Genomic DNA, 68,328 nt, shown 5'->3' with positions numbered 1-68,328 from the left:
CAGAGGACGGAGGAGGAGGAGTCCCCGCCCTCAAGGGGCCGCCGGTTTAGTAGGAGGCGAGAGCCTCTGTCGCTCTCTCGGTCGGCCTCGCACACTTTCTTTCGCTCTCTCTCACGCGCTCACGCTGTGCTGACTGCTGGTGGGGGACAGAGGATGGAGGGGAAGACAGGGCCTCTCCCCTCGAGGGGTCGCCGGTTTGGGGGACACGGGATACCCTCCCTCTCACTCACACACACACTTACGCGCTCATTCTGTTGAGGGCCCTGGGGTGGGGAGGGACAGAGGATGGAGGAAGAGGAGGAGGAGGCTCGACCCCTGTCCTCGAAGAGCTGCCGGCGGGGCGGGAGAGGCCCGTGCGGCCGGGTTATTCCCGAGGCTGGGTCGGCCGGGGCCGCGGGGCGGACGGGGGTCTCCCTCGGCCGGCGGGCGCCCCACTGCTCGGCGGTTGTGGGTGCGAGGACCGGGAGACGCCTCCTGGGGATGTGACCGCCCCCGCTCCCTCCTTCACGTTTCACCCGCTGAGGCTGGCGGGTGGGGGGGGGGGGGGGGGAGCCTTTCTCGGTCTTCCCTCGAAGGGGATGGGGCCCGGCGTTCAGGGGTGCGCGGGGGCACCGCCCCGGCGTCCAGTCGGCGCCCTTAGCGACCTCGTGGAAGCAGCGCGGCTCAGCGGAAAGAGCCCGGGCTTGGGAGGCGCGGGTCACGGGTTCCGATCCCGGCCCCGCCGCTCGTCAGCTGGGTGACTCTGGGCGAGTCGCTTCACTTCTCTGGGCCTCGGTGACCTCATCTGTCAAATGGGGATGAAGACCGTGAGCCCCCCCGTGGGACAACCCGATGACCTTGTAACCCCCCCCCCAGCGCTTAGGCCAGTGCTTCGCACATAGTAAGCGCTTACAGATACCATCGTTATTACGGATCTGCCCGGGTGCTGGAAACAATGGAGATCGTCGTGGGGAGGATTTGTTACAGAGAGGCTTGCGGTGAAGGGGTCGGTGTGAGGAGGTTCCCTGGTGCCCTTTGGCCCCGGTCCCGCCCGCCCCCCGCGACCGGGCCACCCTCCGTGGGCGTCCAGGTCGCCTCTGCCAGGCCTCAGTGACCCTCCCGGTTCATCCGGTCATGAGTGAACGGGACCAGCGCTGCCCTAAACCTCTGGCCGCTCCCGGTTGCCCCGAGGCGTGTGACTGGACATGCGGCTGGATCCAATCCCGACCCCGCCACTCGGCAGCTGGGTGACTTTGGGCGAGTCGCTCAACTCCTCTGGGCCTCAGTGACCTCATCTGTCAGATGGGGATGAAGACCGGGAGCCCCACCTGGGACAATCTGATCACCTTGTATCCCCCCCAGTGCTTAGACCAGGGAAGCAGCGTGGCTCAGCGGAAAGAGCCCGGGCTTGGGAGTCAGAGGTCACGAGTTCGACTCCCGGCTCTGCCACTCGTCAGCTGTGGGACCGTGGGCGAGTCGCTCAACTTCTCCGCGCCTCGGTGACCTCGTCTGTAAAATGGGGATGAAGACCGTGAGCCTCACGTGGGACGACCCGATGACCCTGTATCTAACCCGGCGCTTAGAACAGTGCTCTGCGCGTAGTAAGCGCTTACCAGATACCAGCATTATCAACAGTGCTTGGCACATAATAAGCGCTTAACAAATTCCGTCATTATTATCATTAACTGGAAGTCTTTGGGGGGGGGGGTCTGAGCCCGTGAGGAGCAGCGTAGACTAGTGGCCTGGGAGTCACAATAATAATAATAACGTTGGTATTTGTTAAGCGCTCGCTATGTGCAGAGCACCGTTTTAAGCGCTGGGGGAGACCCAGGGTCATCGGGTCGTCCCACGGGAGGCTCACGGTTAATCCCCATTTTACAGACGAGGGAACTGAGGCGCAGAGAAGTGAAGCGACTCGCCCACAGCTGACGAGTGGCAGAGCCGGGAGTCGAACCCGTGACCTCTGACTCCCGAGCCCGGGCTCTTTCCACTGAGCCGCGCCGCTTGGGCTCTAGTCCTGACTCTTCCACCTGTCTGCTGTGTGACCTTGGGCAAGGCACTTCACCTCTCTGTGGTTTAGTACCACATCTGTAAAAATGGGGATCAAGAGCGTGAGCCCCACGTGGGCCAGAGACTGTGTCCAACGTGATTAACTTTTATATATGCCAGTGCTTAGAACGTTGCTTGGCACGGAGTAAGTGCTTAACAAGTACCAAAGCAGTGATAATTACTATTATCCAATACTTACCTGGGTGTTTTTCTCACATACGGCACACTTAGGATCATTAGTATTTGTTGAACACTTACCGCGTGCGGAGCGCTGTGCTAAACACTTGGGAGAGTACGCAGTAACAGAGTTGGCGGACGTGTTCCCTGCCCACAGTGAGCTTACAGTCTAGAGGGGAAACACGCGTTATTATAAATAATCTCTCACACACACAACACACACACACACCGCCCCCCATGCCTACGGAGAAATGTCCGCTCACCTTGCCGCGGCCTGCGGCCCGAGAAATTCAAGCAGCACGGCGCCGTGGATGGAGCACGGGCCTGGCGGTCGTGGGTTCTAATCCCGGCTCCACCGCCTGTCCGCTGTGCGGCCTTGGGCGAGTCGCCTCGCTTCCCTGTGCCTCGGTCACCTCAACTGTAAAATGGGTGGTAGGATCGGGAGCCCAGCGCGGGACGGGAACTGGGTCCAACCTGATTTGCGTGTATCCGCTCCCGCGATTAGTAAACACAGAGAAGCGGCGTGGCTCCATGGAAAGAGCCGGGGCTGGGGAGTCAGAGGTCGTGAGTTCGAATCCCGGCTCTGCCACTCGTCAGCTGTGAGACTTCGGGCAAGTGGCCTCACTTCTCTGTGCCTCAGTTCCCTCATCTGTGAAATGGGGATTCACTGTGAGCCTCACGTGGGACGACCTGATGACCCCGTATCTCCCCCAGCGCTTAGTACAGTGCTCTGCACATAGAAAGCGCTTAACAAATGCCACCGTTATTAGTAAAGAATTAACAGATACCTCGTTTTTATTATTATTCTAATTCAACCGGTGGTGTTTATTGAGCACTTATTGTGGGCAGAGCACCCTACTAAGCGCTTGGGAAAGTACAAGGCAAAACAGAATTGGTCCAAGGTTACGATTTGCGTGGGGGGACGTAGATTAGGTTCAGGTGTCCGCTTGGAGTTCGGCCCTTCGTCCCGAACCTCTCGGAGAAAGCTCTCTAAAACTGGTTTAATCCGATCTGCCGGTAGCGTCAGAGACGTCCCGTCTCGGTTAGACGTCCCGTCTTTGCCATTCGGTTTAGTCGCGTGGGCGGCAAGTGGTTTGGGCTTTCGGGAGCGTCGTCGGAGTGCCCACCGCGTGCCGAGCGCTGTGCGCAACGCTGGCGAGAGGACAGTCCAGCGGATTGGGGTGCACGATCCTTAGCCACAGGGAGGTTGCAGGCTAGAGGGGAAGACCGACGTTAAAATGAATCATGGATACGGACGTGAGTGTTGGGAGGTGACCATCGAGTGCTACAGAGCCCAGATCCAGGGGCACAAGTGACGCAGAAGGAAGAGGGAGTGAGGATTAGTACGGTGCCAAGCGCTTAGTACGGTGCTGTGCACCCAGTAAGCGCTCAATAAATACGACTGAATAAATAAGAGGGCTGAGGGCTACTTAGTAAGGGAAGACCTCTTGCAGCAGTTGTGATGATGTTGATAGAATAATAATAATGATAACGTGGGTATCTGTTAAGGGCTCACTATGTGCAGAGCACCGTTCTAAGCGCTGGGGTAGACACGGGGGAATCAGGTTGTCCCACGTGGGGCTCACGGTCTTCATCCCCATTTTACAGATGAGGTCACTGAGGCACGGAGAAGCGAAGCAGCTTGGCTCAGTGGAAAAAGCCGGGCCTGAGAGCCAGAGGTCACGGGTTCTGGTCCCGGCCCCGCCACCCGTCAGCTGGGTGACTTCGGCCGAGTCGCTTAACTTCCCTGGGCCTCGGTGACCTCGTCTGTAAAATGGGGATGAAGACCGTGAGCCCCACCTGGGACAATCTGATCGCCTTGTATCCCCCAAATGCGCTCAGAACGGCGCTCGACACGTAGTGAGCGCTTAACAGATGCCATCGTTGCTATTACCGATAGGGTTTTGAAGGTGGGGAGCGTGGAAGTCGGTCGTATGCGAAGGGGGAGGGAGTTCCAAGGCGAAGGGAGGATCCGGGCGAGGGGTCGGTGGCGAGACGGGCGGGACGGAGGCACCGTGAGTAAGTTGGCATTAGAGCGAAGCGGGCGGGCTGGGTTTCCGTAGGAGATCAGTGAGCCGAGGTAGTTGCTGATTGAGGGCTTTAAAGCCGATGATAACTCTCTGCAGAGATCCTTCCAAAGGTGACTCGACTTGTCCGTGCCTCTGTTTCCTTCCCCGTGAGAGGGGCTTGAAGGCACCTGGCCTCCCTGCCTCTTAGATCGTGAGCCCCGTGGGGGGCAGGGAGGGTGTCCGAGACGATTACCGTGTCTCTACCCTAGAGTTTAGCACAGCGCTCGGCACGTGGTCGGCGCTCGGCGCACACCGCAGTTGTTATTCATTTCAGACCGTTCCCACGTCCGAGAAGCGGTGTGGCCTAGTGGCAAGACTGTGAGCCCGTCATTAGGCAGGGATCGTCTCTGTCTCTTGCCGAATTGGCCATTCCGAGCGCTTAGTACAGTGCTCTGCACATGGTAAGTGCTCAATAAATACTGTCGAATGAATGAATGAATGAATGAATGAATGAATGAAAGAGCACGGGCTTGGGAGTCAGAGGACGTGGGTTCTCATCCCGGCTCCGCCGCTCGTCTGCCGTGTGACCTTGGGCAGGCCACTTTGCTGCTCAGTACCTCAGTTACCTCACCTGTAAAATGGGATTAAGACTGTGAGCCCCCCATGGGACAACCTGATTACCTTTAAGCACCCCAGCACTAGGGATTGTCTCTCTCTGTTGCTTAATCGTACTTTCCAAGCGCTCAGCGCGGTGCTCTGCACACAGTAAGCGCTCAAGCGCTTAACAAATAAATACCACCGTTATTTATTTTCTGAGGGCAAGGACCAGGCCCGAGAGCACCGTGAGCCTGATGGGGGATCAAGGGGTTTGAGAACCGGGGGGCTTCCTGGCGGGTGGGTTGGGGGGGGGGGGAGGGGCCGGAGCCTGGGGGGCCGGGAGCTGGGAGGAGCGCCTTGGGGGGCAGACCCGGGGGGGACCGGAGGTGGGGCCGGGGAGGGTCTGGGACCCGGGGGCAGGTGGTGGGGCGGTATTAGGAGGGGAGCCGGGGAGCAAGATGGGAAATTCGGGGGCCGGGGGAGCTCAGCGTAGATTCGAGAGCTGCCAAGGACCCGGGTCGGACGCGCGGGTCGAGCGTGTCGAGGGCGACGGCGCTCGGGGCGGGACGCGGGGGAGAGGCCGCGGTTCAGCGGGAAGAACCGGTCGGGCGGCCCGGCGGCGGATTCCCGTTGCGTCCCGGAGCCGGAGCTGTCGCCGAGGGAGACGGGAAGCTGGGGGAGACGGGGGGCCGAGCCCCGTGAGGTGGGCGCAGCCCCCTCCGCCCCCCTCTCCTGCACCCCCGTGCCCCCGGGGGGGCCCCGAGGGAGGGAGGGGCCGCGGAAGGATCGGATGGTGGAGAGACGGGCCGGGGCCCGGAATTATCATTATTAATAATCGTAACGACTGTGGCGTTTGTCAGAGGCTTACCACGTGCCGGGCACTGTACCGAGTGCCCGGGTGGATACAGGTGAATCGGGTTGGACGGAGCCCTTCTCCCGTGTGGGGCTCACGGTCTCAAACCCCATTTTACAGATAAGGTCGCTGAGGCCCAGAGAAGTAAAGCGATCTGCCCGAGGTCACACGGCAGACGGGTGGTGGAGCCGGGACTAGAACCCGTGACCCTCCGACCCGATCCACCAAGTCACGCTGCTTCGGGACGGGGCGTCCGCGGAGGGGTCCGTGTGGGCCTTCACCCTGCGCGCCTGCATGCCTGCGTACCGACTGTGGCTTGGTACGTGGCGGGGGGGGGGGGGGGGCTGTGTAGGTGTGTGCGAGCAGGTGGATGGGTCTATTCGCTGTCAGTGGGGTCTTTAAAAATGGGGGCCAACTGTGCATACGGTCAGGTACGTCTGGCTCCCCGCACGTGTGTGGGAATGGGTCTTAGTAGTGCACGTGTGTGACGGGCTGGGCGTGTCCACGAGCGTCCCGCTGTAGGGATGTGCCGTGTGGCGGTCTATATCATAATAATAATGACGGCATCCGTCAGGCGCGAACTACGTGCAAAGCACTGCTCCGGGCGCCGGGGAGGATACAAAGGCGATCGGCTTGTCCCGCGTGGGGCTCACCGTCTTCCTCCCCATTTTACGGAGGAGGGAACCGAGGCCAGAGAAGTGAAGCGACTTGCCCACCCATTTTACGGAGGAGGGAACCGAGACCAGAGAAGTGACCGGCCGAGAAACGGCGGAGCCGGGATTAGAACCCGTGACCTCCGACTCCCAAGCCCGGGCTCTCTACGGCGCCTGCGTCGAAAGCCCCGAAAGGTAGAGCTCCCGGCCAGGCCGGCCGCCGGCCCGGGGCAGAGACGGCTCTGGTGAGGCCAGAGGGAAGGGCGAGCCGGGGATGCCCCGGAGGGAGCGTCCGTTAGACCACTCCTGGTTCCGGCCCCGCCTCCGCCCGCCATCCTCCCCGTCAAGCTCCCCCAAAGCCCCCTCCATCGGGAGGTCTTCCCCGACTGAGCCTCCCCTCCCTGGCCAGGCTCACGGTTATTATTCCGAAGGGTATCGACGCGTTCCGCGCCACGTGGCAGGTCCGGTACTCAGCGCCGGTGTGGGTACTGCACAGTCAGGTTGGACCCAGTCCCCGTCCTCCATAATGATAACGTTGGTATTTGTTAAGCGCTTACTATGTGCCGAGCTCCGTCCTGAGCGCTGGGGTGGATACAGGGTCATCGGGTCGTCCCACGTGAGCCTCACGGTCTTCATCCCCATTTTACAGATGAGGCCCAGAGAAGCGAAGTGACGCGCCCACGGTCACCCAGCTGACGAGTGGCGGGAGCCGGGATTCGAACCCGTGACCTCCCGCTCCCAAGCGCCCCCCCCCCCCCATTTTACAGATGAGGTAACTGAGACCCACTGAAGGGAAGCCGCCTGGCGTACTGGATAGGGCACGGGCCTAGACCTGGATTCCGATCCCGCCTCCGCCACTCGCCTGCTGTGTCGCCTTGGGCGAGTCGCTTCACTTCCCCGGGCCTCAGTTCCCTCATCTGTAAAATGGGGCTGGAGACTGTGAGCCCCGGGTGGGACGGGGACTGTGGTCCCACCCCATTTGCGTGTATCCACCCCAGCGTTTAGTAGAGCGCCTGGCACAGAGTAAGCGCTTAACAGATACCTTGATTATTATTCTATTACTATTTTCAGGGGAGGAAGCAAATGCAAAAGAAGAGGGGGCGTCCCATCGAACGGCTGCCCCGTTGAAAGTACCGCCCCCCCCAGGTGTGGCCAGCGGTGCTGAGGAGGTGGGCCGGAGCTCCGGCGAGGAGCCAGAGGGCGGTCGCTCGACTGCCCCGCCGCCCTCCCCCTCGGCCACGGCGAACCAGCCCCGCCGCCCGCTCGGAGATGGGCCCCGGCCGGGTTGCGGGGCGGGGTGGGGATCGGGGCGGGGCATCCAGCGGAGACCCGGACGCCTGAGCCAGGTCGGGTGGGGATCGGGTCGGGGCCGGGCCGGAGTCTGAGACCCGGAGACCGGGGCCGGGCAGGGCGGGGGTTGGGGCGGAGCGGCCCCGGGACCCCGGGCCGGTTCTCCCACCCGGCAGAACCCGCTCGCGGTTGAGCCCGGGCAGGACCGGACTCGCCTCGCCACTTCTCGACTCGGCGGCCCGGGGCCCGGCCCAAGGGAGCGGGGCGAGCGTTGGGCTCGGCCGTTGGGGGACGGACGCGGGCCGCTTCCTCCCTTTCGCCGCCCACCTCGCGACCCCTCCCGTCCCCCGCCACCCTGTGCCCTCCCTTCCTCCTCCTCGCCCCCCCCCGGCAACTGTCCCGCACCCCCTCGCCCACCTCCGCGGGCCCCCCACGCCCCCCTCCGCGCTGGCCCGCGCCCTGCGGTGTCCGGGCCCGGCCCGGCCCCTTCGGCGTGGGAGCCGAGGGCTTCCGTTCCCGGGGTTCCCGCCACCCGGATCTCGGACCCGGGGCCCCGGCCCACCCCCGCGTGGGAACGTTTCGTCGGGGCCGTCCGACGGGCCTGCCTCGGGCGGGGCGGGGGCGGGGGCGGGGCCGGGCCCGGAACCGCGGGGGAGGAAGCGGCCCGTTCTCACCGGTTACAGGCTCGACCCACTCTGCCCAACAGGAATCGCGATCGGGAAAGGGTCTCCCGCCGGCCTCGCTCGAGACCGGCCCGTGGGCCAGATATTCAGCTTGCAGACAAATTCCTGTCCAACGTGCCTCCGGGAGACGGGGGCCCAGAGAGGTCGAGCGATCGGCCCCGCGTCCTCCAGCAGCGGGCCTAGAGCGGAGCTGAGGGCGGATCCCGAAACCCGCCTGTCCCCCTCGGCCCCCCGCCCGAGGCGGCCTCCTCCCGGTATCTCGGGGTTTGAGGGTCCGACGGGGCAGGGGGCCGACCGGGCCCGTGGGCCTCTTCTCCGCCCTCTTTGCGGCCCCCCGGGGCGCGGCCTGTTTTCCCGCGCCAGCCGGGGCCGGGGCACGAGCTCGGAAAAATCACATCTCCTCTCCCCGTACTCGCCGACGGCTGCCTCGCGAGGAAGGTGAAACTAGCGTGTCCAGGTGTGAACGTGCGTGCGGGGGGGTCGGGTTAAATGTGGAGCTCCTTGATGGGCACCGGCCCTGTCTCCGGGCCACGGGTAACCCAGTCCTGGCCGTGGGCACGGGCTCCTCGCCTGGCGATGAGGACCGCTTCCAGTCAGGGGGCACTCGCCCAAGACCCCGGATGTCCTCCCCGCCCTTTTCGTAGTACGGGCCACCGACCGAACCAAGCACCGTGAGCCCGACTGCGAGCCGTCCTCTAGACTGGGACCTCGATACGGGCGGGGAACGCGTCTGCCGGCTCTGTTGTGCTGAACTCTCCCGAGTGCCTAGTACGGTGCTCCGCGCACAGTGAGCATTCGGTGAATCGGATCGATGACTGGGGTTAGATTTAAGGTCATGGGGCCGGTTACGGTCCACGTGTCACGAGGGGATCGCGGTCTCCATCCCCGTTTTACGGCCGAGGTGACTGAGGCCCGGAGAAGCGAAATCACCCAAGATCACACAGCGGACAGGTGACGGAGCTGGGATTAGAACCCAGGTCCTTCCGACTCCCAGGCTGCGGGCTCCAGCCACTGGGCCGCCTGGCGCCGGCTCGGGTGCGGGGCCGGGATCCCGTCCGGCCCGGGCGTCCCGATGTCTTCGTCCCCGGAGGAAGAGGCGGGGCCGCGGACCCGGGCGGGCGGCGAGGTCTGGGCTGGGGGCGCTGACCGGGGCCCCGGCCCAAGCCCCGGGGGACCGGGGAGCCGCCCACCCCGAGCGCGACGGAGGGTGATGTTTCCTGCGCTGCGCTGGGCGCCTGTGTCGGGGACCGGCCGGGCGGCGTGGCCACTCGGGGCCCGCCGCAGGCCCCCGGTTGCCCCGCGGGGGGAAACGGGGACCGGGTGGGCGCGGGAACCGGAGATCTCGTGCCCCTCGAGGCTGCGTCTTCTCCCCCGGGGGGCCCCCCAGCCCCCCCCCCCCCCCCGCGAGGAGCGTGTCCCCCCGCCCCGCCCCCGGTCGCCCTCCCGATTACTGAAGGCGTGAAAAGGAGACTCCCTAGGATGGGCGGGGGAAGGGGTGGAGAGGGAAAGGCAGTTTCTGGGATGTCGCTCGATCTGTCTCTCTGTCTGCTAGCCTCATTCATTCATTCGCTCATTCATTCCATCGTCTCTAGCGAGCGCTTACTGTGTGCAGAGCACTGGACTGAGCACTTGGGAAAGTACAATACAGCAATAAAGAGAGACAGTCCCTGCCCCGCAACGAGCTCACAGTCTGGAGGCATCAGTACACATGAACAGGCATCAATATAAATAAAATGACAGCTCTATCCACCTAAGTGGGGTGGGCCGGGGGGGAGAGCAAAGGGAGCGAGTCAGGGGAGTGGGAGATGAGGCAAAGCCCGCTCTGAAATTGGAGTAGGCCTAGCCCTGATTGGTCTCGCTCCCGACTCCCCCTTCCTACCCTGCCTCCCCTCCCGTCCTCGGCCGAGGGGACCGAGGGCTCCGTCGTCGTCGGTGGTACTCACTGAGCACTTCCTAATTCTGGCATCTGTTAAGCGCTCACTATCCGCTTACTACGTTCTAAGCGCTGGGGTAGATACCAGGTCATCTGGTTGTCCCACGTGGGCCTCTCAGTCTTCATCCCCATTCTGCGGATGAGGTAACTGAGGCGCAGAGAAGTTAAGCGGCCCGCCCGGGGTCACCCAGCAGACGAGTGGCGGGGCGGGAATCGGAACCCGCGTCTTCTGACTCCCAGGCCCGTGCCCTCACCACTAAACCACGCGGCTTACCGATTCTGGTATTTGGTAAGCCATCGCTCTGCGTCAGGCACCGTTCTAAGCGCTTGCCGGGTCATCGGGTTGTCCCACGTGGGGCTCACGGTCTTCACCCCCATTTTCCGGATGAGGTCCCTGAGGCGCGGGGAAGCGAAGCGTCCCGCCCGGGGTCACCCAGCGGACGAGTGGCGGGGCCGGGCCGGGTGCGGAGCACCGTACTGAGCGCTTGCGGGAGTGCGGTACGGCGGGGTTGGCGGGCTCCGTCAGGACGGGGCCTGCGTGGGGCGGGCCAGGCCAAGGGCCAGGTCGGCCCCTCCCGCCCGGCAGGGTGTGCGTCTTCTCCCCGCACGAGCTGGCGCGGGCCGATCCCGGCCGGGAAATTCCTGTTCCCGGGAGCCGGCCTGTTCCGACGGGCCCCGGCCCGGCCCGGCCCGCCCCGCGAGGGCCCGGGCCGAGCACCGGCCCCCGCCCGCCCCGCGCCGCTCCCACAGACCCGCCCCTCTCTTTCCCGCCCCACCCCGCCCCGCACCAAATCCTTGGGTCCATCCCGGCCCCGCCCCGCACCGTCCCGTCCGGTCCCGGCCCGCCTGCCCCGCGTTGCTCCGTCGGACCGCCTCCCCTTCGCTCCTCCCCACGGTGAGCCCGAGCTGTTTCAGTCCAGGCGAGGGTAGAAGCCGGTCCCGGTCACCCGCAGGGCCGCAGACAGGCGCAAACGACGCGGCCCCGAGTTTCCGGCCACAATCCGGGATGACCGGAGCCCAAATTTCGAATCGCTGCGGCGTGTAGGGGGGCGGGGGCCGCCCCTCACGGAAAGGGTCCTCGGCCCGTCCGTCGGCAGGCGCCGGGCCCCACGGCTGATGGACGCCCGCCAGCGGGGTCAGAGGGGTTCGGACGGATCCACGGATGAGGGTCCGGCGGGCGGGAGTCGCTGGGGAGGGATTCGGATGGAGAGGAGAGAATCAAGGTGTGGGGTGGCTCATGCTCGGTCACCGGGGGAGAGGGGTAGAGATGTGGGACGGCCCGTGCCGGGTCAATGGGGAGAGCGAGAGACGGAGAAGGGACGGTCGGGCGTCGGGTGGCCCGTGCCGGGTCACCGGGGGAGGGTCGGGGGACGTAGAGAAGCAGCGTGGCTTAGCGGCAAGAGCGCGGGCTCGGGGGTCAGAGGTTGTGTGTTCTAAGCCCGGCTCCGCCACTTAGCAGCTGTGGCTTTGGGCGAGCGACTTGACTTCTCTGGGCCTCAGTCACCTTATCTGTAAATTGGGGACGAAGACCGCGAGCGCCACACGGGGCGACCTGACCCCCTCGCGTCTACCCCAGTGCTCGGAACGGTGCTCGGCACACAGCAGGCGGCTCGCCAAATACCGTCGTCGTCGTCGTCACGTCGGAGGGAGAATCGGGGACGTTGGATGGTCGGTGCCGGGTCACTTGGGAGAATAAGGTACGGAGAGAGGAGAGTCGGGGGTGTGGGATGAGCCGTGCTGGGTCATCGGGAGAGGCAGGCGTAGAGAGGGGACAGTCGGGGGTGTCGGTCCTCTCCCCGAACATCGGAGCGGGTGTGTGGGAGGACATTTTACGCACGGCTCCTCCGAGCCGCTGGCCCCCCCCCCCCCCCCCACTGGAGACGGTGCCTTGGGGTCCCCAGGCCGGGCGGTGTCCGGCATCGCGGTGACCGCGACTCCCGGGGTGGCCGCGACGGTCAGTTCGGCTACGGGGGGGTCCTGACCCAGGGTGGCGGCGACGGACCGGCCCGGACCGACGGGGGCCGGCGGCCCGGCGGCGAGCGGCCGGACCGGTGCCGCGGACCAGGCCTAGCCGCGTGACGCCGACCGAGGGCGTCGGGGACCGACGGGGCCCGGGGGCGTGATGGGACCGGCGGCCGAGGGTGGCGGCCAGAGACCGGGCCCGGCGGCGTGGCGGCGACCGCCCGGGCCTAGGGGCGCGGCCCCGGGACGGGCCCCGTTCCGCCGCGGCCGTCGTCGGAGACCTCGCGTGTCCGTGCCGCGGGGCGGGTGACCCGTTTTCCGGGGCTCCTTTCCCCGCCGGAGGCCCCGTAGCCCCGCAGCGACGATCTGGACGCTGTCGCCCGATTCGGGTTCCCAGCGACAGGGAGCCCCACGTGGGACAACCCGATCGCCTCGCATCGACCTCAGCGCTCAGGACGGTGCTTGGCACACAGTAAGCGCTCAACACCACCACGTCAGTATTATTATCCAGGAGGACGGCGAGACGCCCGTGTCTCAGCCGTCCCCCCCCCGAAACGGGCGGTGCGCTCGGCCCGGCCGTCCCCGACCCCGCGGCCCGCCCCGCCACCCAGTTCCCCGGGCCTCGTTCGGCCACGGCCGTCGTCGGGGACCTCGGGCGTCCGTGCCGCGTCCCGGCCGCCGTCGCCCGGGCGGGGTCCGCCCGGGTCCCCGTCAATTCGGGAGGCCGACTCCTTCCGCCGGAGGCCCGCCCCGACCCTCCGCGCCCCGGGCGCGGCTCAGCGGGGAGGGCGCGGGCTTCGGGGTCGGAGGTCGTGAGTTCGAATGCCGGCTCTGCCACTTGTCAGTTGCGTGCCTGTGGGCGAGTCACTTGGCTTCTCCGTGCCTCGGTTACCTCGTCCGTAAAATGGGGATGAAGGGCGCGAGCCCCACGCGGGACGACCCGATTCCCCCGTGTCCGCCCCGGCGCTCAGAACGGCGCCCCGCGCATAGTAAGCGCCTTAACGGGTGCCGACATGGTTATCGTCATCATTATTAAAACGGGGATGAAGGCCTCGAGCCTCACGCGGGACGACCCGATGACCCCGTATCCACCCCGGCGGGTAGAACGGCGCTCCGCACGGAGTAAGCGCTTCAGCAGCGCGGCCCAGTGGAGAGAGCCCGGGCTCGGGAGTCGGGGGTGACGGGTTCGCCCCCCGCCCCCGCCACCCGGCAGCCGTGTGACCGTGGGCCGGTCACTCCACCTTCCCCGGGCCTCTGGGTTCCCTCATCCGGAGAAGCGGCGTGGCTGGGCGGAAAGAGCCTGGGCTTCGGAGTCGGAGGCCACGGGTCCGACTCCCGGCCCCGGCGCTCGTCGGCCGGGTGACCGTGGGCGAGTCGCTTCGCTTCTCCGCGCCTCCGTTCCCTCATCCGGAAAACGGGGATTAAGAGTGCGTGAGCCCCAAGTGGGCCGACCTCGTTACCCCGTATCCCCCCCCACCCCCGGCGCTTAGAACGGCGCTCGGCACCTAGTAGGCGCTTAACGAATACCGACGTTATTATTATTATTAAAATGGGAATGGAAACTGCGAGCCCCACGTGGGACAGTCCGATCGGCTTGGATCCCCTTAGATCGCTTAGAACGGTGCCCGGCACGTAGTAAGCGCTTAACCGATACCACCATTATTACAAATACCGACTTCATCGCGATGATGATGATTATCGTTATTCCCCCGTCCCCTCGGCTCTGGGCCCGGGGCCTCCCCCGGAAAAGCGCGGGAGGCCGCTACCCCGAGGGTCGGGAGGGAGTGTGTGGGAGCGGCCCCCTCCCCCGGCCCTTCCCCGCCCCCTCCCCCTTCCCCGCCCCCTCCCCTCCCCTTCCCCGCCCCCTCCCCTCCCCTTCCCCGCCCCCTCCTCCCGGCGGAGCCCGGCGGCGGCCTGTCGTCGGGCCGGTCCTGCGCGACGCGGTCCTGTGCGGTGCGCCGCGCTGCCGGTAAGGGAAAGGGGGGGGAGGTCGGGTGGGGGGCGGTCGGGATCCGGGGGGGACCGTTTCTCTTTTCTAGAAATGATCTTGGCCGGGCCCCGGCCTCGGTCCGGCCCGGGCGTCGCCGGACACCTTCCGGATCGCAACGGAATCCCGGGCCCGGGGGGCGGGGGTTGGGGGGGGGGGCCGGGGGCGGCGGCCGGTTTCCCGGCCCCGCGCGGGTGGGCAAGAAGGCCGGCCCGTGGGGGCGCGGCGGGCTCAGGTGAGACGGATCGACAGGGAGCCGGCTCCGCCCCCTCCCCCGCTACCGTCCCGGCCAGGGGGCTGCCCGCTTGCAGCCTCTCGCTCCCCCTCCCCTCCTCTTTCCCCCTCTTCTTTCTCCCTCCTCGTCCTCCCTGTCCGCTTCTCTTTCCTCTGCTCCTCTCCTCCTGCTCTCTCTTCTTTTACTCTTCCCCTTCTACCTCTCCACCCTTCTTCCCCTCTGCTTCTTTCTCTTCTTTCTCCCTCCTCCTCCTCCCTGTCCCCTTCTCTTTCCTCTTCTCCTCTCCTCCTGCTCTCTCTTCTTTTAGTCTTCCCCTTCTACCTCTCCACCCTTCTTCCCCTCTGCTTCTTTCTCTTCTTTCTCCCTCCTCCTCCTCCCTGTCCCCTTCTCTTTCCTCTGCTCCTCTCCTCCTGCTCTCTCTTCTTTTAGTCTTCCCCTTCTACCTCTCCACCCTTCTTCCCCTCTGCTTCTTTCTCTTCTTTCTCCCTCCTCCTCCTCCCTGTCCCCTTCTCTTTCCTCTTCTCCTCTCCTCCTGCTCTCTCTTCTTTTAGTCTTCCCCTTCTACCTCTCCACCCTTCTTCCCCTCTGCTTCTTTCTCTTCTTTCTCCCTCCTCCTCCTCCCTGTCCCCTTCTCTTTCCTCTGCTCCTTTCCTTTCCTCCTCTTCTCTCTTCTGTCCTCTCCTCATCCTCTCTCTCCTTTTACTCTTCCCCTTTTTCCTTTTCCCCGCTGCTTCTTTCTCTTCTTTCTCCCTTCTCCTCCCTGTCCCCCTTTCTTTCCTTTCCTCCCTCTCACCTTTCTCCTCCTCCTCCTCTTCCTCCTCCTCCTCCTCCTCCTCCTCCTCCTCCTCCTCCTCTCTCTTCTTTTACTCTTCCCCTTCTTCCTCCCCACCCTTCTTCCTCTTCCCCGCTGCTTCTTTCTCTTTTTTCTCCCTCCTCCCTGTCCCCTTTTCTTTCCTTTCCTCCTCTTCTCCTTTCTCCTCCTCCCCTCTTCTTTCCTCTCCTCCTTTCTCTTCTTTTGCTCTTCCCCTTCTTCCTCCCCACCCTTCTTCCCCTTCCCCTCTGCTTCTTTCTCCCTCCTCCTCCCTGTCCCCTTTTCTTTCCTTTCCTCCCCTTCTCCTCCTCCCCTCTTCTTTCCTCTCCTCCTCCTCTCCCTCGTTTTAATCTTCCCCCTTTCCTCCCCACCCTTCTTTCCCTTCCCCTCTGCTTCCCTCTTCCTCCCTGTCCCCTTTTCTTTCCTCTCCTCCTCCTCTCCTCTCTCCTTCTGCTCTTTTCTTTCCTCTCCTCCTCTCCTTTTTCTCTTCCCCTTCTTCCTCCCCACCCCTCTTTGCTTTCCCCGCTACTTCTTTCTCCCTCCTCCTCCCTGACCCTTTTTCCTTCTTTTCCTCCTTCTCTCCTCTCTCCTCCTCCACTCTTCTTTCCTCTCCTCCTCCTCCTCTCTCTCTCCTCTTCCCCTTCTTCCTCCCCACCCTCCTTTCCTTTCCCCGCTGCTTCTTTCTCTTCTTCCTCCTTCCGCCCGGAGATTGCTCCCTCCCCCTGCCCCTGCCCTCCCTCTCAGGTTGCGGCAATCCCTGGTGGAAAGAGGGGTAGGTGCCCCAGGGACGGGGAGGGCATGCGGAGAACATTGGTGCCGGGCCAGTGTGTGTGGATGTGTGTGTGTGTGTGTGTGTGTGTGTGTGTGTTTACGTACTTCTATAGACGTGTTCAGGTGCATGGGAGGGGCGTGGGCAAGGGGTGGGGCAGGGCCCTCCCTGTATTTTTGCCGCTGGCAGGGCTGGGGTTGAGGAGGCAGGGGTGGTCAGTGAACATCTGTTTATCGTGGACGTCAGTCCTCCTACGACGGAGGGCGGAGCACGGGCACGGCATCGGGTGCGGCCCGGGACACGGCGTCGGGCACGGGGCACGGGAACGGGCACCGCGCGGGGCACGGTAGTGGACGCCACGGCAGGCCCAGAACGGGGCGCGTCCCTGGAGGGGGTGGGTGACTCTCCCCGTTGTTTAGGTGGGGAGACTAACGACCGGAGCGGTTAGGCGACTCGCCTCAGGTCCCACGGCGGAGCTGGGTCCGAGCCGGTCTCCCGTTGGCTCCGCCTTCCTGGCGAAGAGGGGCTTGGAGGCCTTCGTTCCGGTTTGGGGGTGTGGAACGGCGGTGAGGGCGAGATTAATAGCCGCGGCCTTTCCCCACCTCCGGCCGGCGTTCCGCGTGGTGGCGTGGAACAGCCACGAGGATGAGGTTACTGCCACCGGCCTTTCCCTTTCCCAGTCGGCACGCTGCGAGGCGGTGTCGGATAGCCGTCGGGACGGGATTATTAACTACCACCGGCTTTTTCCCGCTTCCGGTCGGTGCCCCGGTCGGTTCCGGTGCCGGTCGCGATGCCGATGGGAAGGGAGGAGCTGGTCTAGTCGGGGACTGGGTCAAGGGCCGGGCGGGGATCCGTCCCCCGACCCCCGGCCTCCCGACCCCGACGCTGGAAGTTGGGAAGCGGGGAAAGAAGTAGGGGCTCCCCGGCACCGGGACCTCGCTGGGGAAACGGTGGGGCGATTCACCGGGCTCTGACGGCCGGGACGGGCCCGATTCACGATCCGCGAGGTGACCTCGTCCGCCACGAGACTGGAAACGTCTGGGGGAGGGGAGGGGCTTCGGGGCCGACCGTGAGCCCCTCGGGGGGGCGGGGGGGGGGGAGGAGGAGACGAGGCCCGCTCCTTTCATTTGCTGAACAAAAACTCACTTTGGCTTTGTAGACCACGTGACCTTTAACCATTTCCTTCGGGAGGACGGTGGTGTCGAGGTGCCCTCGATTCCCGGTCCGCTCCGGAGGCAGTTGAAGATTGAACGACAGCCAAAGAGGGTGGGGCGTCGCCTGGGATTATCCGCGAGCGGATTATCCGCTCTGTGGGTCGGCGGCGGCCGACTTCCTCTTTCCCGGTCCTACCTGGGCACGGGCCTGTCCGCCCTCCGATCCGCTGCCGCGCCGTGGCCTCCTCAGATCACGGTCGTGACCGTTCCGAGGCTTGGGTGATCTAGGGCTGCCTTTCCCCCACCTCCCCACCAGTGCTGTGGGATACTCGCCCCACCCCAACCCCACAGTACTTAGGTACCTTGCTTTAAATTGGGTATCGTGAATTACTTTTTTATTTATTTTAATGTCCCATCTCCCGCTCTTAACTGTACGCTCGTTATGGGAAGGGAAAATGTCCACTAATTCCGTTGTACCGTACCCTCCCAAAGGCTTAGTACAGTGATCTACACGGAGTGAGTGCTCAATAAGTGCCGTTGATTGGTTGATTTCTGTCCTGGGGTTATCGATCTCCAATGCCGCGTGACCTAGTGGATAGATCGTGGGCCTGGGTGTCAGAAGGGCCTGCGTTCTAATCCCAGCTCCGCCACTTGTCTGCTGGGTCACCTTGGAGGAGTCATTTCACTTCTCCGTGCCTCGGTTTCCTCCTCCGCAGAATGAGGATTAAGACTGTGAGCCCCTTATAATAATGTTGGTATTTGTTAAGCGCTTCCTACGTGCAGAGCACTGTTCTAAGCGCTGGGGGAGATAGAGGGTCAGTGAGGCTCACAGTTAATCCCCGTTTTACAGACGAGGTAGCTGAGGCCCAGAGAAGTGAAGTGAACTCGCCCACAGTCACACAGCTGACAAGTGGCAGAGCCGGGAGTCGAACCCATGACCTCTGACTCCCAAGCTCTTTCCACTGAGTCACGCTGCTTCCCCTTATGGGACAGGGACTGCGTCCAACCTGATTAGTTTGTGTCCGCCCCAGCGCTTAGTACGGTGCCTGGCACATAATGAGCACTCGACAGTTACCGTTAAAAAAAAGTCTTAATGGGGGCCGTGCCTTTCCCGGGCCGGGGAAATGAACCGCGTACGGGGCCTGGTGGGGATAACCGAGCCCCGGCCTCGGAGGGGTAACTGAGCGCTGACCTTGAGGGAATGAGTTCTGGCTTCGCGGGGATAACTGAGCACTGATCCTTGGGAGTTAACCGAGTGCCAGGCTCGGACAGATAACTGAGCACCGGGATTGGGGCGGGACGAGTGAGTGCCAGCCTCGGGGGGATAGGCGAGCACCGCGCCGGGGGGGATAGCCGAGCGCCGGGCCTGGGGCTGACCTGGAGCTGAGCCTGGGGGGACAACTGAGTGCCAGATAGCCGAGTGCTGGGCTGGGCAGGATAGCCAAACTCCCAGACCCGGGGGAAGACTGGGTACCGGGCCTGGGGCATTAACCGGGTGTCATCCCGAGCACCGGGTCCGGAGGGATACCCGAGCGTCGGTCTGGGGGGGATGAACGGGCGACGGTCCCGAGGGGACCACCGAGCTCCGGGCCCGGGGACGTAGCCAAGTGTCGGTCCTGGCCGCGGGTAACTGAGCGCCGGGCCCGGAAGCTGATAAACGGGTTTGATCCTAGGGGGGTGACTGAGTACTGGGCTCGAGGGAACAGCCGAGTGCCGGCCTTGGGGGGTTGGATCAGGGCCGGCCCCGGGGGGGGGGGGTGACCGGTACCGGGCCTGGAGGTGGATAATCGGGTGCCAGCCCCGGGCGCGGCTAACCCAGGTGTGGAGGGATAACTGGGAGCCGGGCCCCGGGGGAATAACTGAGCGCCGGTCCTGGAGGGGGCAACCGAGATTCAGGCTTTGGGGGGGATAACCGACTGCTGACACCGGGGCAGTAGCCGAGCATCGGTCTCGGGGGGATAATGGGGTGCCGGGTCTGGGCGCGGATAACCGGGTGCCGGTCCCGGAGGGATAACTGAGTGCCGGGCCAGGGCGAACCGAGCCCCGATGTCGGGGGGACAGCCGAGCGGGGGTCCTGGGGGGGAGTAACCTAGTGTGGTGCCGGGGGATAACGGGGCTCCGAGCCTGTGGGGATCACGGGGAGCTGAGCCCCGGGGGGAATAACTGCGCACCTGCCCTGGGCGCGGATAACCGAGCACCGGACGTGGGTGCTCGTGTGTGATGCGGATCGGCCCTTGATTGTTTCTTTGTGGAAAAGCTTTTCATTTAACACGAAGGTGGCGATGGCGGGGGCGACCCGTTTCTTGGAATTGTTTGGTTTCGCGGTGCGGCATTCTGATGCGAGCGCATCGAGCCTCCAAAACACAGGCTGTTCCGCCGTCTCCGCCGTCTCCGCCCACCGCCCGCTCCCCGCCGCCGCCCACGGCCTCGCAGCGGCCGCCGGCAGCAGCCCCGCGAGGCGGGAGCAGATGGTGACTCGGGGTTTGGCAGCCCCGGTGGTTTCTGGGGAGGGGGCGGGCGGTTCGAGGCCGTCGGCGGGGGGCACCGCCCGCCGTGGCCTGGTCGGGGCCGAGGACCGATCCGAGCTTGCCCTCCCGGGCCGGCCTGGGGGGGTCCCAGGGGGGAGGGCCTCCGGGAGGCAGGTGTCCAGAGGCGAGGAGTCCACGGGGCCGGGGCCGTGGGAGCGCGGTACTGGACGGACGGGCCTCCGAAGGGGTGGGCAGGGCGGGTGAGGTCAGGAGTGGGGATGGGCGGGACACTGGGGGATGCACCCTCCGGGCCGTTTCCTCTCCCCCGGGAGGTCCGGTTGGGTCGCGGCCCAGCGCTCCTCGCGGAAAGGACTGCGGGCCGGCGCGGCCTCTGTTGGAATCTAGACCCGAAACCCCGCGCGGCTCGCGGAGGGAATAACGACGGCATCTGAGTGCTCGCTGTGCGCCAGGCACCGTGCTGACCGCTGGGGTCGAGAGAAGCAAATCAGCTTGGACCGCGTCCCGTGTGGGGCTCGGAGTGTCGATCCCCGTTTTACGGATAAGGTCACCGAGGCACAGAGAAGTGAAGCCACTTGCCCAAGGTCACTCGGCAGACAAGTGGCGGGGCCGGGATCTGAACCCGTGACCTCTGACCCCCGGGCCTGTGCTCTATCCACTGTGCCGTGGATAGGGAAACAGCGTGGCCTAGCGGATGGAGAACGGGCCACCGCTCGTCTGCCGTGTGACCTTGGGAGAGTCATTAGCTTCTCTGTGCCTCCGCGACCGTGATTAAGACCGTGAGCTTCACGTGGGACAAGGGACTCTGTCCAACCCGATGAGCTTCCATCTATCCCAGGGCTTAGAACGGTGTCAGCACTCAACAGATACCATCATCGTCGTCGTCGTCGTCGTCATTATTACTAGGACACGGAGCGACGGGTAACGCGGGATATCGGATGATGCGATCCGGAGGAGAGTGCAAAAGCGAGGGAGGCGGCGGGAACCCCAGCCGGTCTGGGGAGCATCTCTGGGGAAACAGATTCGCTGCCACGGGCCCGGAATGCTCGGAAATCTGCTTGGGAAAATCGAGAGCTCCTTCTCCCCCGGGGAGGGCGCGGGGACGGTCGGCAGCCGGTCCGGATAGTGATTTGGGTGGGGGTCGAGGGCGCGGGCCGACCCCACCGCGCACGTTTTTTGTTCGGGGTCGGGGGGAGGATGGCGAAGGGGTGCCGACAGAGCGGCAGACAAAGCCCGGGATCACTCTCCCCGTGGCCCCGGGTCCGAAGACTCGTGCAGGCTCCGCGCGGCTACCGGGGCGGGCCAGAGGGGACCGTCTCGGGCGGAGTGGGAGGTGGCGGGGGGGGGGGGGTGTCTCTGGAGCGGAAGGGGGTCTCTGGGGCAGAGGAGAGGGGAGGTCTCTAGGGCAGGGTGGAGGGGCCGTCTCTACGCCGAGCTGGAGAGATCCCTGGGTCAGAGCGGAGGCGGGGGGTTCCGGGGGAAGAGCAACGGCATCTGGCACGGAGGTTCCCCGGCCTGGGCGCTTCCAGCATCGCAGCTCCGGGAGGGGCGTCGACGAGGGACTGAGTGGGCGTGGAAGAGAGACGCGGAGAGGGGGAGTACGCGTGCGTACGTGTGCGTACCCGTGAATGTGGGTGTCTCTGAGAGAGTACGCGTGTGTATGTATACGTACATTTCTAGGTGTGCCCGGGTGCCAGTGTGGGGGCGTGGGTGAGTGTGCGTGTCCGCTTGAAGGGCGTCACGACGACTCTCCCTAGCGGTTGCCACACGGGCTTCCCGGGCCGGAGCCCAAGCGCCCAGCGCCGCCCGGAGCCACCCGGACGTGCCGAGCGGCCGCCTTCCTTCCCTCCCTTCTCTCCCCCTTCCCTCTTTTCCTTCCTCCCTCTTTCCGCTCCTCCTCTCCTCCCTTCCTTTCTCCCTCTCTCCCCCCCTCCCAAGCCCCCAACTCCGGCCGCCGGCGGCCGCCTCTCCCCCTCACGGGGCCCCGCCGCCTTCCGGGGCCGGCGGCCGGGCCGGGGCCGCCGCCCGGTGTCTCGGCGAACGGGATCTCCGGGCACCCGGGGACCGGACCCCGGGCCGGAGGTGTCCTTTCCCCCCCCGGGAGGTGGACTTGCCGCCGCTCCTCGGCGGTTCCGAGGGGACCCGGTGGATTTCCCAAGGCCGCCGGTGTTTCCGGTGGTGTTGCCGAGGCTCGGGGGTGTTTTCGAGAAAGGCCGGCGTGGTTTCCGAAAGGGACCCCGTGGTGTTCCCCAAGTCTGCAGTGTTTCCAAGATGGACCCGGTGATATTTCCGGGAGGGACCTGGTGGTCTTTCCAGAACTGAACCCTGTCGTGTTCCCGAGGTCGTTTTTGTTCCTGGGAGGGACCCGGTGGTGTTCCCGAGGCCAGTGGTGTTATCGGGGCGCACCCGGTGGTATATCCGGGGGACCTGCTGGTGTTTCCGGGTGCTCTCGTGGTGTTCCTGAGAAGCAGCGCGGCTCGGTGGAAAGAGCCCGGGCTCGGGAGTCGGAAGTCATGGGTTCGAATGCCGGCTCTGCCCCTTGGCAGCTGTGTGACCGTGGGCGAGTCGCTTCACATCTCTGGGCCTCAGTTACCTCATCTGTAAAATGGGGATTGAGACCGTGAGCCCCACGTGGGACAACCTGATTCCCTTGGGTCTCCCCCAGCGCTTAGAACGGCGCTCTGCACCTAGTAAGCGCTTAACGAACGCCAACGTCGTCATTATCATTATCGGGGTGCACCCGGTTGTATGTCCGGGGGACCTGCTGGTGTTTCCGGGTGCTCTCGTGGTGTTCCTGAGGCCCGGTGGTTTTTTGGGGGGGGGGGGCAGCGTGGCTTCCTGCGGGGACGGGGTGGTGTTGCCAAGGCTAGCGGTGTTTCCGGGAGGGACCGGGTGGCGTTTCCGGGGGACCCGGTGGTGATCTTAAGGGCCGGTAGGGGCCCTTGCGGCGTTCCTGGTCTGTCCAAGGCCGGGGCGTCCCGAGGTCTGCTTCGTGTGACCCGGATAGAGTCGAGCGGCAGCAGGAGCAGCGATGACTTCGGTGGCCCTCCTGTCGGGGCTCGGGCCGGAGGCGGCGCGGCGTCAGGCCGGGGGCTTCTCAGTTACAACCTGACCGGGAAAGCACAGTTCCGGGAGCCGACCTGCTCCTCCGCCACATACCCTCGCTTGCGATAACGTGCGCGCACTTGTGTAATGATGATAATGATTGTATCAGTTAAGGACTGTGCCAGCGATAACCGTCGTAATTGTGAAATTTATCAAGTACTCACGAGGTACCCAGGCACTGTATCAAGCGGCGGAGTAGATTGGAGATAACCGGGTCGGGCTCAGTCCCCGTCCCACGGGGGCCGCAGCCTGAGGGGGAGGGAGGGTAGATATCTCGTGGCTCAGTGGAAAGAGCCCGGGCTTGGGAGTCGGCGGCCGTGGGTTCTGATCCCGGCTCCGCCGCTTGCCGGCCCCGTGGCCCGGGGCAGGTCGCTTAACTTCTCTGCGCCTCGGTTACCTCCTCTGTAAAATGGGGGTCAGAACCGTGACGACCGGATCACCCTGTATCCCCCAACGCTTAGAACAGCGCTCTGCACGTAGTAAGCGCTTAACAAATAGCACCGTGATGATGATGATGGTTATATTTCACCCCCATTTTACGGATGAGGAAACTGAGGGGCAGAGAAGTTAAGCGACGTGCCCGAGGTCACCCGGCAGGCAAGCGGCACGGCCGGGTCGAGGACGCGGTTCAGGCAGTCGATCACCTTTACTGAACATTTACCGTGTGAAGAGCAGTGTGTTAAGCGCTCGGGAGAGGTCGACATAACGGTGTGACAGACGTTGGGGTCCTCTGCCTCTTTCCACCGGCCTCTCCGCCGGTTCTTCTCCAACACTGCCTAGCACTGTGCGAAAGGCCGGGTTGGCGTGGCTCGGTGGAACGAGCCCGGCCTTGGGAGTCAGAGGTCGTGGGCTCGAATCCCGGCTCCGCCGCCCGTCAGCTCTGTGACTGTGGGCAAGTCACGTCACTTCTCTGGGCCTCAGTGACCTCATCTGTAAAATGGGGATGAAGACCGCGAGCCCCACGTGAGACAACCTGATTACCCCGTATCTACCCTAGTGCTCAGAACAGTGCCCTGCACATAGTAAGCGCTTACCAAATGCCGACGTTATCATTATTATTGTTCAGGATGATCAGGTCGGGCCGGGCGCACCAGCGCAGGTAATAATAATAGCGGTACTTGTTAAATGCTTACTATGTGCCAAGCACCGTTTTAGACGCTGAGGCAAATGGAAGTTAATCGGGTTGGACAGAGTCCTGGTCCCACCTGGGGTTTAGGCTCTTATCCCCATTTTACAGATGAGGTAACCGAGGCACAGAGAAGTTAAGTGACTTGCCCATATGTGGAGGAGCTGGGAATAGCACCCAGGTCCTTCTGACTCCCGGGCCCTCCCAGGCTCCCTCTACTAAGCGACGCCACCTCTCCGTGCGGGAGGGGCTCGCACCCACGCCCCCCTCGCGTAGCCGTGCACGCGGTGGAGGCTCCGATCGAGCCCGACGGGCGGCGTCTCGGTGGGCGAGGCCGGGGCCGAGATCCCGCGTTGGAAGAGTCGATGCTCGTACTGGCGGTCTGCCCTTCACCCCGCACCCCGTGCTGTCTCTCGCCCTTGATCCCTTACCCACATCCTCCCTTTAATCTGAACCCCGTCCCCTTCCTATAATAATAATAATAATAATAATAATGTTGGTATCTGTTAAGCACTTACTATGTGCGGGGCACCGTTCTAAGCGCCGGGGTAGATACAGGGTCATCAGGTTGGCCCACGGGAGGCTCACAGCTAATCCCCATTTTCCAGATGAGGGAACTGAGGCACAGAGAACTGATGTGACTGGCCCGAAGTCTCACAGTTGAGAAGCGGCGGAGCCGGGATTCGAACCCATGACCTCGGACTCCCAAGCCCGGGCCCTTTCCGCTGAGCCACGCTGCTTCTCTATATAATGACAGACCACCACTCCCCGTCCCGCCCCCCCCCCCCCCCCATCTTACTAACATCACATCTCCATGGCCTAATGGAAAGAGCACGGGTTTAGGAGTCAGAGGACGCGGGTTCTGATCCCGGCTCCGCCGCTTGTCTGCTGCGTGACCTTGGGCAAGCCGCTTCACTTCTCTGCGCCTCAGTTACCTCGCGTGTAAAACGGGGATTAAGACTGCGAGCTCCACGTGGGACAACCTGATTACCTTGTATTTTCCCGGGGCTTAGAACGGTGCTTGGGCGCACAGTAAGCGCTTAGTAAATCCCATCATCGTCAGAGAAGCAGCGTGGCTCGGTGGAAAGAGCGCGGCCTTTGGCGTCAGAGGTCGTGGGTTCGAACCCCGGCTCCGCCGCTTGTCGGCTGTGTGACTGTGGGCGAGTCACTTCACTTCTCTGAAGTCTCGATCAGACCGTAAGCCCGTCAGACGGCGGGGACCGTCCCTATCTGTTGCCCACTCGTTCAGTCCAAGCGCTTAGTACGGTGCTCTGCACATGGTAAGCGCTCAATAAATACTATTGAATGAATTCTCTGTGCCTCAGTTCCCTCATCTGTAAAATGGGGATGAAGACCGTGAGCCCCACGTGGGACAACCTGCTTCCCCCGTGTCTACCCCAGCGCTTAGAACGGTGCTCGGCACCTAGCGAGCGCTTAACAGATACCGACATTATTATTATTATTGTTATCGTCGTCTCTTTCAAGAGGCCTTCCCCGACCAAACCCCGATTTCCCCTTCTCCCTCCCCGTTCTCTGTCGCCTGTGCCCTTGGACCTGTGCTTTTTAAGCACTCCGCCCTCGGCCCCACAGCGCTTACGTACATATTCCTAACGTGTTTTATTTACGTTAACCTCTGCCTCCCCCGCTCTAGATCGCAGGCGTCTTGTGGGCGGGGAATGTGTCTTCCGACTCTCTTGCACTGTACTCCCTCAAGTGCTTAGAATAATAATGTTGGTATCTGTTAAGCGCTTACTAGGTGCAGAGCACCGTTCTAAGCGCTGGGGGAGATTTACAGGGTCATCAGGTCGTCCCACGTGAGGCCCCCCCCCCCGGTCTTAATCCCCATTTTCCAGATGGGGTCACCGAGGCACAGAGAGGTGAAGTGACTTAATAATGTTGGTATCTGTTAAGCGCTTACTAGGTGCAGAGCACCGTTCTCAGCGCTGGGGTAATAATAATAATGTTGGTATCTGTTAAGCGCTTACTAGGTGCAGAGCACCGTTCTCAGCGCTGGGGTAATAATAATAATAATAATGTTGGTATCTGTTAAGCGCTTACTAGGTGCAGAGCACCGTTGTAAGCGCTGGGGTAATAATAATAATAATAATGTTGGTATCTGTTAAGCGCTTACTAGGTGCAGAGCACCGTTGTAAGCGCTGGGGGAGACACGGGGGAATCGGGTCGTCCCACGTGGGGCTCACGGTCTTAATCGCCATTTTCCAGATGAGGTCACTGAGGCACAGAGCAGTGAAGTGACTCGCCCACAGTCCCACAGCTGACAAGTGGCAGAGGCGGGAGAAGCAGCGCGGCTCAGTGGAAAGAGCACGGGCTTTGGAGTCAGAGGTCATGGGTTCGAATCCCGGCTCGGCCACTTGTCAGCCGTGGGACTGTGGGCGAGTCACTTCACTTCTCGGCGCCTCAGTGACCTCATCCGTTAAATGGGGATTAAAGACCGTGAGCCCCACGTGGGACGACCCGATTCCCCCGCGTCTACCCCAGCGCTTAGAACGGTGCTCGGCACCTAGTGAGCGCTTAACAGATACCAACATTATTATTATTATTATGACCCCTGACTCCCAAGCCCGGGCTCTTTCCACTGAGCCACGCTGCTTCTCTAGAATAATAATAATAATAATAATAATAACGTTGGTATCTGTTAAGCGCTCACCATGTGCCGCGAGCACTGTTCTAAGCGCTGGGGTAGACACGGGGGAATCGGGTCGTCCCACGTGGGGCTCACGGTCTTCATCCCCATTTTTACAGATGAGGGAACTGAGGCACAGAGAAGTGAAGTGACTTCCCCACAGTCACACGGCCGACAGGCGGCGGAGCCGGGATTCGAACTCATGAGCCCCGACTCCAAAGCCCGTGCTCTTTCCACCGAGCCGCGCCGCTTCTCCAGTAAGACAGTAAGCGTTGGCTAAATGGGACTGACCGACCGAGGTCATCTGTATCGTACCCTCCCAAGGGCACGGTACAGTGCTCTGCGCAGGGTGAGCGCTCCCAGAGTGCCGCCGATTGATCGGTCGATGGCTGAGTGCCCGGGAAGGCCTTTTCAGGGTAGGGACCGTCGGTGGCTGGAGTGACTCGGGCAGAGCGCGGACCCTGCCGTGGCACCGCGACCCGGTCGGCGCTGCCCCCCGCCCACTCCCCACCCCCACCTCTATCCCTTCCTCCCTCTCCACACACCCGGCACAGACCAGCCAACGCTCCTCCCAATCGATCGATCGATTGAGAAGCGGCGTGGCACAGTGGGAAGAGCACGGATCGGGAGTCGGAGGCCGTGGGTTCTAATCCCGGCTCCGCCGCTTGTCTGCTGGCTGACCCCGGGTAAGCCACTCCTCTGGGCCTCAGTTACCTCATCGGTAAAATGAGGATTAAGACGGTGAGTCCCATATGGGACGACCCGATCGCCTCGGGTCTCAGAGCAGCCGCGTGGCTCAGTGGAAAGGGCCCGGGCTTGGAAGCCGGAGGTCATGGATTCGAATCCCGGCACCGCCGCTTGCCAGCTGGGTGACTTTGGGCGGGTCGCTAAACTTCTCCGTGCCTCAGCGGCCTCATCTGTAAAATGGCGATTAAAAAACCGTGAGCCCCACGTGGGACGACCCGATCGCCTTGTCTACCCCCGGCGCTTAGAACAGTGCTTCGTACATAGTAAGCGCTTAACGGATACCACCGCTGTTATTATTACCCCGGTGCTTAGAACAAGGCTCGGCACACGGTGCGCGTGGTTATCATCATCATCGGCCAATCCATTATGGGTATTTCTTGAATACTTACTGTGAGCAGAGCACTTTACTGAGTGGGGGGGATTTTAAAAAAGGCTTTGAAGGTGGGGAAGGTGGCGATCGGTTCTACACGGACGGGGAGGGAGTTCCAGGCCAGCGGGAGGGATCGGGGAAAGGAACGGTGGTGAGATGGAGGTACGGTGAGTAGGTCGGCGTTCAGAGGAGTGAGGCGTGCGGGCCGGGTTATTGTAAGAGATCAGCAAGGTAAGGGAAGGGGAGGGGGGCCGAGTGCTTCGAAGCTGATACGGAAATAATACAGCGGAAATAAAGGAACGGTGCAGTAAGCGTTGGAAGGCACGATCCTTGCCCCTGAGGAGTTTACGGTTTCAATCTCCTTCCCATTTAAATCCCACACTAATTAAGTAGAGAAGCAGCACGGCGGAGAGGATAGAGCGTGGGCCCGCGAGTCAGAAGGTCACCTTCTGACAGCCGACAGGCGGCGGGGCCGGGATTCGAACCCACGACCTCTGACTCCCAAGCCCGTGCTCCTTCCACCGAGCCACGCTCCTTCTACCGACCCTGTCGTAGTCTCCCGAGCGCTTAATAGGGTGCTCCGTACACAGTCGCTCAGTACGTACCGCCGATGGGCTGTCGATCCGCGTGCGTGGAGGATGCCTAATGGAGAGCTGGCAGGAGACATAAGGGCTTAGTCGGGGAAGGTCTCTCGGAGGGGATGTAAGTTTAGGAGGGCTTCGAAGGTGGGGAGAGCGGCGGTCCGTCGGATATTTAGGGGGAGGGGGTTCCAGGCCCGAGAGAGGTGAGAGGGAGGTACGGCGAGCAGGTTGGCTTTAGAGGGACGACGTGTTAGGGGGTTCAGAGCGTTTCCCCCTTTAGACCGTGAGCTCGTCGCGGTCGGGGAATGTGTCCGTTTATCGTTCTGTCGGACTCTCCCCGGTGCTTAGTACGGTGCTCTGCGCACCGTAAGGGCTTGATGTATACGACTCTCTGACCGGGCCGGCCCTGACTGGGGCCGGGGTGCTGCGTCGGGCGTGCCGAGGGGCCCACGGAGGGAGTCGACGAGGGCTCCGGATGTGCCGGGCGGCGGGGGCGGGAGGGCGGGAAGCAGCCTTCCCAGGTGGGAACGTTAGTCACGCAAGTGGGAGGATTGAGCCATCGATGACGCCCACCCGTCGCCGGGCTCCGAGGAGCCAGCCGTGCCGAGCCGGGGGTGCCGCCCGCCGCCGGTGCCGTGGCGGGCGGAGTCCCCGCCGAGTGAACGTGCCCCCGGGCGTGGCTAGAGGGGTCGGGTCGGGGGCCGCCGGGGGTCGGACGGCTATCCCGTCCCCGCACCTCGGCACAGACGGCGCGGGATGTTTCCGCCCGGACTCCACGCCCGCCCCGGCGGTTCTTCCCCTGGCCACTCCGTGGCCTCTCCCCCGTCCCTCTCCGGTCGCACGCGGGCCCCGAGCGGCCACGGGGCCGGCCGGCCCGTTCTCGGCCCCGCCGCCGGCCGGGAGCCCGTCCCGGTGGGAGCCGGGGCGGCGATCGGCCGGCGTGTGAACCCCAGGCGCTCCGACGGGTCGGACCGGAATGGCGACGGGCGAGGCGGGTGGGGCCGCGGGGCCCCGGGGAGGAGGAGGGAGCGGTCCCGAGTGCTCGGGGCAGACCGGAAACCTGGGGTGGGGAGGACCCCGAGATCCAGCCTCAGCGCCGCCGCTGCCGGTGAACCGCGTGACCCCCCCCCCCGCCCGGCTGCCCGTGCCGGGCCCGACGCCGCCGGTGGCGGGGCCGGGCGTGGGCGCGGCGGAACTCGGGGCCGTGGGGGTCGTCCCACGGAGCGGCTGGCGGGGGAAGGGCCTTCCGTCCCCCACGGGGTCCCCTTTTCCCGGCACCGATGGTCCGGGGCCTCTCTCCGAGCCGGGCGTGTGGGCATAGCCGCTGTGGGCGTGAAGTCGGCGAAGGATCCGAACCTCCTGAAACGGGTAGGGGGGCTTTTGTGGCGGGCACAGGCCGCCCCGTCCTCACCCCGGTGGCGGGTGCGACCCCGCCCTCGCCCCGGTGGCGGGCACAGCCTCGTTCCTGCCCCGGTGGCGGGCGCGCAGCCTCGTCCTCGCCATAACGGCAGGCACTCAGAACCCCGTCCTCGGCGGGGAGCCGGGCACACAGAGTCCTTTCCTCTCCCCGGTGCCGGGAGTACACGGTCCCCTCCATTCCCATAGAAACGGCAAGCGAGGGAGGGGGTCCCGCTCGACACATTTTGGAGAGTGGCGTCGAGAGGGGGCCGTGGGGGTGACGCGGGGAGGCGGGGACGCGACGGGGTCGGGGGGAGACGGAGTCGCCGGGTCCCCCCCCCCCCCCCCCCAACCTCGTTCCCCGGGAACGTGAGTCACCGCGCCGCCGGCCCGCCGCGGCCCGCCGGGGGGAGGGGGGACACGCTTCCCCGGTGCCGTTCGGTGGATTGTTAAAAATAACGAGCGGCTAATCCCGAATGTTCCCGACGGCGGCCTCCCTCGGGCTCCCGACCGGCTCCGCGTGCTCCGGGGCGGTTTCGGGGACGGCGTCCCCGAGACCAGAGGCGTTCCGGGAGGGGACGAGGAGGCTCCGGCCCCAGATCCCGGCCCCGGCCCTTTCCGGTCATCCCCACTCCACGTCGACGTTGGCGATTCGGTTCGCTCGTCCCGGCCGCTCCCGCCCCGCCAGTCTCGCCCGGGCCCGGCGTGGGGCGGGAGCTGAGCGCCGGAGGGGGTGGTCCGAGGGCGAGGGGAAGACCCGTCCCCGCCCCCGGCCCGTCCCTCTCTAGGGCGCCCTCGGGTTAGGGGGCCGGGAAGGGGGCAGGACCCGTAGCGGGGGTCTCGCGAGCCTGGGGAGCCCTGACCCCAGCTGCCTCGCCGTGCTCCTCGGGCGCTCCCTCGCTCTTCGGGGGCAGCGGGTGGCGGTGGGGGCTTGGCTGGGCACGGGCAGCAGGGGACCTCTTTCCCGCCCCACCCTGATCCCCGCTCTCCTGTTCTCACAGGGATTCGTGCCACGGAGCCGGGCCGGCGGGACCTCACGGAGACGTTGGGAGAGACCGGAGCTGACCCGGCCCGCGATCCCTGGGCACGTCACGGGGACTCTGGTGGTGCCGACGGCGGTGGCGGCGACGGCCTCCCGCCTCTAAATGCCACGGTCCTCCGGGGGCCGGGGGCTGCGGGGTCCTCGGCCGCTCCCTGAGGTACTCGTCCCGGCGGGTGGTCCCGGGGGGGACCGCGGGGCGCTCGGTCGCTCCCCGACGTCCCCGTCCCGGCCGGTGGTGCCCGGTGGGCCGGGGCGGGGCGGGGAGGAGCCGCGGGAAGGTGAGGGGTGGGGCGGCGGCCGGCACCGGTCTTCTCCCGGCTGCGGGGAAACCGAGTCGCCCCGGGGTAGGAGTCCCCGGCCGGAACACCTCCCGGAGCAGAGAAGACGGGGGCTTTCGGGCTCACCCCCGGGTTGCCTAGGGCGGTGGGTGGGGGGGCGGGGCCCGGAGTGCCGGCCCCAAGCCCGGTTAATCTTAGTCCCGGGAAGAACGGGTGTGCAGCCTCGCCTCCCACCGCGTCTAATTCTCCCCCTGGCTGCCCGCCCGGTGGCCGGTGCCGCTCCGCCCCCTGGCCCGGTTAGCGGGGGAAGCCAGCTTCGCTCCCTTCCTCCCGGCTGGAGGGGCCCGTCGGGCTCTTCTCCCGAGTGTGGTCACCGCGTGAGGACGGTGGGTCTCCGCGGCGGGTGGAGGGCGGATCCCCCGTTTTACGGGCGAGGAGGAGGAAGCTCCGGGGAGACTGAATTCAGACGGCTTGCTGGGGGGGCAGATTGGGGGGGTGAGAGCGGGGGCGGGGCAGGAAGGGGGAGCTCCGAAAACCCGATTCTGGGCCTCCTCCGGCTTCTCCCCGACCTGGGAGGGTCGGTCGGTGCACGTGCCACTCGGGCCCCCGTTAGAGAGGGGACCCGGCGCTACCCACGGGACCCTCCCTGTCCAGACGAGACGCGGGCGGCCCCGTCCTCCGGGAGCCCGCTGTCCCAGATGGCCCAGTCAAGGTCCCACCCTCGGGGACCTCCCCCTGTGGTCGGTCGGTCGGCCGTATTTACCGAGCGCTGACTGCCTGCGGAGCGCTGTGCTGAGCACTTGGGGGGGGAGGGGGGGTACGACGGACACTTTCCCCGCCCACAGTGAGCTCACCGTCTAGATGGGGAAGCGGACGTCAACGCAAAGAAATAGATGACGGCCGTGGACCTAAGTGCCTCGGGGCCGGGAGGGGGCGCGAATAAAGGGAGCAGGTCAGAGCAACCGGGCCTAACCCGGGATGGAGGCCGCCCCGCCCCCGGGAGCTCCGGCCCAGACGGCCGGAAGGGACGGGCCCCCGCTCCGTCCCCAGCCGACCGACGGGTGGTATTTTTTGAGCGCTTGCCGCGTGCGGAGCGCTGTACCGAGCGCTTGGGAGAGGACGGTACGGCAGGGTCGGTAGCCACGTTCCCCGCCCGCAACGGCCCGGGCTCTAAACCGTGAGCTCGTCGTGGGCGGGGGACGGGGTCCGTTCGTCGTTATATCGCAGCCCTCCCGAGCGCTCAGTACGGCGCTCTGCACGCAGTGAGCGTTGGGCAGACGGGATCGACCGGCTGAGCGTCCGACGGTCACGCCCGTAGGCCCTCTGACCCTCTTTCCGTTGCCCGTTGCAGACCGGGAAGCCATGGGCAACGCGGAGAGCCAGAGCCTAGAGCCGGCGGGGTCGGTCGGCGACGGGTCGGGCGGCAGCCTGGGCCGGAAGCACACGTCCCGCTCCCTGAGGCTCTCCGGCAAGGTCCGGCGCTCCCGGCACGCCTCCTCGGGCAAGCTGCCGGCCCGGGGCCCCGACAGCGGCCCCCGCTGCAGCAGCACCCCCAGCATCCCCCAGGCCCTGGCGGAGAACGGCCTCCAGCCCTTCGCCCCGGACGGCCCCGCCTGGGCGGACATGGGCCTGAGGCCCGTCTCCTACCACACCGACTCCTCCGTCACGCCCAGCGTGGACAGCAGCACGGCGCTCACGGCCGCCTCCACGCAGAGCATGCCGGGTTCCGAGGAGGGCCGGCTGTCCGGCGACGAGGCCGCCTTCCCGGTCGGGCTGACCGGCTCCCGGCGCCCCTTCGCGGCTCGCGGGGGCGCCGCCGGCTTCAAGAAGAAGCGCTCCAAGTCGGCCGACGTCTGGCGGGAGGACAGCTTGGAGTTCTCGCTGTCCGACCTGAGCCAGGAGCACTTCGCCAGCAACGAGGAGATCCCGGGCCCCCCGGGACCGGCGGGGAGGGCGCCGGAGGCCGGGGGGGCGGGTGGCCGGGAGCCGAGGGGGCCGGCGGCGGCGGAGGCCCCGACCCCCCCGCCCGGCTCCTGCCCGCGGGCCAGCTCCCTCGACGACCTGTACGCGCCCGGCGCCCCCGGCCGGGCCGCCCCCGCCGGCCTCCGGACTCCGGGCCGCCGCCGCCCCCCGGACCGCACGGGCCGCGGGCTGGCCGCGGGGGACTGCCCGCAGTACAGCGCCTCCAACACCCTGCCCTGCCGCAAGTCCCACTGCCTGTCCGAGGGCACGGTCCGGCTCCCCTTCGGCCACGGCTGGACCATGCAGGGCCGCAGGTCCAAGACGGCACAGGTGACGGCCGGGCGCCCTGGGGGGGCCGAGGGGCGGGCGGGGGCGGGGGCGGGGGCGGGGGGGGGGCGTCGCGCCTCAACAGAATTTCCGGCCGTTGGGTTTGGCCTGGTGGAGGCCGGGAGGGAGAGGGAAAGGGAGAGAGAGAGGAGAAAGAGAAGGGAGAGGGACGTTTCTGGATCTGAGGTGAAAACTCTCTCCGTCTCCCCGTCTCTCTGTCTCGTTTCCTGTTCGCGGACCCGGGGGCTCAGGATGATGGGACCGGATCCGTGGGGCCGGACGGCCCGTTCTGGGCCCCGTTCTGCCCCGGGGAGGCCCGGCGTCCGGACCCTCAGACCCAGTCCCGTGTTTCTGGGGGACGAGCCACCTCGCCCTCCAGCCCGCGCCGGTCTCTCTGACGTCGGCCCATCCCGTCCCCCCGCGGCGCGGCCGCCCTGGGGGACTGCGGAACCGGGACCGGGGTGGGCGGGGACGGAGGGGGGCGGCCTCGGTCGGGGCCGAGGGTCGGCAAACGGCCGCCAGCGGGGGCCACGGGAACCAGAACCCCTGGGTCCACCGGGCATCGGAGCCAACGGGCGCTGGCCGGCGCCTCCGGGGGACTCCTGACCACAGAGCTCCTCATCCCTCCCACGGCCCTCCACGGCTTCCGTGGGCCCCGCCTGTGGTTCACCACAATGTGGGGCTGGGAGCTGAAGGGGGGGTGAGGGGGAGGGAGGCCGTGTGCATGCGTGTGCACCCGTCCGTCCGCGTGTGTGCCGGCGTGTGAGGCTTCCCCGGCGTGAGAAACGCCGGGTGCTCCGGCGACACCTGTGCCCGTCGCCCTGGGGAGGCCGGTGCGGCCTGGGTGACTGCCAGCCCTCAGCTGGCCCTTGGCCCGCTTCGTCCGCCGCCGCCGCCGGCCGGCTCCCGGGGTCCCTCCCCCTTGCGGCGCCGCTTCGGGGTGCCCCCGGCAGCCGGCGCCCCGCCGTGCCGCGGCCCCCCGGAGCCCAGGACGGAACGGGCCGGGGCGGTGCCGGGGGACCCCGGGGATGACTTCGGACCCCCAGGACGACCTCCCCCGTGGCCAGCGCACGGGCCGTGCCGGGGCCCGGGGTGGGCGGGGGCGTCTCGGACCCGGGGGCTGGCCGGGGCGGGGCCGTCCGACGGGAACTGGGCGGAGGAGAGGCGTGCCGGTCCCAGGCGAGCCGCCCCTCTCCTCCTGCCTCCCCTCCCCCCCTCGGCCCCCTCCCTCCATCTCCCCCACCTCCTCCGCCCCGCCGTCCGTCCCTCCGGCGCGGGGTCGAGACGTTGGCTCCTTCGGCGCGCCGCTGGGGGGTCCCGGGCCCGGGCCTCCGCGGCCCCGAGGTCGAGCGGGGCCTGACCCCTCCCCCTCCCCCTCCCCCAGGACGTCAACGCGGGCGAAGGCGGCGAGCCGTCCACGGACAGCGGAATCGAGGCCACGGCCACCGACTCGGAGCTCCCGGCCCGCCTGTCCCCGGCCCCCCGCGCCGGCTACTCTCCCCCGGCCGGCCGGGCCCTGGCCGGCAGCGACAGCGGCAGCAGCTCCGCGGGGGACGCCGCCCGCCAGGGCGTCTACGAGAACTTCCGGCGGGAGCTGCAGCTGAGCGTGGCCGCGGACGGGGACGGCGGCGGCGGGGGCCCGGAGGAGGCCGGTTCGGCCCACAGCGACGAGCAGAGCAGCGACACGCTGAGCTCCCCGGCCCGCTCCGACATCCTGTCGGGCGGCGGCGGGGCCGCGGCGGGGCAGGGCACCGTGCGCAAGGCCGGCGCGCTCGCCGTCAAGAACTTCCTGGTCCACAAGAAGAGCAAGAAGGTGGAGTCGGCCACCCGCAGGAAGTGGAAGCAGTACTGGGTGTCCCTGAAAGGTAGCGGCCGGGCCGCGTCCCCCGCCTCCGGCCCGGGGCGGGAGGGCGAGGCGGGGAGGACGCCCGGAGGAGTGGGCGCTGGGTGGTGGTGGGGGGGGGCGAGGGGACGGGGAAGAGGAGGGAGAAAGGCTTTGGGCAGCCCATCCCCGGCAGGGGCCCCTCGCCATTCCCAGAGAAGCCGTTGGATCCGGCCCCCTGCCTCCGGGTTAGGTTTGCACGTCTGCACCCTCGCACCTAGACAGCCAGCGCATACCCCGTCACCTCCAGGCAGATGCACCCAGACCCGTACTCGCCCGGATACTCACGCGCAGTCAGACACACACGTAAACGGTCGTACCCGGTCACGCAGACGTAGCGCGAGGACGCTCTGCCCTCCCGACACGTACCCGTGCGCCCTCCCAAGACACACACGGACAAAAGAGCCTTCGATACGTGTGTTGTCGCTCCGTGAGAACGAGGGTGCCGAGGAGGGTGAAGGGGAGGAGATAAGGGGAAGGGCGGGGCGGATGCGGGACGCCGGAGCGCCGCCCGGGGCGATTCCCGGCCGCGCCCTGCCCACGCGCTGTGGGCCCGGGGCCCGGCCCGCGCCGCGGGCGGGATGCCCGGAGAACCGGCGGGCCGGTCGCGGTCGAGACGGGCCCGGCGTCTGAGTGCCGGGGGCCCGCTTGCCACCCCAGCTGAGCACCCGGGAGGCCCGGGGGATCCCCGGGCAGGTCCCCGCCGGCGGCCCCGGAATCCTCGGGGAGCCCCTCGTCCCACTTGGAACCTCCACCGGCATCCCGGTGCCGGCACCTGGCCACGCTGCCCCTCCGTCCTGTCCCCGAGCTTCGGGGGAGACGTTCAGGTGGGCGTTCCCCCAGGCCGGCCTCGTCTTCGGGGGTCGCGGGCGACCCGGGCCTGCGTTTCCTTTCGACTCGGGTTTGAGTCCACGAGACGCTCCTCGCTCGGAGTCGCGGTGGAGCCGAGAACACCCCCGTAGGAGCCAGGAAAACGCCCGGGTGGACCAGAGGCGTACCCGTATGGACTAGGACACGCCTAGATGGAGTAGGATACCCCTGTACGGACTGGGACAGATCCGTGTGATCTGAGACACCTGTGTGGACCGGGAACACGCGTGGCTCAGTGGAAAGAGCACGGGCTTTGGAGTCAGAGGTCATGGGTTCGAATCCCGGCCCGGCCACTTGTCAGCCGTGTGACTTTGGGCGAGTCGCTTAACTTCTCGGTGCCTCAGTTCCCTCATCTGTAAAATGAGGATTGAGACTGTGAGCCCCACGTGGGACGACCTGATTCCCTCGTGTCTACCCCAGCGCTTAGAGCGGTGCTCGGCACATAGTAAGCGCTTAACAAATACCGACGTTATTACTGTGTGACCACCCACACCCCTGCGTAGATCGGAAACGCACCCGTACGGACCCCGTCCACCCCCCACACGGACCAGGAACACACCCGTCCGGACCGTGTCCGCACCCGTACGGACCACGTCCGCATCCGAGGGACCGGGAACGCACCCGAAGGGGCTGGATAGACGGAGATACCCGTGCGGCTCGGGCCCACGCCTGTCTGTGGCCCGTCCCCGGAGATTCCTGCCCCTCCCCGCCCGAGAGCTGGACCCGGCCGCTTTCTGCCCCCATCTCCCCTCAACGTCCACCCCCCCCCCCACCCCGGCCATCCCGCCCCCGGCACGTCCCCGACGGCTCCCTCCGCCTCTCCAGGCTGCACCCTGTTCTTCTACGAGAGCGACGGGCGCTCCGGGATCGACTCCACCAGCGCTCCCAAGCACGCCGTCTGGGTGGAGGACAGCATCGTGCAGGCTGTGCCCGAGCACCCCAAGAAAGACTTTGTCTTCTGCCTCAGCAACTCCCTGGGGGACGCCTTCCTGTTCCAGGTGAGTCACCTCCCCCGCCCCGCCGCGCCCGCCGGGACCCGGCTCTCTCTAGACGCGGCCCGCGTTCTTCTCTCCTCCGCTCGGGGGGGGGGGGGGTGGGGTAGTGGGACGGGGTGGACCGGAGGTGGGGGGGGGGGCGGGGGGTGTAGGGGTGGGGGTCGGTCAAGGGGGGCAGACTCGGGGTGGGTGGGTAGGATTGGGGTCAGTGGGGCAGGCCACATTGGGGCGTGGGGAGCGGTGGAGCGTAGATGGGGAGATGGGCAGAGGCGGGGTCGGCGGGGCGGGGCGGACTTGGGTGGGTAGGGGCGGGATGGCTCCGGGGGATTCACCTCTCCACCATCTGGACGGGGCGGGCTACGGAAGGAAGATTGGGTTTGGTGCACTTTTCTTTCTGAGAGAGAACCAGACCGACTTCAGAGTAATCCCGCTGGCCCCGCTCCTCTCCCCGCTGCGTCCCTCCCCCCGACTGCTTCCTTCTCTGCCACTCCCCTTCCCTCTCTTCCCCCTGTTGGCGTCCGTCCCCCCGCCCCCCCCCCCGCCATCTCCCTCCCCGCCACGATGACGTTTCTCGGGAGAGACCCTCCGAGAGAACTGGCCATAGTCCCCCTCCTGCCGTGTTGCCGGAGCTCGCCCGTCGGCGCCGTCATCCTCATTTCTGGCATTTGGTCGGCGCTGTCTCTTCCTGGGGAAGGCACCGGGGTGCCGACTCAGAGAGGGGTCCCGGCCCCGGGCCGTGGATGGACCGGATAATCCCAGCCGTGCCAACGATTCAACCGGAACCACAGTGAGGGAAGCCGTGCCCGTGGTGCCTTAGGGACCGGTCCTCGGGCTCCGGCCTCTCCTCCCTGTCCCTGCCGGGCCGGATCCGATCACCCCGATGGTCCCACACCTGTCCCGGGGCATTCCGCCCCCCCCCCCCCCCCCCCCCCCCCCCCCCATTCCCAACATAGCGTTGGTGTTTTCGGGAGATCCGGCCCCTTGCGGCCGCAGGTCGGGGCTTCCTCCTGCCCTACCTGGCTCGGACAACAGCGATCGGGTCCGTCCCGGGTTTGGGTCCATCCCCTCCCTCGGAGGGCACCAGGATGGGAGTCGGCACACTCTGGGGACTAGCACGGGCCCCGGGGGACAGCCATCCCCAGGCCGAGGATGTCGCGTCGGGGGCCGTCTCGGGCAAGCCGGCGACCGTACCGAGCGCTGTCCTGGCGACCGTACTGCCGACTGTACCGGGTGCTTATTGTGGCGCTCCGCGCACAGTAAGCGCTCGGTAAACGTGATCGACCGACTGACCGACCGAGGGTCTAACGCGAAGGGGAGAACGGCAAGCTCCCCACCTCCCTAGTTCCTCCCTGGACCCCCTCCCCCGGGCCCCTGCCACCCCTCCCGCCAGCCCCTCGCCGTACCCGCCGGCACCTCGCCCGCTCACCCTGCCCGGGCTCAGGCGGCCTGCTGTGTCCCGCAGACGTCGAGCCAGACGGAGCTGGAGAACTGGGTCACGGCGATCCACTCGGCCTGCGCGGCCGCCGTGGCCCGGCAGCACCACAAGGAGGACACCCTGCGGCTCCTCAGGTCCGAGATCAAGAAGCTGGAGCAGAAGATCGACATGGACGAGAAGATGAAGAAAATGGGGGAGATGCAGGTCTCCTCCGTGACCGACTCCAAGAAGAAGAAAACCATCCTGGATCAGGTGACCGGTCGGGGCCCGGCAGCCCCGACCTCCGGCCTTCTCTCCCGACCCCGTGCCCCCATCTCAGCCCCTCCGGTCCCGGCGGCCTCCGGGCCTCCCGCTTCCGGGCCTCGACAGCCCTCCCCGTCCCTCTGTCGTTGGGTGATTCCCGCTTTGGGTGGTGATGGGGTGGACGGCCCCGGTCTCTCATGGCCAATCCCGGACCCCCCGCCCCCAGGGTCCCCGAGGCCGGCGACCCGACTTCCTCTTCCGCGTTGGGCCGTGGCCTTCCCTCCTCCGTCCGGCCGCGGGCTCGGCCGGAGCCTCTCCGCTCCCCTTTGCGGCCCGGGAGGATGGGTGAGCTGCCGTGGGCCGGGTGAGGGGTCCCCCGGGGGTGCCAGAGCCGGCCTGGCAGACCGCGGGGTTCGGGGGGGGGGCCGTCCAAGGCTAGAGCCGACGTCCGTCCCCCGTCCCCCCCCCACCTCCACCGCCCTGGCCGTCCCTCTCGGCGCCGCAGATTCTGGTGTGGGAGCAGAACCTCGAGCAGTTCCAGATGGACCTCTTCCGTTTCCGCTGCTACCTGGCCAGCCTGCAGGGCGGGGAGCTGCCCAACCCCAAGAGACTTCTGGCCTTCGCCGGTCGGACCACCAAGGTCGCGATGGGGCGGCTGGGGATCTTCTCTGTCTCGTCCTTCCACGCCCTGGTGAGTCGGGACGGCCGGCCCGTGGGGTCTTGGTGGGGCCTGGTGCCTGCCGGCGTGACCCTGCCACGGAACGACTCTCTCCCTCCTCCCTGGCGTAGTGGGCCCGGGTCGGGTGGGCCCCTCCTCTCCGTCCCCACAGTCCCCTCCGTCTTTTGAAGCCTCGGAATGCTCTCCCGCGGAAGCTCGGACGAGTGGATATAGCACGGGCCCGGGAGTCCAAAGGATCTGTGTTCTAATCCCAGCTCTGCCACTTGTCTGCTGGGTGACCCTGGGCAAGTGACTTAATTTCTCTGTGCCTCAGGTACCTCATCCGTAAAATGGGGATGAAGAGTGCGAGCCCAGCGTGGGACGGGAGCCGTGTCCCACCTAAGAACCTTGTGTCTTTACCTGTTACCTTTGTGATCCAGTTTGCTCGTGTCTACCTCAGCGCTTAGTACAGTGCCTGGCATGTAATAAGCCCTTAACAAATACCATAATTATTATTATTATCTATCCCACTGCTTAGTTCGGTGCCTGGCACTCAGTAAGCGCTTATCAAATACTGTTATTGTTATTTTTAAGTTTCCATCATCTGTGCCTAGATGATCTGCCCCGTGGATTCTCCACGATCACTCCGGGCTCCCCGATCCCTCAGCGGTGACCCGCTGCTGACCCGTCCGACCCCGGGTCGCCCGCCCCTGGCCCGGGGGGGCGGGGCGGGCCACCCTCCCCGATTTGTGTTGGCGGATAAGTAAGAGGCGACTGGGTCTGGGGGAGTCTCCGGTGAGGGAGTTGAACACCTCCTTGGCAACCGCCAGCCCCCTGCACCCCAGGAGCACCTCGTATCTTCCCCAGCGCTCAGAACAGTGCCTGGCACATAGTAAGCACTCGAACGATTCCATGAGAAACAAAAATTGAGTGTGAAAAGCTCCAGCACTGCTGGCTCTGGAGGGGGATAAAGGGACAGGAGGCCCCAAGTTGAACCCCGACACCTCGTCGGAAGCCGGGGCCTGCCCAGTTACTGACCCACTGGGTCCGTGCTCCTCCTCCGTCTTCTGTCCTTCCTTCCCAAGAGAGACGGGCACTCTATTCAACCTGATAAACTTATGTGCACCCCAGTGCTTAGAGTAGTGCTTGACATGTAGTAAACGATTAACAGATACCATAAAACAAAGCAACAAATCTGCTCTGAGCACGGAGCGGAGGGAGCTGGTTTCCCTATCCCCAGCCCGGCCCCGGCCCGGCCCGGCCCCACAGCCCTCCCCTCTGCCGCTCTCTCAGGTGGCGGCACGGACGGGCGAGGCCGGCGTCCGGCGTCGCACTCAGGCCATGTCCAGGTCGGCGAGCAAGCGACGGAGCAGGTTTTCTTCCCTGTGGGGTCTGGACACCACCTCCAAGAAGAAGCAGCCCCGGCCGAGCATCAACGAGGTGAGAGCCGCCGCCGGGCACCTCCGCATCGCAGCGCCGCGGAGGCGGAATCAGGGGGTCACGGCGTCGGAGGAGGAGGGTCCAAGGTCACGGCTTGGAGGGGGATCATGATGTGGTGAGGTGGGGGAGAGGGTCGGGGTGTCGTAGAGTAGGGGAGAGTCCCGGGGTCACGACGTTGGAGTAAGAAAGTCTTGAGGTCACAGTTCCAGAGGGGGAGAGTCCTGGTGCCGCGGTGGTGGAGGGGTAGAGGTCGGAGGGGGGAGCCCCGAGGTCACAGGGTGGGGGAGGGAGAGCCCCGGGGCCGGTGGCATGGGGGAGGAGGAGTCCCGAGCTCACGGTTTCAGAGGAGGAGCGTGCTGAGGTGACAGTACTAGAGACGGAGAGAGGGCCATGGTCCCGGGGGACAGAGAGCCCCGGGGTCACGGCGTGGTGGAGGGCAAGTCCCGGCGTCACGATGAGGGTGGGGCGGAGGGGCCTCGAGCCACCCAGTCTTGCCCGTCGCCCAGTACTCAACGGTGTCTTCTGTGTGCAGGTGTTCGGCGAGGGCATGGACCCCACGGGGAGGTCTCTGGAAGGACTGTTCGTCGACGACGCCCCGGAGGGCCAGGTAAATCTGGCCCCGTCCGGGGCCTGTGGCGTGAGAGCCGGCGGCCGCTGAGGGACCTCACTGTGTCAGATTTGTCCCGTCCCCTCACGCCTCCTGGCCTGGGCCCCAGACGCGACTGATTTTCCACGCTCGGCCTGGGAACGTCCCCACAGACCTAATGAGAGGCCCCGCCCCGCGGCCCATTCGGATCACCATCCGGCTCCCACGCCGGCCCCCCGCGGGGAGAGTTGGGGGTTTTGGATGGTTTGGGTTGGGTCACTGATGGAGAGTCAGTGAGGGATGGAGAGGGGAGAACGTTGGGGGTTGGATGGTCCGCGCTGGATAATAATAATAATAGTAATGATAGCCGTGCTATGTGTTAAGCGCGTGATATATGCCGGGCGCCGTTCTCAGAGCTGGGTTAGGTACAAGAAAATCGGGTCGGACCCATTCGGCCCGCTGGGAGGAACCGCGTCCCGGCCTCCCACCCTCGTAATTAGGGACCGGCCATCCGACACCCCCGACTCTCTCTTCTCCACCCCCGGGTCTCCCCTGCTGACCCAGCACGGACCCTCCAACATCCCCGACTCTCCGCTGTACGCTCTTGACTCTCTCCCGGTGGCTCGGGGCGAACTCCCCACCGGCCCTGACTCTTACCCTCTCCCACCCTGACTCTCCCACTGACCCGGCACAGACCATCCAACACCACCGACTCTCCCCTTTCCATCCCTGTCTTTCCCCCGGTGACACAGCAAGGCCCATCTAACACCCCCGACTCTCCCCCGGTGACCCAGAAGCAGCGTGGATTAGCGGATAGAGCAGGGACCCGATAGAAAGATCTGAATTCTAATTCTGGCCGTGCTACCTGTCTTCTACGATGCTTTGCTTGAGTCACTTAACTTCTCTCTGCCTCCGTTTTCTCATCTGTAAAGTGGGGATTTGGGGGCTTTGTGGGACTGGGTCTGTGTCCGACCCGATTTTCTTGTATCTACCCCAGCTCTTAGAACAGGGCCTGCCATATGCACGTGCTCAACGCGTATTACGATTGTCATTATTGTTACCCAGCGAGGACCATCCGACACCCAACGCTCTCGCCTCTGCCACCCTCCCTGACTCTCCACCAGTGACCCAACCCAAACCATCCGACACCCCGACTCTCCCCTCCCCCTCCATCTCTGACTCTCCCCGGTGACCCGGTACAGACCGTCTAATACCTGTGACTCTCCCCTCCCTTCAGTGACTCAGGACAGACGCCGATCCCCAGATCTGTCCAAACCCCTCCGGTCCCGCCGGTTTTACCGGCCGCACGACTCCCAGTGGGGACGGGTTCCTGCGCCCCTCGCTTTCCCCGCCCCCGCCGGGGGGAGACCTGTTACCCGTTATCCGGTCCTGGGCAACGCTGTTTCCTTGCAGCGGGAGCCCGAGGCCGAGCTCGAGAGCGTTCCCCCGCACAATCCGGACTGCGATATTTGGGTCCATGAGTATTTCAGCCCCTCCTGGTATTGCCTGCCCAGCGACCAGGTGGCCCTGACCGTCGTCCGGCCCGGAGACACCGCCCTGGACACGCTGGACTTGATCTGCAAGGTACGGGTCCCGTGCCCCGGGGGCAGCAGGGTGGAACTCGGGGGGGGGGGGGTTATCCGTCGTCCCTTGGGCACTGTCAGTCGATCGTCGGATCGATCCGTCCCATTCGTTGAGTGCCTTTTGGGGGCCGAACACTGTACCGGACGCTTGGAAGACACGAGTCGGTCGACTCGACCCCTGCCCTCCAGGCGTTTGCAGGCCGTTCTGTGCGGAGTACAGCAGTCTGTAGACACAGTTCTTGCCCTTAAGGTGCGTACAGTCTCCTTTTTTTAATGGCGTATCTATTAAGCGCCGTTCTAAGCGCTGGGGTAGATGCGAGTTAATCAGGTTGGACCCGGTCCCCGTCTCCCATGGGGCTCAGGGTCTAAAGGCGAGCCCTCTACCCCGTGCTCAGAACGGTGCCCGGCACATAGTAAGTGCTTAACGAATGCCGCAATTAATAATTGTACCGAGTGCTTGGGAGAGGACAACGGAGTCAGTAAATACGATTGCTGCCCTCAAGGAGTTTACAGTCTACCGTACTGAGCATTTGGGAGAGGACAACAGAGTCAGCCGCAATCCCTACCCTCGAGGAGCTTCCAGTCTAGGCCGGGGTAGAGCCTTTTCTGCTCGCGTGTGAGTGCACGCGTGTGCACGCGCGGACACGTGACCCGAGTCCATCCCCTCGGCTGGCCGTGGCGGCGTCCGGAACCGGGGCTGCCGTGACACGGGACTCCCGGCACCCGGTGCGGTGCCCGTGCCGAGCCGGTGCCCCCGCCATGCCTGCCGCACTCCTCCTCCCCTCGGCTTTGACGGGGGCTGCCCAAAACAGCTGCGCCAAGAGGCTGGACGAGGCAGGCGATGGGCACCGATCCCGCCCCGGTGCCCACCCCCGCACCCGCCCCGCCGCCTCAGGATGACTCTGTGGCCGTTGCAGGCCCACCAGCTGGACCCGTCGGCCCACTACCTGCAGCTCGTGTTCCTGACCGAGGGCCAGCCACACCGCTACGTACCCGACCCGGAGGAGGACGTCTACGAGCTGGTGAGGCCCAGAGGCTGAGCCGTTGGGGACTCGCACTGGTCCGCCCCAGGGGGCTCGGGGCACCTGGGGGATCCTGGGCCCCGGAACAAGGGGGGCGGCGGGACCGCGCGCAGACCGGACCTCCGGAGAGCCCAGTGTGGACGGGCCTGGGGGACCAAGCCCGCTCCTGACCACGGGGATCTCTTTGAACTTCCTTGGATTCGAGCGGTCGACACGCGACGCGTTTTCCAGTTGGAGAACGCGGCTAATTGAAGTCCACGGAGAATCCGGAAACCGGCTTTAGTCTTTAGACCAAAACCCTTGACTTGGCTTTCGTGTCGCTGATCTCATCCTCACTGAGCGGCAGAGAAAGCTGTTTCGTTCTCGCCACTGAGGCACAGAGAGGTGAAGTGACCCAGGCCCAGTCCCGGCTCTGTCCCCCCGTAGGCCTCCCCGCCGGCTCTCGTGTCCAAACGGCCCACCGGCAGCTGGAGGGGAGGAGGGAAAGAAGAAGCCACAAGGCTCGAGCCCTCTGCAGGCTGGACCGGTCCGGCCTCGAGAGCCCAGAGCGGATCGTGCCGTGTGGGTGCCCACACTGGTTCCTCCGGGTTTTTTTTAATGATGCTTATTAAATGCTCACTACGTGCCGGGCACTGTACTAAACAAAATAATTGGCTTAGACACGGTCCCTGTCCATGTAGGACGCCCACCCTGGTTCCCCCTGTTTTTTTCAAGTATCTGTTAGGCGTTTACTATATGCCAGGCATTGTACTAAAGTGCTCGGGGTAAGGTACAAAATAATCCCCTCGTCCCCCCTTGCCTCCGAGTCCCCGTCCACCTAGGGCGGCCACACTGGCTCCCCCTGTTTTTCTGTGGTATTTATTAGGCGCTTACTCTGTGCAGATGCTGTACTGAGCACTGGGGCTGATAGAAGATAAGCAGGTTGGGCACGGCCCGTGTCCCTTATAGGACTCGAGGTAACTGTGGCACGGAGAAGTTAAGTGACTTACCCAAGGTGACCCAGCAGACAGGTGGCGGAGCTGGGATTAGAAGCCGGGTCCTCTGCCTCCCAGGGCCGGGCTCCGTCCGCTAGGCCTCACTGCTTCCTGAGGGGTGAGCGGCCCCCGGCTGAGCCCACGTGGTGGGCTTCTGGACCTGCCGGTCTCCCCCCTCCCCTGCCCAGCACGGGACTGCGGACCAGACCTTGGTTCCCCAGGGGAGTTGCCCAGCCGAGGCAACGTCCACTGACCCGCTTCCTGTTTCCCCCATCACTGCACGATGCTGCCCACCCTCGCTGGAGTTGCCGGAGTGGACCGAGGGGAATGGGTCACCGCCCCTGGTCTGCAGAGTTCCTCGAGGGTCGCTTTCGGCATCCCCTGCCCCGCAACCTCCTGTCGATTGAGGAGGGGAGAGAGGGAGCTCCCCGGCAGAAGGGCTATCCCCGGGCCCCGTCCACCCGATCCCGGGTGGCCCGTCGGTCCTGGGCGTCGGTCCTGAGCCGCTCAGTCACTCACTGGCCCGGAGGTGTGTGTGTGTGTGTGTGTGTGTTTGGGGTTCGGGGGACACATCAAGGCGTCCGCGTCGGACGGCTGTCGAAGGAAGCCGGCCGGTCCCGGAAGCCGGCTCCCAGAAGTCAGACGCTCCCGGCTCGGTGCCGGCCGGTCCTGCCAGGAACCGCCACGCCGAGGTCAGCGGTCCAAAGGGTCCGGACGAAGCATTCGCTCGCCTCCCCCGGCTGCGACGGGGCCCGGTGCCGGGCCCGATGGGAGTTGTACCGGGTAGATGGTGCCGGGCTGGAGGACCGGCGGTTCCCAGCTCAGTCCGGACGAGGTTTTTGTTTGGTTTCACAGCTGTTCAAGGAAATTGAGATCTGTCCCAAGATCACCCGGAGCCTCCAACTCGAGAAGTCGGATTCGTCTGCCGATAATTACGGTAGTTTGTTTTCCGGGCCGGACCCCCGTCGGGCCGTGGGTCGGGGGGGGGCCTTCCCTTGACAGCCTGGTCTCCGACGCCTCCTGGTCCCCCCCCTTGATCGCCTGGTTCCCCCGCCCCCACTGACCCTCCTCCCGGTCCCCCGCCCCCACCGCTCCCCCGGGGCCCGCCCCCCGCTGACCACCCCACCCACTGCCGGTCCGACCCCTGCCAAAGAGAGGGTCCAAGGGCCAGTGAGCCAACTGACGCTGGGTTGGGGAAAGGGGTTGGGGAGAAATAGGAATCGTGCTGATTTTTTTTGCCCCAGGTGCCCTTCGCTAGGCTCAGAGGGACAGGCCGGGCCAGTTCCATCCAAGGTCAGGTCTTCCCTTGGCGTGAGCCCTGGGGCGCTGACCTCTGCCCCCGCGTGTCCCACCCCAGGCTTCTCGCTGGCCGCCATGGAGGAGGACGGGAGCCGCCGGCTCTACGTGACCGGCGTGAGGGACACGGGCCTGGCCGCTGGCAAAGGTCAACTGTGGGGACGGGGTGGGGTCCTGGGAGGGGGTAAGAAATCGCTACGTGTGCCGGAGCGGGACTGAGGATTTCCTGGGCCTGCTCTGTGACCCATCTGGGTCTTCGGTGGAAGCGGGGACCTCCCCTCCTCTCCTCCATCCCCCTCTTCTTCGCCATCCCCCATTCCCTTCGGAACTACCCCACCTCTCTCCGTCTTCTCTCCGCCACCGGCGGATCCCTCCCCGACCGCATCTCGCTCCAAACCCCCGACCCCGGAGGCGTCTCTCCGCGGCCCCGGCTCCCCGGTCGGCGCCGGCTCCCGGAAGCAAGGTTCCGGGGACGGGGGAGAGAGGATCGCCGTCCACCGCCCCCCCCGGGGGCGGACCGCAGCCGGGGAGGTGGCGCCGGGTCTGGGGCGACCGGACGTCCGTCGCCCGCCTGCGGTGCCGAGGAGGGATTAAAGGGGGGCCTGGGGGAGCGGGGAGGAAGGTGCGGAGAAGAGGAGGAGGAGCGGGGGAGGCCGGCCTCTCACCGCCCTGCCCCTCGTCGGTCGGCAGGCGTGCGGGTCGGAGACGAGATCCTGGAGGTCAACCGACGAGCGGCCCCCACGCTGACCCCGCCGCTGCTCAAGGACTTCCTCTCGCGGCCGCTGCTGAGCCTGACGGTGCGGGGCCGCCCGGGGCCCGGGGGCGGGCCGGGGCCGGGAGACCCCCCGCCCCACCGCGGGGACGGCCCGGCGGAGTGCGGCCAGAGCCCCCCCGGGGGCCTCCTCGGCGGCGCTCCAGGTACCGGCCCGCTCGGGCCCCTCCCGTGGTTCGGGCCCGCGGGGCGGGGGGCGGAGGGGGACTCGGGGACGATGGGGAGCGGGAGGTGGGGGATTTAGAAACCGGGCAAGGGTCGGACCCTTGGGCCACCGGCCGCCCCGTCCAAGGAAGCCGTGAGCCTCCGCTGGCTGTTCTCCTCTTGACCGCCACAAGATGGTGCCTTCGCCCCGCGCAGATCGGCTCCCCCGCCGGGGCTCCCACCCACCCGCTCCCCCCGGAGAGGGTGATGGGGTGCGGACGGCCGCCCCGCAGTCGTGGCCCGGGTGACGACCGGTTTCCGTCGACCGCGTGCTCCGTGCGCAAGCCCTGACCCGAGCGCTCGGAGAGGACAGTAGAGTAGACGTGACCCCTGGCCACCGGGAGCCCGGGGCCGCCCCCCCGCATCGTCTAGCGGTGGTCGGTCCCTTGCCGCGACGGCCGGTGACGTCTACAGTCCGTCGGCTCCTACGGGCCGTGGAGAGGAAGCCGTCGGGGCCACCCGGGGACCCGCGCGCCTGCCGTTTTCCGGAGCTTTTCCGGGACCTCTGGGCTCGTGTCCGGGATGGCGTGCTGGGCCAAGCCGCTCCCGTTGGCTCGTTCGGAGACGTCCCCGCGGCGGGGTCCGCGCCCCCGGCGGGTCTGACGAAGTCGGCGACGGGTGACAAAGAGGGACTGCCCCACGGGCCCTGTTCCGGCCTTCTGTTTTCATTTTTGTTTGTTTTCTTTGGTTTTTTAAGGAGTCCGTCAAGAGCTTACTACGTGCCGGGTACGAGCCCATCGGGTCGGGCTCGGTCCGTGTCCCACTCGGGGCTCACGGTCGCAATCCCCGTTTCACGGATGGGGTTACCGAGGCACAGAGAAATTAAGTGACTTGCCCGAAGTCACGCAGCGGACACGTGGTGGAGCCGGGATTAGAACCCAGGTCCTCCGGTTCCCGGGCCCCTGCTCTATCCACCGGGCCAGGCTGCTGCTTTGTTGGGGCTGATAATAATAACGATGCCGGTTTTTGTTAAGCGCTTACTATGTGCCAAGCACCGTTCTAAGCACTGGGGCGGAGACAAGGTCATCAGCTTGTCCCATGTGGGAGTCACAGCCTTCATCCCCATTTTACGGACGAGGGAACTGAGGCACAGAGAAGCGCCTTGCCGGAAGTCACACGGCTGATAAGTGGCAGAGCCGGGATTGGAACCCCCGTCCTCTGACTCCCAGACCCGGGCTCTTTCCACTAAGCCCCGTTGCCTGTCTATTGAGTCTCTGATCCGCGGAGGCCCATCCTCCTGAGTCTCGGGTTGTCGCGCCTCTCGCGAGCCCAGATTGGCCCGGCTGAACCAGTGGCGACACCTATTGCGATCCGGAATAGTAGCTTGGGTTTGGACCCCCCCCACCCCCGGTTCTCCCCGGACCCTCAGACACCATCCCCACCATCATCCCAGCCCTGCCCCCCACCCCCGCCAGTTCTCTCGGGACCCTTTCCAGTGGAAAGAGCACGGGCCTGGGAGTCAAAGGACTTGGGTTCTAATCCCAGCCCCGCCACAGGTCTGCTGGGTGACCTCGGGTAAATCACTTCGCTTCTCTGGACCTCAGTTCCCTCCTCTGTAAAAGGGGGATTAAGAGTGTGACTCCCCTGTGGGTCATGGGCCGTGCCCAAATTGATTAGCTTGTATCTACCCCGGTGCTAATTATAGTACCTGGCACATAGTAAGCGCTTAGCAAATACCATTAAAAACAAAAAAAAGGTTGGGCATCCCGGGCTCTTGGAACCTCCCTCCCCTCCTCCAGTCCTGCGGCACCGTGTCCCTGCAACATGCCCGGGACCCTTTCTCCCCCCTCCGCCGTTTCCCCGCGACCTGGGGCTCTTCCAAAACCTTCTGTCCCCCCTCGTCCTTCCCTCCGCGGTGGGCCGTGTCCCTGCCACACGGATTTCCCTCGGAACCTTCCGTCCCCCTCGTCCCCCCTTGCCTCCGAGGTGGGCCACGTTCCCTCCAAGCGGGTTTCTTCCAGAAGCTTCTGCCCTCCTCATCCCCCCTTCCCCTCCGTGTCAGACCGTGATCCTGCAAAGCGGGGCTCTTCCGCTCCTTCCCTCCCCCTCGTCCCCACCTCTGCAGCGGACTGTGTCCTCACGACGCGGGGCTCTTCCAGAACCTTCTCTCTCCCTGGTTCCCCATCCCCTCCGTGGTGGGCGGACCAGGTCCCCGCAATGCGGGGCTCTTCCAGAACCTCTCACCCCCTCGCCCCCCCATCCCCTCCACGTCAGGCCTTGTCCCCGCACCCCGCTGCCTGCGGCTTCAGCGGCTTTCTCCTCCCTCAGACCCCGGCCTGTGCTGCGAGCAGGGTGGCGGCGGCTCGGAGACACCGGGCGACCACAGTCCCGACACCCCCGACGCCGCCGGGTCTGGCGGAGAGGCTGACCCAGCAGGCAAGGTGAGACTTTCCATTTTCACCTTTCCCAGCCGGACCCCCCCCCCGGGGCCCCGGCTCGGACCGGCCCCGTCCTCTTCCCTCCGTCCCCGTCCGGTCGCGATCGCGTTGAGGGGGTTGAGGCCCTTCAGTCGTGGAACACCGGGGCCCCGTCACGCTCCCCCGGATTCTCCTCCTCGTAGAGCATCTCGGGGACCCCGAGGCGATAGAGAGTCCCCCTTCTCTCTCTCTCTCTCCTCCCGCCCCGTGACAGCGGACCCGCGTTCCTCAGTGCCCGCAGGGGAAGGGGCCGTGTCCTGTGCCCACGTTCCCCAGTGGTCCACGTGGACATGCCGACTTCCGCGCCCACGTTCCCTGTTGGACCAGAGGGAGTCGCCAGGTTCTGTGGCCTCATTCCCTGTTGGCCCAGAAGGAGATACCGGGCTCTGTGCCCGCATTCCCTGTTGGCCCAGAAGGAGACATCGGGTTCTGTGCCTTCATTCCCTGTTGGCTCAGAGGGAGACAGCGGGTTCTGTGCCCGCGTTCTCTAGACCGTAAGCTCTCTCTGGGCGGGGAATCCTTCCCTTCATTCTACCGTACTCTTCCAAGCGCTCAGTACGGTACTGTGCACGCGGTAAACACTAAGAAGCACTAGAGAAGCAGCGTGGCTCAGTGGAAAGAGCCCGGGCTTTGGAGTCAGAGGGCATGGGTTCGAATCCCGGCTCGGCCACTTGTCAGCTGTGTGATTCTGGGCAAGTCACTTAACTTCTCGGTGCCTCAGTTCCCTCATCTGTAAAATGGGGATTAAGACTGTGAGCCCCACGTGGGACAACCTGATTCCCCCGTGTCTACCCCAGTGCTTAGAACAGTGCTCGGCACATAGTAAGTGCTTAACAAATACCAACGTTATTATTATTATTAAATACATACGACTGAATGAATGAATTCCCTTTTGGCCCAAAGGGAGACACCGGGTTACCTTTTAACATTCTGCTCGTTTCCCGGTTATGGATTCGGAGAGAAAGGCCCTTTCTTTCAGGGCTTGTCCAGTCGGTGGGGGAGGGGTCCATACCGGCAGAAGCAAGGGCAGGAAGTGGGGCGGGGGCAGGAGTCGGGGCCCCAACTCGCAGACAACCCTGGGGACAGGAAGCTCTCGGGCCAGGGGCCCCGGGAAAGGGAGTGCCCCACTGGAGTCCCCGCTTGATTCCGGCCTCCTCTTTGAAATGAGAAACGGGAGTCGAAAGGAAGCCGGGGCGGGGATGGGGATGGAGGAGGCCCGCCGGATAAGAAAAGGGAGGGAGCCTGGGGGATCCAGGGGAAGGGGACCCAGTAGTAATATTTATTGAGCGCCCACTTGCGTCCTAGGTGCTTGGGAAGAACAGAACCCCAGAGGGGCATGTTACCTGCCCCTAAGAGCTTGCACTGTAATTGGAGAGGCAGATAAAAAGTATTTACAACTAGAGTCATCAAAATAAATTCATTCAGTAGTATTTATTGAGCGCTTACTATGTGCAGAGCACCGTGCTAAGCGCTTGGAACGCATATGTATACACTATATCTGAGTGCGGGGTGCGTAGGTAAGTTTTTTGAAGAAATCGATGGATACTGGAAAACTAATTGGGAAAAGCTTGTTGGAAGAGCTGGGTTTTTGCGGAGGGATTTGAGTGTGGGGGGAGTTGGGGTCTGTCCGAGGTGGTGGGGGGGTGGGGAGGGTTTCTGTGTGTGAATCTGTGAGAAAATGTGTTCGTGTGAAGGCGTGTCCGTGTGTGACGGGATGTGTGAATGCATCTCCCCGGGTGAGAAGGTGTCTGTGGGTGAGAGGATGTATGTGTGGGTAGGTGTGTCCGTGTGTGAGAGGATGTGAGAATGTATCTCCGGGTGTGAGACAGTGTGTCTGTTTATGAGCCACAGACAATGCCACAGTGGAATTCTGTGGATGCACACGTGAGTTGTGTCAATGTGTGCGCAAGTGTGACTGCGACTGGGTGGTCGTGGGTACGCCTGTGTGTAAGCGTGTGTCCACTGGTCTGTGCGTGCACGCATGAGAGAGGTGAGGATGCGTGCGTGTTTGTGAGTGGGCATTTTGGGGTCCGAGTCCAGCAGCTGCTTGGTGGGTATTGGCGTATTGTACTTTCCCAAATGCTTAGTACGGTGCTCTGCACGCAGTAAGCGCTCAATAAATACGATTGAATTGAAATCGAATCGCAGCCTGTTTAAAACCCTGGCCGGCCCCAGCTAAGCGGATTCACCCTCCCCCGCCCTGCCCTCAACCCCCAGCACTTATGTCCATATCTGTAATTTATTTATGTATATATACGTCAGTCTCTCCCTCTAGACTGTAAGGCTCGTTGCGGGCAGGGAATGTGTCTTGTTCTATTGTTCCACTGTCCTCTCCCAAGCGTTTAGACCAGTGCTCTGCACACAGTAAGCGCTCAATAAATACGATTGACAGAATGAATAAGAATAATAATAAAGACGGTATCTGTTAGGTGCTTACTATGTTCCAAGCACTGTTCCAAGCGCTGAGGTAGATACAAGGTAATCGGGTTGTCCTACATGGGGCTCGCAGTCTTAACCTTCATTTTACAGATGAGGTAACTGAGGCCCAGAGAATTGAGTGGCTTGCCCAAGGTCACACAGCAGACAAGTGGCACAGCCAGGATTAGAACCCACGTCCCCTGACTCCCAAGCCCGTGCTCTTCCCACTAAGCCACGCTGCTTCTCTGCATCTCCCCGCGCCCCCTCGCAGAGCGCCGAGAGGGGGGGGAAGGGGATGGGGGCGGCAGGGGGCAGTTCATTCATTCATTTGTATTTACTGAGCGCTTACTCTGTGTGCACAGCACTGTACTAAGCACTTGGAAAGTACGATACAGCAAGAGAGAGAGACAGTCCCTGTCCACAACAGGCTCACAGTCCAGCGCGGGGAGACGAACATCGATAGAAGTGAACAGTTATCAATATCAATAAATAGAATTATCGATATACACCTAAGTGCCTTGGGGCGGGGAGAAGGGGGAAGAGCAAGGGGAGTGAGTCGGGACGACGCGGAAGGGAGTGGGAGCTGAGGGAAAGGGGGGCTTAGTCTGGGAAGGCCTCTTGGAGGAGGTGCGCCTTCAGTAGGGCTTCGAGGGGCTTGGGAGAGTGATTGTCTGGCGGATTTGAGTTCGTGTCGGTTCGTGTCCCGCGGCCTGTCGCCCCCCCTCCCCTAGTCCCTCCCGGATCCTTTCCCTTCCCCCCAAATCCTGCGTCCCCCTCCCACCGGTCTCGGTCTCGGCGTGTGTGCGGGGCGGAGATGTGTGGGGATGTGGAGAAGGCGTTGGGGGGTTTGATGAGGAGCAGAATGGAGGGGCTGGGGGCTGGGGGCTGGGGGCATTCTCTCCCTAGAGAGTGAGAAGACGAGCCCAAGAACCAACCGGCCACTGCACCGGCGGTGCGCCCTGACCCTGACTCCCGTTTGCGTTGGGCGCCGGGGATGATGATGATGATATTTTTTAAGCACTTACTCTGTGCCAAGCACTGTTCTAAGCGCTGGGTTGGATACAAGGTAATCAGGTTGTCCCGCGTGGGGCTCACAGTCTTAATCCCCATTTTATAGATGAGCTAACTGAAGCATAGAGAAGTGAAATGACTCACCCAAAGTTACACAACTGACAAGTGGAGGAGCCGGGATTAGAACCCATGACCTCTGACTCCCCAGCCCGTGCCCTTTCCCCTCAGAGTGGGATGCGGCCTGGCGGAGTGACGCGTGGGGGCTCTGGCCGCCCGGCCTGGGAAGATGCAGCCTCCCGGGGAGGGAGGAGCCCTGTCAGACCCGGCCCGGCCGGTCCGGTGGTCCGAGATCGGGGTCAGCGGGTGTCGGGACCCGCCCTCCACGAGGCCGGCCTAGGGGTCCCCGGGTCCTTCCCGCGGGTCCGCACGGGCTCCGGACGAATAGGCTCCCCTCCTCTGCGGCGTGAGGGGAGGTCGTGGGTTTGTTGACCCCCTCGGGCCCCGAGATGGGGGACATCGCTGCCCGCTCCAAAGCAGCTTCCCTCGCGTCTGGCGGTCCCCACCCCTGCCCGGCTGGTCCTGGCCAGCGGAGAGGGGGGCCGGACGGTGGGATGGGGGTGGAGTGCGAGGAGAACCCCGGTGGAGGGAGGGGCTGCCGTCCGGTCAGCTGATCCCGGAGGCCCGGGCAGCGGCGGACAGCGGGGGACCGGCAGTGCGGCTCCGGCGGCAGAGGGGCGGGTCGCTGGCCGAACATCCGGGCCCCGGCCCGGACGAGGGGGTCGAGGCCCGGGGAGGGGGAGTGGGTGGAGGTGACCCCCGGACAAGCCGCCGGGTCACGTCCACCCTGTGGAGGAGCCGGCGGAAACCCGGGAGTCCGGCCGCCCGACAGCCGCGGGAGGGGCCCTGCTCCGGCCCCATGGATCCGGTGAGGAGGGGGCCCTTTTGGGGGGCGGGGAAGGGTCCCTGCAGGTCCAATAAGGCGACGGTGTTGTAGGGGTTCACTTGTTCCATGAAAGGGTACCGCAGGGATGCACGAGGGTCCTCCGGTCCGACGAGGGCGCGTGGGTAGGGAGATTCTGGAGGAATTGTCGTTTTCGGTCAGTTTCCCGCTATTTACCTCGGCGCGGGGGGGCTAAGCGTGACCGAGGCTCATCTTCTATCAACCCGGGTGGCAGCGGGCCCCTGAACCCAGGAGAGAGGGAGATTGAGATGGAGATTGTGGTTTGGATAACAATAGCGTGTGGCTTGAATAGCGGTGGGATGCTGTTTGAATAGCGGTGACTGTGGGTGTCTGTGGTTTGCTTAGTGTTGTGTGGTTGTGCGGGCACGTGCGTTTGTGGTTCGAACAACAGGACGTGTGGCTTGTGGGGGGAGGCGGGGGGGATAATAGTGGTGGGTGTGAGTTGGGGATGACAGTGGTGTGTCTGTGTTTCTGTTGGTATGCAGTAAGGATGTGTGTGTTTGTGGTTGTGTCCCTCTCCGGCATCCAGAATCGCAGCTTTCCCAGGAGGTGGGGGGCTCAGCTCTGAGGGAGGGTCTGGTCCCTCCGAGTTACCGTTTCAGTTCGGAGGGCAGAGACGGAGGGGCTCGGCGAGGCGGTGGAGCCGGGCTCCGGAGCGGGGCCCAGCGGGGCTCGGCGAGGTGTCGGAGCGGGGTTCAGCGGGTGCTGGAGCCGGACTCAGTCAGGGTCGGCGGTGGGGTTCAGCGAGACTCCGTCCCGTGGGATTTCAAGGCCTCGGCTGAACTGCCGGGGGAGTGGGAGGGAGGATTCGGGAGGGCAGAACAACTCTGACCTCCTCCCACTCCTTTCCCTGCCCCCGAAATGCCCAGGACTCAGGCGTGGGGGATCAGGTCTTCGTCTGCCCGAAATCTGGCCTCTTGGGGTAGAGGCTTTTTGTTTGTTGTTTTTTTTTTTTTTTTAAATGGTCTTTGTTAAATGCTTACCGTCTACACTCTGGGTAAATACAAGCTAATCAGGCTGGACGCAGTCCGTGTCCCACATGGGGCTCGCAGTCTTAATCCCCATTTTACAGATGAGGTAAACTGAGGTACAGAGAAGTCGAGTGTCTTGCCCAAGGCTCACAGCGGACCACAGGTAGATCCAGATTAGAACTCAAGTCCTCTGACTCCCGGGCCCCGAGCTCTTTCCAATACGTCTCTCTGCTTTTTCGCTTCGCCAGTGGCTGGTGTCCTTGAGATACACCCGTGTTCATGCACGCACAGGTGCCGCGGAGGCATACACAATCACACCCTTGCCCTCACGTGCCACCTCAAACAATATGCACTGTAGACTGTAAGCTCGCGGGCGGGGAACGTGTCTACAGCCTCTATTATACTGTCCTCTCCCAAGGGCTTAATACAGTGCTGTGCATACGGTAAGCGCTCAATAAAGGCAGTTGTCTGATGCGCGCATGTACACAGATGTACGTACACCTAGATCCACTCACACGGGCTTATGCACGCATACACACACATAGACGCACACACTCTCTCACTCTCTTTGAGACCGTACAAAACGCCAGGCAGGTGCCGGGGGCTCCCCTTCCCTTTCCGCAGGCCCACCCTTAGGACTGAGGAAATCACCCGAGTGGCCCAGTTTCCTTTGTTTCCCCCCCCCATTCTATCCTTATCGATCCATCAAGCACTGGTATTTATTGAGCGCTTACTATGTACTATCTGATGTACTAAGCACTTGGGAGAGTACAATGCAACAGAATTAACACACTCGTTCCCTGCCCTTAATGAATGTACAGCCTAGAGGGGGATCATGTACATAAGCACTGTGGAGTTGGGGGTGGGGAGAATATCAAGTATCCAAAAGTCAGAGATCGAAGTGCATAGATGACGCAGAAGGGAGAGCGAGCTGGGGAAAAGAGGGCTTAATCGGGTAAGGCCTCTCGGTGGAGTTGATACTACTACTAATAATAATTCTGGGATTTGTTAAGCGATTACTGTGTGCCAAGCACAGTTCTAAGTGCTGGGGTAGATGCAAGGTAATCAGGTTGGAAACAGCCCATGTCCCTCGTAGGGCTCACGATCTTGATCCCCATTTTACAGTTGAGGTAACTGAGGCACAGAGAAGCTAAGTGACTTGCCCAAGGTCACACAGCAAACGTGCGGCGGAGCCGGGATTAGAAGCCATGACCTTCTGACTCCCGGGCTCACGCTCCATCCGCTACGCCGTGCTGCTTCCCATACTGCATCAGGTTTGGGGATGGAGGGGGCAGACTGGTGGGAGTCAGGCAGGAGTAGGATTCGAATTTACAACCCCAGAGCTCCGTTTAGGAGAGTCTGGGCCCCACACTTTGACCGCATCTTTGAGAGGTGGGCGGAATACAGGGCAGCTGTTGTGGGTAAGAGACCCTCTCCCCTCCCTCCAGCCTCCCGCCACCCTGCCCTGAGTGTCACTCTCGGGGGGTGTCTGGGAGGAGCCCCTCCCCTCTCCCCCCTCCCCATCGGAGTAAAGGGATTTTTGCTCTGGATTTTGCTCCGTGCCCGACTCCCATCCGTCTCTGCTGTGGGGGAGACCGTGGTGACCGGCTCCCAGCCCATCGCCCCCTTGGGTTGCCGCCGTCTTAGGGCCGGCCTGGCCGTGTCTGACCCGGCTTCCTCCCGCAGGAAACCCCGGGACCCCCGCCTGCCGCCGCGCGTCAGCTCTCGGACGCCGATAAACTGCGCAAGGTCATCTGCGAGGTTCTGGAGACCGAGCGCACTTACGTCACGGTAGGCCTCACTTCCCCGGCCTCTCCCGCCCAGGAGCCGAGCGGGGCGGCCCTGGCCTGGGACATTCACCGGATCCCACCGCCCGCCTTCCACGCTGGCAGGGCCGGGAGAGGCCGAACGCCCCCGAGAACCTCTGCCCCGCCCCAGTCAATCAGTCGGTCGTGTCTACTGAGCACTTACCGTGTGCAGATCACGTACTAAATGCTTGGGAGAGTGCGATATGACAGTTGCCCACAGTGAGCTTACAGTCTCCATCCCCCCGGGAATCTCCCCCTCCCCATACCGAGGGCCACCTCTCCCTCCCTGAGACTCTCCTCCACCTCCCCACCGAGAACCTCTTCCTCCTCGTCCTCCTCTTCCTCCCCTTCCTCCCTCTCCTCCCTGAGAACTTTCCTCTTTCCCCAGAACCTCCCTCTCCTTTCCAAGAATCTCCCCTTCCCCCAGTATCCCTTACCCACCACAAACCTGCTTCACACCGAGAACCTCCCTCTCCCCCCGAGAATCTCCCTCTCCTTTCCGAGAATCCCCCCTTCCCCCAATATGCCTTGCCCGCCTCGAAGAGATCTACATCCGGGACTCGGTTTTAGGTTTCCGTCCCTCTTCAACCATTCCCCCGCCCCTTCAGTGAAACTAGCGAGGCCGTAGCCTTGACCCCGCGTGCCATGCCGGCCTCTCCGAAACGCCAGCCCACCTTGATGCCAACACGGCCTTTTGCCTCTCAGGACTTGAACTGCCTCATGGACAGGTACCTGAAACCGCTTCAGAAAGAAACCTTTCTCACCCCTGATGAGGTAAGGGGATGGAGGGATAAGCGGGCAAGGTGAGGGGACAGGGAGGAAGAGGAGAGTTGGGGAGGAGAAGGGAGAGGGCGGGAGAGACACGGGGAGGAAAAAGTGAGTTGGGGAGGAGCAGGAGGGAGAGAGGAGGAGGTGGAGGTGAGATGCAGTTGGGTCCTTATTCCCTAAGCACTTTGATACCCCCGCCTGCCTTGCCCCCCGCACCTCACTCACCCACTGCCCTTATGTCCGTATCCTTACATTCATTTATTCATTCGTATTTATTGAGCCCTTAACTTACTGTGTGCAGAGCGCTTGGGGAAATACAGTATAGCATTAAGCAGACACATTCCCTGCCCACAACGAGTTTACGGTGTTGGGGGGAAACAGACATTAATATAAATAAATTACAGGTATGCACATAAGTGCTGTGGGGCTGGGGATGAATAAATAGGGTGACACACAAGGAAGTGGGAGAAGAGGAAAGAAGGGCTTAGGAAAGGCCTCTTGGAGAAGATGCGTTTTCAGTAAGGCTTCGAAGGTGGGAAAAGTAACTGTCGGTCGGATCTGAGGAGGGAAGGGCGTTCCGGGCCAGAGGGAGGACCTGGGTGAGGGGTCACCCGGGAGATAGATGAGATCGAGGCACAGTGAGAAAGTTGGCATTAGAGGAGCGAAGGGTGTGGGTTGAAGTAGGAGAGTAGCAAGGGGAGGTAAGGGGGGGCAAGGTGACTGAGTGCTTTCAAGCCAATGATGAGGAGTTTCTGTTTGATGTAGAGGTGGATGGGGAGTGGGGAAACATGTCCACTCTGCCACTTCCCGTATAGGTCATCTATTTGAATGTCTATCTCTCTGTCCCTTTTCTAAGCTCCTTAAGGACCGGAATTTTACCTCCCAATGATGTCTTATTTTACTAAGCATTTAGTACAGTGCTCTAGTGAACGTTCACTGAACACCATTGATTGATGGGTGGATTAGGAGCTGAGAGCACTTAGAAGATCCCTCTTCCCCGATGTCAACGCAACCCCTTGATTGACCCTGGGGCCGCCCCCCTGCCTTGCCCCCCATCCACGCTGCTGCCCCGGGCGTCCCCTTGGAAGCAACTGTTTTACGGTGCTCCTGGGTCATCAGAACTTGCCATTTCCTTGTCACAGCCCCCCAGCCTCTGTGCCCCCCCCCCCGCTCCTTTTCTTGGGTCCCCGGAGACTCTTGATCACTCAAGCAGCATGACTTAGTGGGTAGAGCGTGGGCCAAGGAGTCAGAAGGATCTGGATTCTAATCCCAGCTCTGCCACTTGTCTGCTGTGTGCCCTTGAGCAAGTCACTTAACCTCTCTTTGCCTCAGTGACCTCATCTGTAAAATGGGGATAAGAGTGGGAACCCCAAGCGGGACAGGGACCTGATTAACTTCTATCTACTTCAGTGCTTAAAACAGTGGTTGGCACATAGTAAGCACTTTCCTGAGGCGCTGGGGATCTTCACTCCGCCAACCCCACCTCCAAGGGGCAGAAAATGGGGAGCAGGGTCCTTGCGGGGTCTAGGCAGATGTGCCGCAGCTCAGCTGGGAGCCAGTGGCGGACCTCAGTGGGAAGCTCGGCGGATGATCCATCTCTCCGTCCTTGTCCCTAGCTGGACGTCCTCTTTGGGAATTTGGTGGAGATGGTGGATTTCCAGGTGGAATTTCTCAAAACGCTGGAGGACGGCGTGAGGCTGGTGCCCAACCTGGACCAGCTCGAGAGGGTCGACCAGTTCAAGGTGAGTTCCACCCGCTGCTGCCCCGGCACTCCCTCACCCTCTTCCCCACCCTCCACCCTCCCTCCTCACTTCCCCCCCCCCCCCCCCCCGACTCCTTCCCGGCAAGGCCAAGTGTGGGTCCTTGAGCCAGAGGCCACCACTCCACTGTAAAACGGAGGCAGGGGATGGAGGGTGGGTGCGAAGTGGTCTTGGAGAGGAAGGACTTCAGAGAGCTCTCACGGGCCAGAGGGCCACCGTCCCAGGGGCCGGGGAGCCGGGGTGAGGGAGGCCGGGAGGCCGGGAGGCTGTCCGTGGAGGGAACCCTTCGAATTCCCTGACCGACACCCAGAGCTGCGGGCGGGAGCCACCTCGCACCGACGCCTGGGTGCGCATCCTCTTGCCGGCCCCGCAGCTGGGCCAAGCTGCCCCAGGGTCAGGATGGACCGGGCGGGGCATGGATCAGCCCGGCCCCCGTGCCGCGGCCGTGCCCGGGCAAAGGCAGTGACCCCTCCTTGTTTGTGGGTGACGACTCCAGAAGGTGCTGTTCTCTCTGGGAGGCTCCTTTCTCTATTACGCTGACCGCTTCAAGCTCTACAGTGCCTTCTGCGCCAGCCACACGAAGGTCCCCAAAGTCCTCGTCAAAGGTAAGGGGGCAGGGAAATTGTGAGGTGAGTCGCTCTGGGAGCAGAATGAAATGCCCAGACCAGAGTCAGTCGCTCAGTCGGGCAGTCGTATCTACGGAGCACTTACTGTGTGCAGAACAATATACTAAGCGCTTGGGAGACTACAGTGCAACAGACACATTCCCTGTCCACAACAAACAGTCTAGTGGGGGAGATGGACATTAATATAAACTAACGAAGTCAGAGATAGATACGTAAGTGCTGGGAGGCTGGGAGGAGGGACGAATATAGGGAGCACGTCAAGGTGACACGGAAGGAAGTGGGAGAAGAGGAAAGGAGGGCTTAGTCGGGGAAGGCCTTTTGGAAAAAATATGCTTTCAGTGAGGCTTTGAGGTGCAGAGAGTAATTGTCGGATATTAAGAGGGACAGTGACGGGATATGGGCGAGAGGTCAGCGGCGAGACAGATGAGATTGAGGTACAGCGAGAAGGTTGGCATCGTTGTTTCCTTAGCCCCCCCCCCGTCCCGTGGCGACCCCCCACATTGGTACACGACGCCGACAATAACCAGCGAGCGTGTGTTCTTGAGAGCTGAGCTGATCGGATAGGGCGACCGAGTGACAGCCTCAGCCTGGGCGGGCTACATTCCTGCCAGTCTGTGTCGGGGCCCTCCGCAGCAGGTGGTCACCCGGGACTTGGGTCCAGGCTGGCTCAGGGTGGATGCCGTGGGGGTGGCTGCTTGTCCAATGCCAGGGAAGGGGCCTGGGCGGATGGGGGCCGGTGGGGGTTGGGGGACCGGGACTCCACCGCTGCTGTGAGCGAGAGCGAGCCGGGGGTCGTCCGAGGGCGCGCGGTGGCCTGACGCTCGTGTCTGAACCGTCAGCCAAGTCGGACGCGGCTTTCAAGGCCTTCCTGGACGCCCAAAACCCCAGGCAGCAGCAGCACTCTTCCACCTTGGAGTCGTACCTCATCAAGCCCATCCAGAGGGTCCTCAAGTATCCGCTGCTGCTGCGCGAGCTGTTCGCCCTGACCGACGCCGACAGCGAGGAACACTACCACCTGGACGGTGAGCCGTCGGCTCCCCGGGGCTCCCGGGCACTGTCCCCTCCACAGTCTCGCCCCTTGGCCGGGCCCCTGGTCTGAACCGTGGGTTGGGCGCGTGAGTGTGTGTGTGTGTGTGTGTGTGAGATTGAGAGACTCTGGTTGTGCGTGCGCACACGTGTGTGTGTGTGTGTGAATGTGTATGTGTGTACGCAAATCTATGCAAGACCGAGTGTGTGTCTGTCAGGAATGGAGCTGGGGTGTGAGAGTGTGTATGTGTGTTGGTGAGAGACTGTGTGTGTGTGTGTGTGTGTGTGAGGCGGGGGTGGGGGACCGGTTGGGAGGTGGAGGTGTGACTGTAGGTGTGGGATTGTGTGTTCCTCAGTGGCCATCAAAACCATGAACAAGGTGGCGAGCCACATCAACGAGATGCAGAAACTCCACGAGGAATTTGGGGCCGTGTTCGACCAGCTGATCGCCGAGCAGACGGGCGAGAAGAAGGAGGTAGCCGCCTTGCGCTCCCGGGACTGCGACCGGTGGGCGGGAGAGTGGATCACCAGTCCCGGTGGCCACCCTCTGACCTCGCCACTTTGCAATCCTAGAATGGAGGTTGTGGGTGGGGAGGCGGCCTGGGGTCGGATCGCTGCCGGGCCTGGTTGCCGGAGCCCTACCCCTCGCCCGGCCTTCCAACTGTGTCCGGCTCTCGCAGGTGGCCGACCTGTCGATGGGGGATCTGCTCCTACACACGGCCGCTGTCTGGATCAACCCCCCTGCCTCCCTCGGGAAGTGGAAGAAGGAGCCCGAGCTGGCGGCGTTCGGTACGTAGCCGCTGGGGGAGAGGCCACGGTCTGGGGCGCCCAGACGGGCTCATCTGCCACAGACTGCCCTCCGTGCTGGCATCGTGCACCCGCAGCTCAAACGCCTCGGGGTAACGACCCCCTGGGTCACAGCCGTAGGGTAGTGCCCTCTGGGCGGCTCCCCCCACCCCGAGGCGGTGACCCTGAGGGGGTGTGGGCAGTGGGGCGGGATGGTGTACCCGACCTCAGGCGAGAAGGGCGGTCCCCACTGCCCTTTGGAAGCCCGGCTGGCGTCGGGCGGAGGGAACGAAGCCCGAGGCTTCCCCGGGGGGCACGTCGAAAACCTCCCCCGGTGCCTGGGGGCAAGCACGGGGAATCCGACCTCCCTGCCTGTGCCGCTCGGTTCCTCCTTGCTCAGTGACGGCTGGCCCGCGGGGCAGTGTCGGGGCGGGGCCCTGGCCGGTCACGGATGGAAGGGGACCTAGAGTTAGACCGAGTCGCACCTCCAAGGGGGTAGGCAGTCCGCGGGGTCCCCGAGAGTCAGCTGCCCCGATCTCCGGAAGAGCTGACCCCCCCACCTGCCCCTGGCCCAACACGATTCACGTCACCGGTTTCTGTTCTGCCAGTGTTCAAAACGGCCGTGGTCCTCGTGTACAAGGACGGTGCCAAGCAGAAGAAGAAACTGGTAAGAAGAGTTTGCCGTATGTCCGGACTCACAGTCGGGAGGGAAGAGCCACGTTGGGATCCGGAGGGGCCGACGCGGCCCAGACCCCGACCCTGTCCCAGACCCCTAACCCTGACCCCGATTCTGTCCCTGGCCCAGATTCCCACCCCTGCCTCACCGACGCTGACCCCGACCCCCGGGGGTCAGAAGAAAAAGGGACGGGGTGGGGAGCTGGTGGACGGAGAGAGAGCACAAGGGTTTTCTCTTTCCTATCAGGAGCATTTGAGAGAGGGTGTGGGGTTTAAGCTGGTGTTTCGGGGCGGTTCCCAGGGGCCCCGGCTCGCACATGAGCAGGCTCGGCTAGTTTCGATTCCCTTCTGCCTTCCGCACTCCGGTCCGGAGGAGTGAGGTCAGGGTTCACAGATGCCCTCCCTCCCCTCCGAGCTCGCGGCCGAGCAGGTGGGGGCCTTCGCGGAGACATCTCCTCTCCTCTCTCCCCAGGGAGGGTCCCACCGGCTGTCCATATACGAAGACTGGGACCCGTTCCGCTTCCGGCACATGGTTCCCACTGACGCGCTGCAGATCCGAGCCTTGGCTACCACAGGTGCCGTGAGGAGGGCGGCCTGGGGTCATGGAGACACGGTCTCTGCCCTTTAGGGGCTCCAAGTCAGTACGTAGGACGGGGAAACGCACACTCACACAAACGTACACACACACACACACACGCTCTCCCTCTCTGTCCTAGGTACTAGGGGAGGGACTGGGATGATGGGGAGGTGACAGGATCACCGTCTGAATAATGGAGGAAACAGAAGATACGTGGGTGCACGCACATATACACAGACACGCTGTGTGTTGGGCACCGGAGGCGGGTGTCGAGGTTGGGGAGAAGAACAGAAGTGGTCCCTGCCTGGTCTCAAGAGGTTGCCGAGGAGACGGGATGCGTATGTGCATATGACTGTATCGGGCTGGGCCTTGGGGGAGGGATAGGGAGAGGGAGGAGACCTAGTGAAGCAGCGTGGTTCAGTGGAAAGAGCACGGGTTTGGGAGTCCGAGGTCATGGGTTCTAATCCCGGCCCCGCCACTTGTCAGCTGTGTGACTTTCGGCGAGTCGTTTAACTTCTCTGTGCCTCGGGTACCTCGTCTGGAAAATGGGGATTAAGCCTGGGAGCCCCATGTGGGACAACCTGATTACCTTGTGTCCCTCCCAGCGCTTAGAACAGTCCTTGGCACATAGTAAGCGCTTAACAAATGCCATCATCATCATTATTATTATTATTATTAGTGCCTGCCCTCGAGGGGCTCCATTTCTGATGGGGCAGACAGGACACATCCCCACACGCCCGGCAGTAAAGCAGCAGAGGCAGTGAGCTAGAGAGGACGCCAGTGACCCAGAGTCATTTACATAAGTAACCCTGAGGTCCCAGACAGCAGGCCGGGACCTCCGTGCAGGCCTCTGCCCACTTGGGGCCTCTGTCCATCTCCGTGCACCAGAAGGGCCTCCTTCCCTCACCCTCACCGCCCAGCTGAGCTCAGGCCCCACGGGCAGCCCAGGCAAGGGGCGACGTGGCTGGCGGTCCCGGTTGCCCCCTCCCGACCCATCCCACGCCTCCCGGGGGCAGAACCCCTTCCCCGCGAGGCGTTAGGTCTGTGACGTCGACCCCTTCCCGGGTTGGCGGGATCCGGGGCGGCCGAATCTCCGGTTCGCCGACGCCCGCCGGCGGAGACCGACCTGGGTCTGCTTCCCCCGCCGTGAGGGGGGGATCCGGCTGTCGCGCCGGCCCGGCCCCCCGCCGCTACCGCCGCCGTCATCCCGACACCCATTCCGGCCCAGGGAACCGGGACCCCTGAATGGAGGTGTGGGAAGGGCTCTCCCGAGTGACCGGCGGCTCCCTTCCGGTGGCCTGCCGCGGGGACGCTGCCCCGGCGCTCATCCTGGATTGTCGGCGGGGCCCCGGCCCCCCGCCCCGCCGCGTCCACCGGCAGTTGGTTCCCCGGAGCTCCCTCGGCCCCCGGGCCCGGCTGCAGGGGTCGGGCCGTGAGACCGGTGGAGGGTTTCCGGAAAGCGGGACGTGGCCCGGTTGACCCCTCCCCTCGCGCCTCCTGCCCTGCAGATGCCGACACAAGTTCCGTGTGTGAGATAGTCCACGTGAAGTCCGAGTCGGAGGGGCGGCCCGAGAGAGCTTTTCACCTGTGCTGCAGGTGAGTCCCGACGCCGTGGGCTGTGGCCGGTTGGCGGGGGACGGTGCCTTCCAACCCCGGCTGCGAGTTGGGGGCAGGGCACTCGCCGTACCCCTTCTTCGGCTGGCAAAACCTAGTCCTTGTGACAGTCGAGTTGCAAGCCGGCGAGAGGCAATGCCGGAGTTGGGCTGAGGAGGACTTTGAGGTGAGGGAACGTGGAGGGGAGCCAGGATGGGGGTAGAGATGAAGGGGAATGCTTTCCTTTGGGGTCCAGGGTCACCCCTCAGCCCGGCCCTGCCCAGGCTGCCCTTCCACCCTCAGCGGGTTGGGTAGCTGTGGAGACCCCGCTCCGACCTACGCCCGCCAAGGGGATGGCAAGTTGAGGTTGGGCGGGAGGGTCCGGCGGAGGAGGGCCCCGAGCTGCCCCGCCGGGAGACGCTAGGGCCGCAACGTGACCTAGTGGATAGAGCCCGGGCCCGCGGGTCAGGAAGACCACCACTTGTCTACCGTGTGACCTCGGACAAGTCACTTCAATCCTCTGTGCCTCAGTGGCCTTAGCTGTAAAATGGGGATGAAGACTGTGAGCCCCGTGTGGGACATGGACTGTGCCCAACCTGATTACTTTTTATCTACCCCAGCGCTCAGAACAGTGCCCGGCACATAGTAGGCGCTTAACAAATACCATTAAAAAAAAAGAGGTCTCGGGGTCTGCGGGATCCGGACCCAAGGGGCCTCGGGGCGATCTGGGCACCCCTCCGTTGGGGGGGGGGGGCGGTGGAGCGGTGGTGGTGTTTCGGGGCCTGAACTGACCCCTCGACTCCCGCCGCGATATCCCCACCACCCACCGCAGCTCCCCGGAGAGCAAGAAAGAGTTCCTGAAGGCCGTGCGCTCCGCTCTGCGTGACCAGCAGCGGCGCCACCTGCTCCAGACCGAGAGCCTGCCGTCCGCACAGCTCTACGTGCCCTTCGGCGGGAAGAGGCTCAGTGCCCTCAAAGGGGCCCGGCCGGCCATGAGCAGGGCAGGTACCGCGGGGCCCCCGGGGACGGCCCCCGGGGAGGATTGGGGGTTGGGGTGTGGGCAGAGGCGGGGCTGCACCTCTGGGAGAGGACCGGGTGGGGCTGAGGCTCCGCTGTGCCCGCCTCGCCCCTTCGGCCCGCGGGGCTGGGGGTTCCCGGGAACCCACTGCAGCCCTCCGGGGCCGCCGAGGGCCGGGGGGACTCGGCCTGTCGGGGAGTCCCCGAGCGGAGGCGGGTGCTCGGCCTGTTGCCGCCCCCGTCCCCGCCCCACCCGCCGGCTGCCCTCGGGCCGGGCAGAGCAGGACAGGGCCTCGGCTAGGAGGGAGAGACGCCGGGATCCGAACCCCGGGATCACCAGCCTCCCGCCCCACCGAGTACCTCCTCTTCCTGGGTGCCGGACAGGAAGGGGCCAGGCAGAATAGGTCTCTGGCCCCCAGACCCTCTGACCTCCGGGCCCCGGGAGGGCTTGCTTGGGGAGTCGGGGGGAGAGGGGCGGCCTGGGTCCGGCCCGCGAGCTCACACCCGGCCCCCGTCCGTGCAGTGTCCGCCCCCAGCAAGTCCCTGGTGAGGAGACGCCGCCGGCTGGCCCGGAACCGGTTCACCATCGACGCCGACGACGTGGCCGCCGACAGCCCCGACCGGGAGCCCCGGCCCCCGCCCGCCGCGGCCGGCCGCGACACCGACCGCTGGGTGGAGGAGCAGCTGGACCTGGCCGAGCGGCTCGATGACCGGCTGGGCCTCAAAGAGACGGACATTCTCAGCGACGAGGACGAGGGCGGCCGGGCCGGGGGGGACGGGGAGCTGCGGGAGCGGCCGCGGGCCGCCTCCGTCACGGCCGGGGGCCCGCGGGGGCAGGGGGCCGGGGCCGGCCACGCGGCCCGCCTGGCGCAGCTGAGGAAGCAGGCCACCCTGTCGGGGCCCGGCGTGGACCCGGAGGAGCCCAGGGAAGAGGCCGTCTGGGTTCGGCGCCAAGATTTTGTTCCCTCCAGGAAGCTGAACACTGAGATCTAAGGCCGCCTCACCCCGTCCTCCCTCCCTGTCTCCCTCCCGCCCCCTTGTCCTCCCCGGGCCTTCCGTGGTCGACGCTCGCCCCGCCCCGGGCGGCTCCCCCGGCCCGGCTGACCTCCCCCCACGCGGCCGCGGCCGCCGACGCTCCACACCGACACGTTTCCCGGTTCCGGGCGGAATGAGCAGAGTCCTGTCTTGTGTTGCTGCGGGTGCAGGGGGTATTTATTTCAGAATCCGGGCCGGAGGCCCCGGGTCGCGGGGAGGGGACGGGGGGGGCGGGTATTTATTGTCAGAATCGAGGCCGGGGGTCACGGGGGTCAGTTACCCCGCTGGTAGCCGGGCCGGGGGGCGGTCCCCCGGTTCCTCGACGTTTCCGTAGCTGTGAAGTCGTACCCCTGTGCCCGAGCCCTCCCCGGCCAGGGGTCCTCGGGTGGCCCCGTCAGCTTCGGTCCGTCTCGGGGCCGGGGGACGTGGGCCGCGGGCTCGGCCCGGGACTTTCTGTTCCTGTTTTTTGTTCCGGGTCCGGAGCCGGGGCCGAGCCGACGGCTGTAACTCCTCTCCTCCCGGACCTGGGCCCCAAGACCTCGCTGGACGGGGACGTTCCGTGTCCCGGAGGCACCGGGGAGACCGGGCTTGGGGTTCCTCGGGCCCGAGCCCCGGGAGCGTGGCCACCTTCTAGGAGTCGCCCTCCCTGGCACCGGGGGGACGGGAGTCCCCTGCTGCCAACTGGGGTTTCTCTCAGCACTGAACAGGGCGGTGGCTAGCGGTCCCTTCACCAGCCCCCTCCCTCCCACACGCACACTCTTTTCATGCCAATCGAACAGGGTAAAAACGCTAAATCTAGTGTTTTCATTCGACTTCCAAGTGAAAGCAGGTTAAAGCACTTTGGGGGTTTTTGACTTTTCTGCCCGTTTCACAGCTTCTCCAGGAGATCTGAACAGGAGGTTCCCGTTGGGGCTGCTCCCTTTCCCACGTTAGATGCCACCAGGAGCTCCGGAGTCGAGGGGTTTAGTTAGAGCCGCCTCTCCGGAGGCCCGACGGGATCCCCGGCTGCGAGCCGAGGTGAAGCCGACACGGGCCGTTAGTGTTCCGGACCGGCTCGCTCCTTCCTACCCTCCGCACCGCCCCCACCCCGCTCCCTCCCACTCTCCTTTTCCTTTCCCCACTCCTCGATTCCCCTCCTCCCACCTGCCCCGTGTTCTAGGCCCGGACTCGATGGGATCGCCGTTTGGTTCTGTGGAACTTCCGCCGGTCCTGGGGTGACCGTGGAGCCCGACCGTCTGCGGTACAGCTGGGCCCGCTTGGGCCCCTCGGTCTCCCCCGGTTCTGGTCCGGAAAAGTCTGGTGCTTGGAGAGAGGAGAGGCCGTCGTCTCTGTACATAATGTCATGATATGTCTATGTCAAAGGTTCTTATATATTTCTTTTATAAGCTGAAAGAAGGTCTATTTTTATGTTTTTTGGTCTATGATTGGAGCGTTGTAAATGCCTGTCCGACAATAAAGCTCGAAAACGGCTGATCGGCCTGGTTTGGTTGGGGTTTGGAGGAGGAGAAAACACGGTCCCCGTCCTCGAGGGGCCGCAAGCCTGATGGCGAGACGGGACAGACGCACACACCAACACACATACACGTATACACACAAACACACACATGTGCACAAGTAGACATTGAAGGAGTAAGGGGCAGCCACACTGTGCGCTGAGGAGTGTGTGATGCCACGGGCCAGATATCAGGCACAGACGAGATCCCCGTTGTCAT

General features: G+C 64.4%; 1 protein-coding gene across 2 annotated transcripts; it reads left to right on the top strand.

Annotated features, from left to right (window-relative positions):
- The first annotated feature begins 14,092 nt into the window (after positions 1-14,092).
- Positions 14,093-68,087, top strand: TIAM1 (TIAM Rac1 associated GEF 1). Of its 2 annotated transcripts, XM_029082295.2 has the most exons (27): positions 14,093-14,154; positions 30,600-30,797; positions 32,270-33,210; positions 34,592-35,072; positions 36,785-36,957; positions 38,417-38,641; positions 39,138-39,323; positions 40,584-40,730; positions 41,263-41,337; positions 42,730-42,900; positions 43,817-43,921; positions 45,751-45,832; positions 46,253-46,339; positions 46,882-47,109; positions 49,436-49,548; positions 56,632-56,736; positions 57,459-57,527; positions 59,138-59,263; positions 59,778-59,886; positions 60,747-60,929; positions 61,290-61,408; positions 61,614-61,722; positions 62,328-62,386; positions 62,867-62,969; positions 64,480-64,567; positions 65,397-65,569; positions 66,105-68,087. In XM_029082295.2, the coding sequence occupies exons 3-27, from the start codon at positions 32,281-32,283 to the stop codon at positions 66,572-66,574; spliced, it is 4,716 nt and encodes a 1,571-aa protein (XP_028938128.1). In that variant the 5' UTR covers positions 14,093-14,154; positions 30,600-30,797; positions 32,270-32,280; the 3' UTR covers positions 66,575-68,087. The 2 variants fall into 2 exon arrangements, with proteins under 2 accessions (XP_028938128.1, XP_028938133.1); XM_029082300.2 differs by lacking the exons at positions 14,093-14,154; positions 30,600-30,797; positions 32,270-33,210; ... (10 more) ...; positions 46,882-47,109; positions 49,436-49,548 and adding an exon at positions 53,744-53,938.
- The last annotated feature ends 241 nt before the right edge of the window (positions 68,088-68,328 follow it).

This window comes from Ornithorhynchus anatinus, chromosome 17, assembly GCF_004115215.2.
Source record: "Ornithorhynchus anatinus isolate Pmale09 chromosome 17, mOrnAna1.pri.v4, whole genome shotgun sequence".
NCBI lineage: Eukaryota > Metazoa > Chordata > Mammalia > Monotremata > Ornithorhynchidae > Ornithorhynchus > Ornithorhynchus anatinus.
The sequence above is the reverse complement of the archived record's forward strand: the minus strand, read 5'-3'. Positions and strand labels throughout refer to the sequence as shown.

Excerpts from the sequence above, each read along its gene's own strand:
- TIAM1 (XM_029082295.2), top strand. The coding sequence starts at position 32,281 with ATGGGCAACGCGGAGAGCCAGAGCCTAGAGCCGGCGGGGTCGGTCGGC. Across the intron at positions 33,211-34,591 it reads GCAGGTCCAAGACGGCACAG|GACGTCAACGCGGGCGAAGG; the intron begins GTGACGGCCGGG and ends CCCCTCCCCCAG. Across the intron at positions 61,723-62,327 it reads GCCCGAGCTGGCGGCGTTCG|TGTTCAAAACGGCCGTGGTC; the intron begins GTACGTAGCCGC and ends CTGTTCTGCCAG.